The 72089-nt window shown below is 35.7% G+C and overlaps 1 protein-coding gene across 1 annotated transcript; it reads left to right on the forward strand.

Moving 5' to 3' along the window:
• Positions 1 to 6596: 6596 nt before the first annotated feature.
• Positions 6597 to 59513, forward strand: WDR11 (WD repeat domain 11). The gene is made up of 29 exons (XM_088131783.1): positions 6597 to 6863; positions 8465 to 8576; positions 9261 to 9414; positions 14874 to 15047; positions 16440 to 16626; positions 17996 to 18161; positions 18511 to 18625; positions 19157 to 19352; positions 21247 to 21350; positions 22741 to 22917; positions 25396 to 25480; positions 30142 to 30248; positions 31990 to 32065; positions 33465 to 33573; positions 33852 to 33976; positions 34557 to 34704; positions 35456 to 35562; positions 36499 to 36613; positions 38744 to 38915; positions 42851 to 42959; positions 43961 to 44023; positions 46721 to 46786; positions 48725 to 48902; positions 50060 to 50155; positions 50294 to 50459; positions 51129 to 51226; positions 52101 to 52246; positions 53155 to 53234; positions 53550 to 59513. The coding sequence occupies exons 1-29, from the start codon at positions 6778 to 6780 to the stop codon at positions 53702 to 53704; spliced, it is 3672 nt and encodes a 1223-aa protein (XP_087987909.1). The 5' UTR covers positions 6597 to 6777; the 3' UTR covers positions 53705 to 59513.
• Positions 59514 to 72089: the final 12576 nt, after the last annotated feature.

Here is a 72089-nt window from a genome sequence, read left to right on the forward strand (position 1 = left end):
TTCCCCCTAGAATTGTAATTTCTAGAGGGATGATCTTCTTGTTGTGATAAGGATAATGAGGATGAAGATAACAACAATAATCCTTATCCTCTTTCAATTATCACTTTTGTCTCCAACCTGTGACTTCTACCTAGAAGAAGAAAACATGAATTATTGTGCAATTTACAAAGGCATTGGACTGATATTATTTCTAATATCATTGACATATTCTGTTTGCAACCCGTTCATCTTCTGGCAAGGACATGAGCACATGATATCTCTCTCTCTGTCCATCCATCCATCCATCCATCCATCCATCCATCCATCCATCCATCCAATTTTTAGGCCTCCTAACCCACTGATGACTCTGGGCAGCTTACACATTAAAAAAAAATGCATATGAAAAAAGATCATGGCTGACTCGAGGAACAAAACACCCAGCCATAAACCAAACCTAAGTATAAATGTCCTAAATCCACCCCCAGCCCATCTTTATTTAATCCATGTCAAGAGTTTTTGCCAATTTTGGCAAGCGGTGATCTGTGATTTGTTTGCTGTGCTTCATTTTATTACAGGCAATTCATCCACTCTAATTAGCTAGTGTATGCTGTTATAGGCACACCTCCTTCTCTACAACCACTAATAGCTGCCATACATGGTCATTCATCTTATGCTTCCGGGGATGCCTGTTCTTCTCAGAAGGAACCTTCTCACATAATGCCTCAGGCCTTATGTGGGTTCCTTATGTACTTGAAAACATTGGCTTTTTGGGACACTGCTATAGGCAAGGTATCAGTGTATCCCTGGTATATATGAGCAGTAAGGTGATTGCCTTCAGCATTTTGTGATGTTAGAGAGGAACATCCCATATAAATGCAGCGAGGCAGTGCCATTTTGTCTACCCTAACATTATTTCTGAGATAATTCTCATGGAGAAAATCTATCTATGTGGTTGCTTAGATTCAACAACGACTTGATGGCACATAATCAATCAAACAATGAAATATTTCTGGGTGCTGTATCTCTTTGCTGACAGCATTCTCTTGCAGTGCTTAGCAGTATGGGATCTGTAGTCATTCTGATCCTAAAGGCTGGTATTACTAGGTGGCACGCTATTAACAATATTATAAATCACTTGTCATGTTCCAAAAAAATCCCTATCACAATTGAAGGTCAGTTTTATTCTGTGAATTGGATTCCAAACATGTGATTGATTCCTGAAACATAAAGAAAATAGTTAGACAGATTGGATGTTATACCATAAGGTTATAAATTCCTGCAGGGAAAAAATTTTGCTGACTAATTTCTCTGCACATAATTCACTTTAATATATTGTTATGGTTGGTCTAATGACAAGGTGGCTCAATTTACATAAGATGAACATTTTGATTCTTTTTTTTAAATGTAAGTTTAAAAACCAAACAAGAATTTTAGTGAATATCTAATTATTATTAGAAACTACTGAAAGTTTTCCAGAAATGGATATGTGCCATTTTTTAATTTGTTATATTTGTATCCTCCTTATTTCCAGGAGTTCTTAACAGCATACCTAGCACTTCTACCCTATACCACTTCCTTTTGTTTAAAGGGAACTTGGTCCATTTTTTCAAGGTTGTAAATACTGATGTATATGTGCAACTTTTCTGAATTTAGGCTAAGAATAAGAAATGGACATAGACATTTTGTAGACCCTGCAGTGATACTGTAGTCATCTTGAACTGAGTGGGAATACTGGGGGTTACAAGCACTCCAACTTGACCCAGAGACTCTTTTTTTCCCCCTTATTTCTGGGTTGACCTAAGGAAGCCCGCCCCCCCATTGTGCAATACAGTGAAAGTCTCTCTCTTGCCACAACATGCAAATTCCCATCCACGTGGCTATCAGCTTAACAGTGACGCATGGAGGAGGTTATATGCTGCACTAAGAGAAAATCTGATGCAACACACAACCCATCACGCCAGCTGTTAGTTGATTTATTAGTATCTTAGTACCATCTTTCATACAGTCTCAGAGTTTCCATGTTAAAAAAAAAAAAGGGTTGCAGCAGCAATAACAGTTCCTCCATATGAGGCTAGTTCTTTCTCTGTTAGAATAACTGATTATCCTGTGAATGTTAGCAATATTCTTCTTCCAAGTAGTTGGAACAACCTGGAAAATCTTTCTGCATCAGTGTCCTTTGCTTTATGGAAGTCTCCTGTTTAATAGTCTTTCATGAGGAAACCAAATTCTTACCTCTGAAGAAGGATTTTAAGTTAACACTGATTACTCTCTTTTTGAATTGTCTTTCATTGCTATGGCTGCATACCTGTCTTAAAAGAAGAAAGTCACCTGGCACAAAAATTTAGGTGCATACAGTATATAACATTTCTCAGAAGTTTATACAACTAAGTCAACACAAAGAACTGTGTATCTCTAGCCAACAGTATGTTTTCTAGGAAACAGAATTACCCTATATTTTTTCTAAAGCAGCATTTTGAAAATGTGTTTGTTTCTTTTGATCTAAAGGATTAAATCTGCCAATTATTACAGTGCAGAATAACCCCCTAAATGTACAAGTCTAAATCTTACAAAATTGCTGTCACTTTGTTTTACACTAGTCTATTTGAGCCCAACAAAACAGACCAGTCACCTCTGTAAAGTTTATCGAAACTAGGCTATACAACGAAGAACAGCCTTGACTCTCCACTAATAATTCAAAACTCTGATCAAGGATTGCCAAGATCACATAAAAGCAGGAGACCTCTGCCCTTCCATGGAACTGTGGTACTACCCATCTGTCTGATCTTTTCATAATCTTCAACCAAAGACCAAACCAGCCTTTTCCTATTTGAAGGACATGACCTAAAGTTCAAGACTACTGGCTTTTGAATCATATAAACCTTGTTAAAATTAAAAAAAAAAAAAAAGCTGGCAGAGACTATGCAAAAAATTATTTTTTCAGAGTTTATCTAGATATATGCTTCTTTTTTTCTATCAAACCCAAAGTCAGCAATGGCAGCTACACTCACACTACACTGAATCTTAGCCCAAAGGCTGAAAAGTGATAATAATGGCAACGGACAAACCATCGCTGATAATCTTTCAGCCCTCCAATGGCAATCACAGAAAAATGGCAAATATGTAAAATGCTCTCAGTTCAATCAGAGTAATGGTAAGATTCAACTGTGAACTTACCTAGAATGTGTCCAACAAATCTCTAAAACACACTGGAGTTCCACAGAAGATTCCAAGGTTAAGTGGAAAATTGATTTGGAAAGCTTAAATGACTGATTAAGATAGGAGACAAGCACAATCATTCAATCCTTTTATTTCTGCTACTCTGCATAGTAGAGTACTCTTAAAACTGGTAGAGTATTTCTTCTCCTGCTAAACAAGGTACTCAAAATCTGCAATTTGTGATAAGCATAGGATATGGTAAATTTAACAATATTGTCTACTATAAAAGTTCTGCGTACCATGAAAAGAAACATGATCCTAGGGGGAACAGGGAGAAAATCTATTGAAATCAGTAGGTAGAGATATGATATGTTGATATGATATATAATAAACTTTTTCCTACAGTGCTTTCAGATCTTCATATCAAGCTAAGCTAATTATGAACATCAGTGGAAACAACAAAATTACATCAGATGAATGGAATACAATTTCCATTACATGATATTAAATGGCATTATGATAGAGAGATGGTTTGGGATAAGTAAGATTTGGATAGTAAGATTAATTGTCTTTTAATATATGAATCAGAATCACATTTTTTTTGCTTGCATGCTTTTAATAAAATCAGACAGAAAAGAGTTGCACCAGGTGGACAATCTTTTGGTGGCCATAGGCCACACTTAATAATTGTTTTGGAAGCCCACAGCAGATGAGGCAATAACACAATGTGGGTAGAACTTCACCAGGCTTGTGAATTTTTCTACAGTTTTTTGGTGTAGGCTTTTTTTTGTTTCTTTAATTGTTGCTGGACCAGTGAAAAAATAAACTTTTTTTTTAACAGTGAACTAGTGGAATAGTGAATTGATATACCTTTTAAAATATTTTTTATCCCACCTTTCTTATTTCTTTATAAATAACTCAAGGCAGTGAACATACCTAGTACTCCTTCCTCCTCCCATTTTCCCCACAACAAAAACCTTGTGAGGTGAGTTGGGCTGGGAGGAAGAGACTGGCCCAAAGTCACCCAGCTGGCTTTCATGCCTAAGGCGGGACTAGAACTCACAGTCTCCTGGTTTCTAGCCTGGTGCCTTAACCACTAGACCAAACTGGCTCTCTTTCTTAAATTTTTTTTTACGTTTCTTAAAAACAAAAACAAATAAAAAAGATCCCATAGGAAAAATAGTAAAACTGCCTCCTGCCCCCGTTCTCTTACAGATCTATGGGTGGCCGGAGAAGTGGAAAGTGAGCTGATCATTACAGATATACTGTACTGTATTACGACTGTAAACAAGTATACAGCCATAATGGCTAATAAAAAACTGTATTTGTTTTTGTTGCACAAAATCCAGGCAAATACATGGGGGGTGGGTAGTGGTAAGCCTCTGCTTGAGGATATTCTTTCCCCCATACGGTTGCAGCGGAGGCAGAGTGGCTCTTGGCTTGGAGGGTGCTGGCTAAATATCTGAATTAGCAGCAGCAGGGAAACTGACCTAAAAGCAGAGAAATGCTGGGTGGGAGGCTGAGGTGGCCAGTAGGGGGGAAAGGGAAGGATGCAAGGAGAAACAGTATAGGAAGGAATGATCTTGTTAGGTATATGTGTGTGTGTACTTGTTTGGGCAAGGGCAGCAAGGAAGCAAGTAAACTCCAAGCCTTTTCCTGCCAATCATAAAGAAAGTGGGAGGGATCCCCCACCTTCTCTCCCAGCATGGATGTGCCTCCACCTTTTCCTGGCCTGGAATACTGCATTTTTGTCTTGTTGAAGCTTTCCTAATGGAATTTGCAAAGACAAGTTTTGGCAGAGGGCATCTCTTTGGACTCAGCTAGGCCTGGAAGGAAATTGACAAGAGTTTGCCATCTTTCCCTTCTGGCTCCAATGACAGTAAGACCAGTGAAATGATGATTTCCCCCCCCCCTCATAGGTTTCCCCATGGACTGGTGAAATGCTCATTACAAGCAATCCCCTCCTGCACTAAACAAGGCTTGGACTAGATAATCTTTAAAGCCCCTTCTAACACAATGGTTTTATGACTGCTGGGTGTTCCTTGCACACTTAAATAAAAACCACATCTCCTCAAAGATTCACTCATGAAAGGAATGTGATGGGACTTGCTTTCCTGGTATAGGTGGGAAGATAAAGAAGCAGAGAGATCCACCAATTTGGGGCCATAATAAGCACACTCCAGACAGACCATCTGCCCATCGTTGTGGCCAAACCAGAGTTGAAAACTAGGTGGTTTCTTCATGGAAGTCAAGCAGCTGAAGGATGCCATGCAGAAATGCCCATGACATTAAACTGTCATGGGCTTTTTAAAAACATTTTCAATTTTTAAAATCATTTATTTTTAATGTAAGAAAAATGCCCATTAATCTTGGTCTCATGACTGTTTTCATGACATTAAAGTACACCATCAAGATTTGGTGGCATAATCAAGAATATTGTTGGGATAATGAAAAGGAACTTTGGGAGCTATATGTAGTCTTGATGCTGCAAGTTGTGTACCCCTCTTGTAGAAGAACAGATTTTAACACACACTCTCTGTTTAAAAAACATGAATATGTGTTCAGCCAACCCCACCAACATATCTGTTTTCATGCTTTGCAAAATCTGTCTTTGCTTTGGCAACGCTGAGAAACCCCAGTATCTCAAGCTACATTAAAGGCCACGGGGAATTCACAAGCATTTCTGCCAATATTTGCTTCAGCAAGCAATCATTTCAGGGACTTACATTTTCAGCCATTTGCATGGTGTTATTGTGAAGATCTCTCTCTTTTCACTGTCAGAGGGAAATTCTTGGAGTCTGTGTGTTTTTTTCCCTCATGTGCTATATTTCACTTCTTATTTCATACTTCCTTCTGCAAAATATATTCCATCAGACATGGAACTTGCAATTGGTGCTTAGTATGCTCCTTCTTAAAAGGGAGTGACTTCCACTGTTCTCAAATTCTCATTAATATTTGTAATAGAGTAATATTTATTTCTTTGGGAGAAAAATTCAAGCTGGAACCCAGTAAACATATCTTTGTACATAAGCTTGTTGAATACAAATTAGTATTTATTAGTTTGTATTAGTAAAATAGCTGGCAAATCCACATCTTTTCTCCTAGGTAAAGAATTAACAACACAGCCGTATGTACTTACTTCCAAATATGTTCCATGAGATTTATTCTAATGCATGATATGATTTCAGTCTGAGTTTGCCTCCCTGGGTTCTCCCATTTTATTATACAGAGATAATAACAATCTTAATTGTAGAGGTGTTGCAAATTTATGTATTCCTTTCTTTTCCCCTTGAGTAACGGAAGGTACGGTTTATCCTAAAAAGCCTTCGGTGGCTGTAACCGGACAAGATCAATACATCAACAGACGGAAGAGAAACACAAACTCAGGTCTTGGGATAGCTGTCTCCGCTACTGAGCATGCGCGAACGAATTGACTCCAACGCTCAGACTGCCTGTCGCAGATTTCGTTTCGTTTCGTTTCGTTTCGTTTTCTAAGCGCCAGCGGAACCAAAGTTCTGGAGCGAGCAGGGCAAGTCGGACCAGTTACGGGCAAGGATTGGTGGCGCCCCGACTAGGAGATCGTTTCCTGGGTCTCACCTGTCGGCCGTTTGGTTCGCTCGTCTTTTTGTTTTCTTCTCGACTATGCAGCCTTACATGGTAAACATAAAACTTTCGGCTCGGACCCTCACCGGGGCACTTAACCCTCAGAATAGAGGGGCGGCAGACTGGTAAGTAGAAAAAATAGGGGGCGGTGGAGGAAAGTTATTTTATGGTAGCATGTGGAAGACTGTGAACGAGATAGAAGATGATGCTTTGGAGAGATTATGAGTTATCATCACCATCGTCGAAGTTTAGTGGGATGTACTTCCAAGGGCGTGCCTGTGTTCAGAGGTTATTGTAACTAATATAGTGGAGACATGAAGTGTTGGAAATGTAACCAAGATATTGAGTATTACGGTTACTGTATGAGGGCGATTTTTTTTAAGATAGAAGGAAGAGAGCCTGTTATGTTATGATTTCATAAGCCTGTTTGAGGCTTTCGTGTCAGACATATGCTTATGCAACACAGCATAAATGTTTGTACTAAGATATGAGGAGACAGAGTGGGGAACACCATAGACGTGGACATTAGTGCTATAGAAGCTTTCCAGTTGTAGGAAGAAGAAACTGAAAACAGGAAGTACAATGTATCTAAGCTGGAGTGAAAACTGAGGGAAGTGAAGTTTGGAAGGGTAGTTGAGAGATCCAAATATAATGGAAGGTAATATTGCCTCCCACCATAGTTTTGTTATTTGCAGTATCATATAGTTGCTTTCTGGTGAAAATTAAAAAAAAGGGGGGGGCTATGTGAACATTTCATTTCATTTTTGTCTCATACTTTTATATCACAGCCTAATAATGAAACCATGATATGGGCTTGAAGTTCTTGGTGAAAGCTAGTATTATGTAAAATGGATATGATGATGCACAGTTTTTAACTTACTCATTTACAATATTTTATATTATCCCAAACCCAGACTTTGGGTATTGCACAATAAGGGATAAGAACAAAACAAAACAAAATAAACAACAAAAACAACAACAAAACCCCACATAATAGGTTTGTTGTTAATTCTGATGAACAAATATAAATGCTTCAAGCATTTGCATGCTATACACATATGTATATGTTATGGTCCTTTTTTGGTATGCTTCACATATGAGCCTGCAGTTGCTCCAGAATTTAAGATACTTAAAAAAAAAAAAACCCGTAGCTTTGAATAAGAACAACTGTACCTTTAAATTTATAAGTCCTGCAATTAAAAGTGAAAGAGATAAGGAGGCTTTTGGATAGGATATTGCAACAACTGGTTTGGGGACTCTGAAATAATTGGGAACAATACGTTTTATATGACCTGTTATGAAATTTAGTAAAGATGGTAAATAGAGGTATAGCTGTAAACCTTTGGTTAGTTTTAAGTATAATGAAATTTAGTAAGATGCTGGAGAAGGAAGGGATTCAGATCAGTTACCATGAAGCAAATGGCATAAGATTATTATTACTGCAATAATGAGAAGAATGATGGAGTTTCCTGTTGATGAATAAGAACTATGGTTAATATCCTTTCCAGTGATATAGTCATTTTACTAAGAGGTTTTCTGGGCTGGAAAATATTTATTTTGAAGTTAGAGTTATTCAAGAACTAAATGACTAATGATTCAACGTTTTAATAACAAATAAGTACATTTCTTTTCTTTGTCTTCTGTATCATTTCAGCAGCATAAATTTCTATAAACATTCATCAGAATGATTGTTTTGTGTCTGATATTGCAATTACTATTTTTGTAGGGGCTGGCAAGGACTGATTGCATATGGATGCCATTCTCTCATTCTGGTGATTGACTCCAAAACAGCTCAGACCTTACAGGTTTTGGAAAAGCACAAGGCTACTGTAGTCAAGGTACATCGAAAAGAATCATTAGAATGCTGCAAAAGAAGTGTTCTTATACCAGTGAAATAAGCTAAGATTCCTCATGAAACAAAATGCCACAAATGTGTTAAGGTCCCACAAATGTATGATGTTTAAACCACACTTGCCTTTTACTATTTAACAAGTGGCCTATTATAAATTGTATCCTGCAACTTGACTTCTTTAGAGGAGTATTCTTGATTCTAGTCAGCCATTCTCTTCAAGCATGATATTTCATTTCTACTCTTTAGATTTCTGTTTTCCAACAGATAAACATTATGTAGCTGTACAACATATCTAACCCTCTGTGGACTATTTGGCAATGGGCAAAGGAGAAAATTGTATTGCACTTCTGCAAAGCTTGATATTTCTCTTGGTATACTAGTATATCTAAATTCTTTTAAAAATTCCATTTCAGCAGGCACAGGTCTTCTGAGTTGAGGAACTGATATAGACCAGATTTGTGGCTAGTTAATTTTTTAAGACAGCTACATTTTTTCTGTTACAGCTACTTTATTTTTCAATTTGCTTATTACATGTTCTGCATTACTGATCTATAAATGTCATATACCAGTCTATTTCAATTTCTAATGAATTTCATTATCTGACATCCAAAAACTGTTTAATACTTCTAAGTGTTTTAAGTGACTACTAGCTTCACTTACCTGTCTTAAGGTTAAATGGGCTAAGGAAAACTACCATCACAACATTGGATCACCTTATTCTTTGCGTTTGGCTACTGCTGATGCTGCTGGAAAGATAATTGTTTGGGATGTAGCTACAGGAACTGCTCGCTGTGAAATCCAAGAGCATACAAAACCAATTCAAGGTAAGAAAACTTCCATATTGCATCATGTTCAAGTAATAAATAATTGTACTAGTTAGAAGAATAAATAGTGCTAAATAATTGATTTTTAGACTCTTGTTTTCTTCAAAATAATGTTTATACATGCAAATTCTTTCTAGCATAGGAAATATACTTGGTATAATTGCCCTGTTTTGAATGTTTAATTTTTGTTGTTCTAGAAACTTAAAAAAAATTTAAATCCATTCATGCATCATACTTTTTTGTGGTTTTATTTCATACTGTGAAAAGTTTTTAAAACTTTATATAAAATATAGTTGGAAGATAATTATCTTCACAGCAAACAGTATCTTATTGAAGTTGCAATCTTGAGCACTGTCAGTAAGGCCCACTGAAATCAACAGGATTTACTTCTGAACTTGTAAGCATAATTTTAAAATTATAAAACATACTGGAAATGTGTATAGAAATAAATGCTAGTTTATAAGAAGTGCTTACATAATTACTAGATTGTGGTCAAGCTTATGAGTGTATCTTGAACTTGTCACCTCTATACTTAATCATTTATCTCCTTCCAATATTACTCTTGGCTGTGTTTCCATAGTTTCTGTTAAGGTCTCAAATAATTCAAATTCCGGGGACAGTATAATATATGTAAGCTATCATGTCTTTGTATTGTCGAAGGCTTTCACGGCCGGAATACAATGGCTGGTGTGGGTCTTCCGGGCTGTGTGGCCGTGTTCTGGAAGTTTTGTTTCCTAACGTTTCGCCAACATCTGTGACCGGCATCTTCAGAGAGCAGGAGCACAGACAGGAGCATCATCCTGGGCACAGAGAGAACTGCTCCTGTCTGTGCTCCTGCTCTCTGAAGATGCCAGTCACAGATGCTGGCGAAACGTTAGGAAACAAAACTTCCAGAACACGGCCACACAGCCCGGAAGACCCACACCAGTCATCATATCATGTCTTTATTGACTTTTGAATATACTTTAGTAAATGGATTAAATGACCCAGTGTTCTTCACTATTTATATTAAGGAAAGAGGCACAAAACCTGCAGAGGTGGTCATGATGACCTTTACTCCTGTTTATATGGCAAGTAATGCCACATTGTTTTGGGCAACCTAAACATGTTAGTGTTTCCATAAGGCTGCTTAGTTTTATAGGCAACGGTGAATTACTTGAGTACTAAGTTGGTGTTGTAAATCAATAAATAGTATGTGGGAGACTGACATCAATAGCCAACCACTTATGTGTGCGTTACATTCTATTCTCTTGCGTTGCTACCAGATATGAACTGCAACAATAACTAGTAGATGGCAGCAAATAGAGCTTTCCATGTCTCACTGATCCCTTTTAGTGGTTGTCTGGATTGTTGCAGTCCAGATCTGGTGATAATAATAATAACAACTATTGTTCGTTTTTTAGAAAAAAAATAGTGAAGTGTAAAACAAAAAAGAATATAACAATTTAAAAAGTTACATACATTATAGTGATTTAAGTAAACTAAACAAAGTGTAGTAGTAGCAGCTTCATTATAATTCCTGAAGAAATGGAAATTTAGGGACCTTATTTTATGTAAAAGTTCGTAAGTATCTCCCAAAATAAACAGTGTCCCCCATATCTGGCTGATTATTCCTTTTTGTTAGGTTTCAAACAGTTACATGCTCCTTCCAAGAGCAGAAAAAGCTCTGAAGATTTTGTCCACATTCACGCTGCTGATAGCATTAGAACATAAATCACCCCTGTAGCCCCCAGGTAGGGCCAACAGAAAACATGTGAACTGAGGCTGGAAAGAAGTTCTGTCCCTGCCCCCAAGTAAACAACTGCTATCATATAGATAGTGTAGAGGATATAGAGAATACCCTTGAAGGATAGGCAGAAGATCCGTTACCAAGGCAACAATCAGACAAACAGGGGTTAAGCCCATCCCAAGAAACTAATTTGAAAAAACGTCTTAGACAGGTCTGTCCCCAGTTCACACAAAATAAAGTGAGGGAGGGGCAAATTCACACTTGCAAGATTCTGTTACCACAGCTGTTCTAGTAAAAGTTGCTTTAGACCTATATGGCATTGGTTTCTGGTAAATCTTATAAGGCTGACAGAGGGTTAGATAATTCCTGTCTTGAGGGGACGGGAACTGCTTCTGATGAGAGTCAATGCAGAATCTGAGGAACCGCCTTGCCCCGGTCATTTCAGCCCGCCCCACTCAGTCCAGCAGAAGGGGCAGGTTGCAGACCCCACCAGTCAAGGAATTTTGATTGGTGGGGTCTAGGCAGAGAGCCTTTTCTGCTGCAGCTCCCGCCCTATGGAACATCCTGCCTCCTGAGATCCGGTGTGCCCCCTCCCTCATGGCCTTCAGGAAAGGGATTAAATCCTGGCTCTGCCAGAAGGCCTGGGGGCCAGAGGGGGGCCCGCACCTGTGGAGATGCCTGGTGGGGTGATGGGTTTGTCCCCCCCGCCAGCATCTTGCAGGTTTTTAGGGCTAAAAATTATAGGAGGTTTTAAGGCATTTTTAATATATGTTTTTTAATTATTTATAGATTCTATCCATGGTTGGAGGGACTTGTGTTTTGTTTTTTTTTATTATTGTGAGCCGCCCACAGTCACCTGTTGGGGGAGATGGGCGGCATACAAGTTTGATAATAAATAAATAAATAAATAAATAAATAAATAAATAGAGAGTCAGTATGGATTGGCGATTAAGACGCTGGATTAGGAATAATGAGACCGTTTGTGGGGGGAAATTGGGAGATGGAATGCTATGTATACATCTTGTCTCCTGAATAAAGAATGAAATATAAATTAAATGCATACATGCATACAGTTATGGTAGCCTCTTCATTTGATGATAGTTTCATATGCTGGTTTACCTCTCTTTTGGGCTGATCTGAAGAGATGATGTGTGAAGGAAAATTCAGTAACTAGAATTGTAACTTGTACATTTAAAACATTACCTTGTATTTTCATTATATTTGTGTTTCCCAAATGCAGATCCAGCTACTTCATTATTGAATTAGTGAAATTAATTATTGAAAACAATGATTAGGGTGGAACTCTAGCTCAGCAACAGAACACCTGGAAAATATCTGCATTTTTATATCTCACACTTCTCATAAAGATGCCCAAGCATCTTTGTCAAGTACCCAAGAGAAGTTAGGGAATGTGTTTCAGGCTATTTATTCCTTCCACCTTCAGGAACAGAATCAAGACATTTATTTTCAGCCAGATGTTTTGAACTGAATTACTGTTAATAATAATGACTTTTGAAGTTTTCTATCAGATTTTAATGGTTATATTTTGTATTTGATTGTTAGCTGCCTTAAGTGTTCTATGGGTAGAATGATGGGAATAAGTTTAGATAATAAATTCTTCCTCAAACCATTAACAACAACTACCCAGTTTATATGCCTTTAGATAAAAGATGATATATTAGTATTCTCTTTTAAAGCAAGGTTGAATAAAAATAAATAATTGCATTGTATTTTATTTTCTTTAAAAGTAAGTTTCCGTGTTAATGCCCTCTAATGTCAGTCAGCTCTCTTGTGACAGTTTTTTCCTGTTGCAAGCTGTGCATCTCCTGCTGTTTTCAGTGCTATCCGCATTCCTCATTAGCCTCACAGTTATAAATGTGTTTTATTCCTGAAGTAAAATTCACAGCATCTGGGTGAAATGAAATTTTTAAGATGAGCTTCATGAATAATTCATCATTCACTTGCTAAGTAGTTTAATGAAACTTTTCATGACCTAGAATGACCCAAGTATTTCTTCCTTCGATGACATTGCATAAGGTGTTGTAATTGCAGTTTGAAATTTATCTTGATTTGTCCCTATAATAAAATGGAAATTATATGGTTACAATTCATAACTTAAATACAAAATACTGAGGAATTGGGTGTCATGTTTTTAAACCTGGGTTCATTTTACTGTTGCTGTCACTTAGTTCCAAACTTCTGGTTGCTAATTCAGTTATGCCATCTATAAAGTATTTAATATATAAATTAGGTGCTTGCTTTCATCAACATTTGACAAAATCATGTCTTCTAGTAAATGTTCTTTTTCAGCATTATTAACCATAAGGAACTCTACACTGCCATAATTGATTTTAAGTTCATATCTTAACAATGTCTAGGAAGAGGCTATGAACTAAATCCGCAGAAGTAACTCAATATTGTTATTGTCTTTGATAGTTAAGGTACTGCATAGAAAAACCTGCAGGTTAGATACACCCATTCATAAGTCTTGTCTACTTTAATGCCTGTTTCAACAAGATTTAAACAATGGCTCATGCCCTTCTTTTTAACATTTTTATATCAATTCCATCATTCAAGCTCTGTGTAAAAATAAATTTCTGACTAATAAGCCTATCTTCACCATTCCTTTTGTTAGTTGTTCAGTCATCTTATCCCAGTCTTGGATAGGCCTGAGGTGGAATTAGCCATCTACTGTTCCACAGCTAAGTTGATACTAACGAATATAATTACTAAGAGTCATGCTTCCGCAAGTGAAATTTAGATAATATTAGTACTGAACAAGTCACATATCAAGGTGTTTTCTTCCAATCATCTACAGGTTCAGGAAGAGAGATTTAAAGAATTCAGGCAAAAGTTAAGACCTGAAATCCTAACTGATAAACAAGTTGAAGGCAAGGCATGGGAAAGAATGAAAAGTTTACCGAAACCAGAGGCAGAAACTATCCCAATGAGAAAGAAGAATGCAAAGAGTTTTAAAGAGTTGTGAGTTGTGAGCTCACTGACACACAAAGAAGCAAAATGGAGATGCATAGAAAATGGAATCTGATAACTAAGGAAGAGTACTAACTGGTAGTTCTAGCTGTAGGATACAGTCAGGCTAAAGTTTGAAATGGATCATGCTAGCCTTTTCAGCTGGTGATCTACTACTACTTTTAGATCCTTCTCACACAAAGTATCACCAAGCCTTTTCCTGTATCTGTGCATTTGATTTTTCCTGTTCATAAGGAAAACCTTGCTGTTATCACAGTTGAATACCCAAATTATTGGATTTGGTCCAATGTTCAGCTTCAGTTTATAATGTAATTTTGTCTTCTGAAATGTTAGCCAAACTCCCTACCTTGCTGTCATCTGCAAATTTGATAAGTGTCCCTTCTATTCCATCCCCTTTGTCATTGATAAAGATATTGGATAATAGTCACCCAAAGACAGAACTCCAGGGGACCACACTTCATGTCTCCAGGGTGATGCAGAACCTTACAGTGCTGCTTGGAATATTTAGGGATATCCTTGTGCAATATGTGTCATCAAAGTGTGTTGGCAAAATATTGTAAAGCTTGGCAAATTCTTGGGTTTGTACATAAACAATGCTGGCAACATTGCAAGGGTGGGTTGTTGGGTTTGTAATTAATAGAAATAGTGAATATTTAGTGATATAATTTGATTAAAAATCTGAGAAAAGTTTTTTTTTTTAAATTTAATGACTGATAATGTTCCCCTTCCTTTTTGACAGACATGCAGTGGTTATGGAATCAGGATGCATCTCGAGATTTGCTCCTTGCAGTTCATCCTCCCAATTATATTGTGTTATGGAATGCTGATACTGGCACCAAACTGTGGAAGAAAAGTTATGCAGAAAACATTCTTTCTTTTTCATTTGATCCTTTTGATCCTTCAAATTTAACACGTAAGTATGATATCAGAGAACTAGTGCTCTTCTAGTCCACAAGAATTACTATTGGTATTAATCAGGTATTTGCTATTGGAACATAACTGCCAGTTGCAGAGAAATACAATAAACATGAGGTAGAAAGCAGTATAGGATGATTTAACAGTATGACATTTTTAGAAATAACTTGGAAACTAATTGTGATTTGAAGGTTGCTAGTTTGAAACTTACCACAGCTAAAGCTACTCTGGTTGTCTCAGTTATTTGACAGATTTTTGTTAAACAAAAGGATAAGTTTTCAGATTCTAAAGCAGACTGAAAAAAAATGAAGGATAAGAACAAGAGTTTTGAATTTGCAGTGATGTATCAAAACAAATGCATATTGTGCTATGCTGTTTTGTAACCTGACATCAGAACATGACTAGTGTAAAAAAGCTTCCAAACTGCTCAGCTAATGTCCATTCATACTGTGTAGTTCAGTGTTTTGTACAGATGTGTTATTCTATAATATAAATGAAGCATGTATTCATTTATTTATTTGATTCATACCTGTCAGGCCCAGCCCAAGAACAACAGGGAAACAGTCCATCCAAGTTCAGTTCTTTTAATGCTTACGCCATATAGACAAAACCTTGCCAGATTAAACCTGTAATATTGCAGCTAGTGGATATACCCTGGGAGATTCTAGGGAGTGGCTATTTTAAACTTCTTACCCTTCCCACACTCCTGCTCCAGTTTGTGTTGTCTCTTATCTCTCTGCCCTCCCTGGAATGCACCCCCTCCTTCCTGAGAACCTTGCTGTCTCCTGTAATCTACCACATCACACACACACCCCTTTGTAGATACATTCCATCACAATACCTTGTCTTTCTGCTTTAGGGAGCACTCAGTCACTAATTTAAAAAAAACAAAAACAAAACAGAATATAAAAGTGTAAGTGAGAAAGTGTTTGCAGTAGAGATCACTATTTAGTATGTTTACTCAAAAGTATCTCCACCTGAATCCATTAGTACTCAGTTCCAAGTATGTAAGTACACTGTAAGTCTACTTACAGCTGTAAGTGTATTGAAACTTATGTAGTTAAGAACACCTGAAGGTTTTGAGAAGATAAAGCTGTGTTTAAAATGCTTCACTTTGAAGTAACAAGTACAATGTACTGAAGAACATTTTTGTTGGTACTCATAACTATACATAAAAACCCTATAAATGTAACTATTAAAGATGTTTGATCTCTAATGAATGGAAACAAAATGGTCATCTGTTTTCCAAAAACTCTCCTTTCAGCTGTTTGCCATCTATTTCAGCATGCATGAAATCACTTGTACTTTGAACTGTATTGGATTAGTAACTCTGAAATTATATGATTGAAATACTCTGTGTATTTACTACAATTATCTTTCCTTCATACAGTGCTTACAAGTGAGGGAATAGTGTTTATTTCAGACTTCTCCCCTTCTAAAGCTCCTATCAGTTCAGGAAAAAAGGTTTACATTTCCAGCCCTCATTCTAGTCCCGTTCATAACAAGTTGGTATCTGCCACAGGAGCTAAAAAGGCTCTGGATAAAGTAAAAATTCTTATCACTAATGAAAAACCAAGGTATGTATTGACCCTGTGTTTTCTTCTAATGTTCCCCAGAATTATTCTATTCAAACTGATTTATTTAATAATCTTACTGTTAACTTGGTCATTGCATTTTTTCCCCTAGCAAACATTGAAATACTGTATATGTTACAATTTTATTTCTTTCTCAAACAAAATACCTTTCTTCAAATACCTAACAAAATATATCAGTTTTTATTGTAATGTGTTATTAATGTAAATGTTCATGCCAAAATAGGATAAATACTTATAATATTGTTTCATTTTGCAATATCTTTGATGTCAACTTCTTACATTCTTATATCTATTTAAATTCTAGGAATTATAACCCACAAAATTGTCAAAAATGAAACTGGGGATGTCAGTACATTCTTTGTAGCTTAATAAGTGGTAAAGGCAATTTTTGTGATATTTTAAAATTTAAACTCTATAAACTTTCAATAATTGCAGTAGAAACCTAGTTTTAAGCCCTTTATCATTGATGTGAGAAGTGTGTACTTGTCTTACTCTGTGTCCTCCCCCAGTTGATTTACTAGATCCCTTTTTTGATTGGTATGGTGGACAAAAATGATATACTAGTGGGAAGCATTAGGAAATGATGTCCCCTTCCAACTTCCAATCCACCAATACAAAACAATCAAACAAAATAGGCATTACCTGGATAGAATAGGCATTACCTGGATAAAATGTACAAGCCTATATCAGCCCATATTTACTATAATATTAATTTACAAGTGAGATGTATACTTCAGCTGGACTTTCTAAAGTGAATATCACTGGCCAGAAGTCAACACATCAAATGATTTTTTTTAAAAAAGTTTTTTTTTAACTTCCGCCTTTCTTATTTTTATAAATAACTCAAGGCAGCAGACATACCTAAAACTCCTTCCTCTCCTATTTTCCCCACAACAACCCTGTGAGATGAGTTGGGCTGAGATAGAGTGACTGGCCCAAAGTCACCCAGCTGGCTTTCGTGCCTAAGGCGGGATTGGAACTCACAGTCTCCTGGTTTCTAGCCTGTGCCTTAACCACTAGACCAGACATGATAGATTCATTTTGGCCTAGTCAAACCTCATGAACAAAGTGGAATATAAAATTCCTTTCATCACTTCAGAAATGAATGTTACAGCTCTGCAATATATGTTGATACAGTGTTCTCTACTTGCACTATCAATTAGTAAAGGGACAAGAATATAAAACAGTCCTGGTAGCTGTCTGTAAAGCTGTTTTATATACATATATGCAATTATATATGCATATGTAATTTGGTTATGGATTTCATTTTAGTCATTTGATTAATTGCTTGAAAAAACGTAGCCCACTTTCAATTAAAAGTATTTAATAAGTGTATTTGTGGTCTGTTTAGTGCTGAATCAGTAACACTGAATGAATGCCTTCAGCTATCCTACCTTCCTTCCAAGCGAAACTACATGTTATTACTGTACCCAAGAGAAATCTTGGTTCTGGATCTTGAAGTCAATCAGACAGTAGGTGTAATAGCAATTGAAAGAACAGGAGTGCCTTTTCTACAGGTAATCAATACAACTTAAGCATGCTTTAGAAAAAAGTTTGAAACTTTACTCTCTTCTTTCTTTTCACTCTTTTTCTTTCTTTGAAAAAAACCTGCATTCATCAGCTGGTTTTGGTTTGATATACCAGGTGCAACCTAACTTCTTTTCAGAAAGCATCTTCCAAAATACAAAGCAAGTAATTTTACTTTGTATTTTGTATAGAAAGCACATAGCTTTGAATGGTGAACCTGGATTGTTCTATTTCAAGATCCAGTATAGGAACACTTGTGGTAATTCCTACTCATTAAAGTTCATGAAATTTATATTGAGAGTTTTACTCTCAAGAACTTTTTTTTATACCTTTATCTAGGTAATCCCTTGTTGTCAGCGTGATGGATTGTTCTGCCTGCATGAAAATGGTTGTATAACTCTGAGAGTTCGCAGATCTGCCAATAATTTAAGCATTGCACCAAATGAAGAGTCAGGTGAGTTGACCACTCTTATGCCTTGCATCTGAAACTAGGAATTTATGTTTTAACTGAAACTTGGTTTTACTATTATTCAGATTGCATGATTGTTTAGATTACAGCTAAAATTAAAAATGTACAATTTTAGCTTGATATTTCATTATTCAGTGCAGACAATGTGCTGATAATGCAATATGATAAAGCTTTGTGTGAGTACATATATAGAAATAGATGAACTTGGACAGTAATTGAATGGCACAGTCTATATATGCTATGATAATGTACATTGTATGTTCGTATACTTAAGGCTCTAACAACCATTCACTGTGTCTTTTATTATGTTCACTTACTCTCCATGGCATGGCCTATGGCAAATCAACTGCCTCTGCTAGAAAACTTCAACCTCTTTTATATCAATACTGCAAAATAGTTTGAGTTCATATCATATTAATAATATTGTAGTGAGAGACAAAAGACTACCATGAGAGCACTCAACTCCAAGGACTGACAGCTGCAAATGTCTGTTATCTTACATTTTAACATTTACAGATCCTGACCCCATTCAGGAGCTCATCTATGACTTACGAAGTCAGTGTGATGCTATCAGGGTTACCAAGACTGTTCGCCCATTTAGTATGGTGAGCTGTCCAGTGAATGAAAATTCTGTAGCTCTTATAGTCAGTGATGGAAGGGTAATGATATGGGAGCTGAAGTCCACCATTTCAGGCCCAGGTATACGTACCAGGTAACTTAGTCTCATTTTTATTATATATGCCCACAGGAAATGTTTAAAGATCAAATAAAAATTATTTTATTTATTTATTTAGATTTCAGATTTGGATGCCCATCTCACAAGGAATGACTCTGGGCAGTTTACACTAAAAACAATAAATATTAATTAAAATACAATAAAAATAGTATAAAATACAGTAAAACCAAATACATACATAAATAATATCTTCCAAGGTGCTGGTGATCAAAAAGATATTAACATACAGGAGCATCTTCAAGGTGCTAGCCATTCCCAGGGTTGGTTGCCCCTTTTCTCGCCCCATGCAAGTTGGCAGAGATAGGTCTTGACTGCTTTCCGGAAGGTCAAGAGAGTAGGGGCCTGTCTCACGTCTGGGGGAAGGGTATTCCATAGGGCGGGGGCCACAGAAGCGAAGGCTCTCCTTCTGGGCCCCACCAGTCAACTTTCTTTTGTTGTCAGGGTCTGCAGCATACCCTCTCTGCTTGAATGTGTGGGACGGGTCGATATAATGGGGGTGAGACGGTTATTTATGACACTATTTATAAAATAAATAACCAAAATCATAGCCTGTTTGGGTTACACCTTTCTACAGCCGGAAAGAATGAAGTTTAATACAAATGCCATCTTCAAAAAGTAATGTGAACCATAGTTTGCAGCTAACAACCACATAAAGATAATGCATGACAAAGCTTGCATATGATTTATATGGACAATAGCTGTATCAAGTTTAATAGTTCCTTTGCCACTTGGTGCTACTTGAATCCTAATACTTTACTTTTTAAGGAACAGTACAGTGCTATGGATAAAGATGGTCCTCTTTCTAAATGTTTGCACTCCCACTTACCTAAGTCAGAGCTTTTCATACTTGTTTGTCTTTCAACTTCAAGGAGGTTCTTAATATTTGAAGGAGAAATTGTTTGCTATGTTGGGGTTTCTGGCTACGTAAGATGACAGATACTTAGAGCCAAGTAATATAAGCAACATTAAACAAATTGTATAAATAAAGGCAGGGGCAGCATTTTGGACATAGCTTGCTGTATGCTGAGAATGTATGTGGTCACTAAGAGTTGACAATGACTTGATGGCACATAATCAATTGTTCAATGCTGAGTTTGTAACAGTAACCCCCAAAGTAGTTCTAATGCTGCCCAAATCTAATGAGCTCTTAATAAAGTAAAATGTAGAGTTTTCCAAAGATTTTGTCATTTCTATGATTGTCTGTGGGCATAACTTTCAGGCTAACACACAACATTATAAGCCCATTTTAGATAACTGATCATCAAAAGACAGTGAACTGGTTTATCATTAATAAGCTGGTAGCTTCTACCATCTCCTAGCAACATATTGTTTTAGCTAGCACTGCACTGAACTAAGCTAACACATTAGAAAGGAATTAATGTGTTCTATGTATCTGCATATTCTATGGAGTAAATATTTTAAATGACAATTTTATCACATTTTACTGATTTTTGTTTATCTCAATATATTTCATCAGCTGAAATGTAATTAACACTAGTTAAAACAGTCACTGTTACTCTTAACACATGTTGGTGTAGATAACACATGAAATATTATACATGCATTTTGGTAAATTGAGTAGGGAAAGAAAGAGTCTTTAACAGTACTTGAAAAATGAATTACTTTACTGCAACCATGAATGATAGTCATTCAGATGCTTTTATGGGGAAATTTAAAAGAATACATTCAGAGATGTGTTAGAGAGGAAGTTAAATCTACTCCCTGATGATTTCATTGTAACCAGTGAAAATCAAAGCTGCTTCAGCCTGTTTGGTACCAGCCCTCCTTTGCAATTCTGGGTTCTATTTGCTGGTTATACTAGAAGATAATTCAGTGCTGCACGTTGAAGTTGTCTTGTTGTTATTTTTAGCCATTCCAATGTATCACCCTTGTATTCACCTATCTCGTTCTGTGGAATTCCTGTTGGAACATTTCAGAACAAGCTTCCAGACCTGTCGTTAGATAATATGATAGGTAAGTATATACATGTGCTACATTTATCAACTTCTGGAGGAAAAAAAAAATAGAATTATGACTAAAACAGCTGATGCACACATATGTATGTGCACGTATCTTTAATTTTGCTCACATTCTCACAAAAAGATTTTTGATTGAAATTATTATTTGAAAAAAATTGAAACATGCACAACTTTTTCCCTAAAAGACAGCAGCTATAGTTGTACAGTATGTTTCATGATGTGATCGTGAAGTACGATTAAGTAGTTTACTATTTAATGCATGAACTAATAGTCAAATTATTTTGTAATTACTAATAACTCATTTTAAATAAGCTGATTTACTTTAGTCACTGAAATGATACATGCCTCTGTGAAGGGCAGGGTGTATTCTTTTTTTTATATATATATATAAAAATAAATAACCTCTTCTGTATATGTTTGAAAAATCTGATACCTTGTCCTGCCCAAATGGAATATTTTCAAGTATTATTAAGCAATCATAACTATAAAGACTTTTGTGGCACCTTTCATTGCACAATCATTTATGGGGTAAAGCCCATTATAAGGGCAAATGCAAGAAGTATTACCCTTGGGTGGTAGAAATGCAGATTAGCACCCATACATAAATATTTGGAATGATAATCCAAAAAAACTTGTTGGGTCCTTGGTGTTCTCTCAGCCTGGTTGTTTGCTTGCAGATGTTTCATTACCGACCGGGTTAGCTAGTCTCAGGGAAACAACCTTCTGCAAGCAAACAGCCAAGCTCGGAGAGCACCAAGGACTCCACAATTCACCTCTTTCTCTTCCTTTGGAACAAAAACCTGTGCCACAGTAAATGTTTTCTTATATTTACAGTGTCGCAAGACTGTTGAAAGGTATTGCTTCTCTTGGATTTTCTAAGCAGTAATGTTTCTGTATTTTAATTCAGCTCCCTGAATTATATTCAGGTCTCTCCCCCATTCTTTAATAACAAAAAGTTGGGTTATGGCAATAAAATGAGAAAGATGTGAGAGAATTAAAAGTTGTGTGTATTCAAGGTAAATTATCAGGAAATAAAACGTGAATTATACTGTGTGGGTGGTTTTGGTTTTGATTAAACATTGCATTATTAAACAGAAGAATGCACCATTCCCACAGAAATTAATTCAGGTTGTTCTTATATAATGCCAATATGAAAAAAGTAACCTTTCAATTCAAGTGAATTCATGCTTGTTGAATGAATTAATTAAGCAATTACCTATTAGAACATTACAGTAATTTAACTACTCTTCTGTGGTATTATTTACACACACACACACACACATACACACACACACTAATATAATTTTATTTATACACACCCACACATATATATCACTACATAATGCCAGAAGCAACTTTTGTGTTTTCTGTCCCACATTAAAAAGGTCAAGGTGCACTGTCTACCGAAGAGCAACTAAAAAGTTATTGTTTGCAAGAAGTGCATTTGAAGTTCCTTTTAACAGGACTACTTTCAGGACTTCCTTTGCCTCCATTTGCTATTCGCATGTGTCCACCTCTTACCACTAAAAATATTAAGCAATATCAGCCGTTGCTTGCTGTTGGTAAGTATTGTTTGAACAGCTTATTGCTCAGTTTGACTGTGAAATAATACCTTTGTGTAATAAATTCAATGCAGTTTCACAAATTATTTCTATAGGAAATAGCATGTCACTAAGCTGCTTTAGTCCTTTTTTTTCTTAAGTAAATGTTTTCAAAACTTCATGAAAATATGTATCTTACTTCCTCTTGATTTTTGATATTCCTGCCTCATATATTTTAGAAATTGCAGCTGATAACATATTTTCAGTTTATATTTCAGAATATAAAATGCTGGAAATGCAGTGTTCTAAAATGAGTCCAACCAATTATTTCTTTAATTTTAGCTTTAAAACACTGTCTCAGAAAGATGTGCCAATATTTTCATGTAATCTGCTTTTAAAATATTTTAGTGATTCATCTACTCAAGCAGTTATAAAATTAAGTAGATGATAGCCAGCCTGATCCCATCTTTTTTGTTTGTTTATATATTATTCATATTCTGTATATGTATGTATGTATGTATGTATGTATGAATGAATGAATGAATGGCTGCTTAGCTTTTTGTTGCCTTTAACAGTGCAATAGATTTCTTGAAGGTATAATTTTGGTTATATTTTCCTAAAAATTATTATTTGTCACCCAATAAGAATTCTCTAGGTTATATGTTAAATACCACAGAATTGTCCTCATAAATAACATTCTATATAGATGAACAAATACTAAAATAGTCTATTAAAATCCAAATGCCTAAGAAGCAGTCCACAGTCCACAGACACGAAAAAGCAGTTTCTAAAATAACACAATTTAAAAGTACTGTGAACATACACCAGATGTGGAAAAAATAGGAGGCAGGAGTATTAGGTAATAACAGCAACAACAACAATAATGGATCCAGGTGAAATTCTCTGGGGTGGCACTTGAGAATTCAGAGTCAGTGCTAAAAAGGCTTACTGGAAGCTGTAATGAGGAGCTTGTTATCTTCCCAGTGTTACCATCTGACTCCCATCATCCCTGTCCATTGACCATACAGTTAATTTTCTTTCTTATTCAGGTTAAAGAGAACAATTACACTTATTACTCTATATCATATTAAGGAAGCTACTGTTTATAAATAAGGATAATTTGTCTTGTGTAATAGTGTGTCAGAATGTTCAATACCTAGCTATTGCTTTGAATAAATTATCCATCTTCCTGGAAAGTTGGAGCTGGTCTTTATCTTTGAGTACTTTAAGTAGAAATTTGGAGCATTAAGGATGTTTCCTTCAACAACAGCTGCCTGTCTATATAGAGGGCTTACGTCACCTCCCAGTTGGACTACTGCGATGCGCTCTACATGGGGCAGCCCTTGAAGAGTATCTGGAAACTTTAGCTGGTACAAAATGTAGCAGCACAAGCAGTTATGTGTGTTTCTGATAGATTATACCTGTGCTTTGTGAGCTGCATTGGTTACTAGTTTGTTTCCAGATCCAATTCAAGGTGCTGGTGTTGACTTTTAAAGCCCTTCATGGCATGGGACCAAGCTATTTGAGGGACCGCCTTTCCCTAATTTCATTCCCGTCCCACCAGATCCAGCAGAGAGGGCATGTTATGGGTACCATCGTCTAGGAAGCTACATTTGGCAGACCCTAGTTAACGGGCGTTTTCTGCTGTGGCACCCACGTTGTGGAATCTTCTCCCGTCTGAGGTGAGGTTAGCCTCATCGCTTCTGAGTTTCTGAAGGCCCCTCAAGACCTGGTTATGTCAGCAAGCCTGGGAACCTCAGGGAACTGGTGAACTAGTGAGGTGGCTCTGTCATTTTTAACATCCCTCTGGCTATTATTTTTTGTATTAGCTGTGCTTTTATAGTTTTTAATAATGATAATGATTTTAGATTTGTTTTTTAGATTTGTTTTATTTGTTTATTTATATTTCAAATTTGGATGCCGCCCATCTCACACAAAGTGACTTTTTATCCTGCCTTTATTATTTTTATAAATAACTCAAGGCAGCAAACATATATAATACTTCTTCCTCCTCCTATTTTTCCCCAACAACAACCCTGTGAGGTGGGATGGTCTGAGAGAGAGTGACTGGCCCAAAGTCACCCAGCCGGCTTTCATGTCTAGGGTGGGACTAGAACTCAGAATCTCCTGCTTTCAAGCCTGGTGCCTTAACCACTAGACCAAAGTGGCTCTCATTTAATTAATTAATCAATCAATTAATTAATTGTTTTAGCTCTGTTGTACACTGCCCAGAGTCACTGGCTTTGTGAGGTGGGCGGCTATATAAATTAGACAAAATAAATAAATAATGTTGTAAAGCGTTGCTGTTTTGCTATGGATAGTAGCCTACATTTTAATTCTTGCTGTGGAGGGCAGCCCTGTTTCAACAGTCAGCATAGAAATATAGAATGGAAGAAAAAGAAAAATTAAATCAACAGACTAATTGAATTTACAAAGTTGAATGTAAAACATTAACATAATTCTGTCATTTATATATGTAATGAAAATGACTCTTTGCAGGAACAAGCAATGGGTCAGTCTTGGTGTATAATCTTACCAGTGGATTCCTATATAAAGAATTAAGCATTCATTCCTGTGAAGTCAAGTGAGTTGCTTTTAATTGTTGTTGATCCTGGAAGGGGGGGGGGGAGAAAATAAAAATCTTTAATACAAACATTTGGCTTTTTCTGAGATGATATTCCTTCAGTAAAATAATTTTACTACTTAAATCGAACCATGGTTGATTTATTGTGAATATGGTTTTGCATAATAAATATTTGGATTTGTAACTAATGTGCATGTTGACTGAGGCTGAACATAAACTTTTTCTTTTTTTAGTACATTGCAGCATAGACATTCCTGCCTAATTCAAATTAGACAGATTCAAACCATATACGAGAGGCAGTTTCTTAGTTTTTCCTCATTAAAAAATGTGTCACCCCCAATAGCCAGCAGAGCTTGGGATCATGAATAGAGGATCATTCAGAGTTGGATGAAAAAAGGCTGCTTAACATTCCCCACTGTTCGCTCAAAATCATTCTGATTTTCTCACAGGAGAAAGTACAGTGCCTATTTTTCTCATGTAAAAGGATAGGTCAGGACTGCACAATACATCAAACCCAGATGATAACATCCTAGTCTTGTTTGGGGTTTCTGCTATTCCTTATTTATTCATTTAAAAAAAAAAATCAGGTAGAATAATGAAATCATAAATAGCTTGGCTGTTGTTCCAAGAAGGCTGTTTCATTCAAAATTATTTTGTTCTTTGAGAATTCTTTTTGAGACATTTGTGCTGTTATGTCTTAGATGGTAGCTGGTTCTTTAATTAAGAAAATGCAGTCTCACCATCTATCAGATTATAAATATTTAAAAATATCTGAACTAAGAAACACTTTATCTATCTATCTGTCTATCTATCTATCTATCTATCTATCTGTCTGTCTATCTATCTATCTATCTATCTATCTATCTATCTATCTATCTATCTATCTATCTATCTAACTTGTCCCCACCCATCTCCCCAAACAGCTATGTGATCTTGAACATAAAATTGCCTATTTTCCATCTTGGGTCAGTTAGCATGAGAGGAGAGAGAGAAGGAAAACAAGGGTATTAGCTTTATGAAGGAATCAGCCATTTTTTGTCCTCTTTTTCCTGTTTGGTTCCTTTCCAGTTGACCATAATAATAAATGCTATTAATTTAAATAAGATTTTAATTTCTTCTTCCTTCTTTCCATCCCTCCTAATCACTTTTGTGCATAAATTGTACCATGTATGGCAGAATCTTACTGATTCTTGTAACTGCTCCTAGAGTTGTTTTTTTTTCTGGCTGAAGAACAATGTGAGACGAGCAGCCTAAAAGCCTTCATAGCCATGCAAAGCTATTTGAATCACTGTCTTTTCCAGTTGGTTGCTTATCTTATTTGGGACTCACCATAATCTTTGAATTTTATGTTATTCTCTGAATATGGTTATGACAAATATTCTTTTAGACATCTGTGTCTGTGCAGAGAAATTGCTGTTTGTTCCAATATCTTTTTTAAAGCTTCAAGCAAGTCTAAAAGTATTTTATATAATATAATACATGACATTTATCTGTAGCACATGGCAGAGTTTGGCTTATTTAAGTACTAAAGATGACAAAAATGCAAGAAGTAGATGAAAACCTGATGTGTACTTTGTTGCCAAGAACATATAGACGATTTGTATAGAACAAAATATATGTAGCTCAGGGTTGAACTGTTGAGTCCTTGATGATCTCTGAGCTAAGAAGGGGGAAAAGAAAAAAAAGACCAGAACACAGTCTCTCTAGCAGCCAACATCCAGATAAGCAGGGACTATCAGGCTGAAAACAATACCCTAATCAAGGAACTCTAAGGACAAACCACCCCCACCAAAACTGGCACGCCAAGCTACTGTATATAAACAGGGAACAAACCCCACACTTACTCGTATTGATGATGTTACCTAGCTAGGTAATGAAATGTCTGCAAACAAACAACCAAGCTCAGAGAACTACATATAGAGGATTTGCATTGCTCATAGAAGTCCCTGGGGAAAGTAGCCATTCTATGTTGCTTTTAATTTTGACATAATTTTTACCCTCTGCCATCTTGTAAATATTACTGGCGTTATATGTTGGGTATATTCAGTCTTCAAGAGCCTGATATATTTTCATAATCATATTATAACATTTAACATTTAAAAAGCAGTCATAGTATTACACAAATGTTAATTATAAAACTATTTAAAATGGCAAATCTTATTAAAAGTTCAGTTGGTGCATTTTACAGTGTTATATTCATAACTTTAAAATTTATATTTTCATAGCTTCTTCATTCCATTGGTGCTCTAACTTGAGATTTTCCTTTTGTTAAATATGTGATATCAAAGTATTTTAAAACTGTTCAGGTTTTAATTAAACAAAGTTGAAGCCCCCCATATGACCCTTACCTATTGAAGCTCTTTGATAGCATATGGAAAGAAAAGTATTTTTGTAAAAATTAATGAGCTAATGGAAGTGCATGTGAAATTTCCTAATTACAAAGAATATATAATGTATTCATGCTTTCCTCTTCCCTGTTTTGTGCAGGAGATTAATGAAAATACTATTTGGGGAAGATTTTTTTTTTTTCAGTAGTTTCTGAAACTAAAGATACTTTGGAGTGTCTTCATTAACTTTAACATGTCACCACTGTAGGACTAATGTAGAAATGAGTCATTCATTTACTTTCTATATGATGTCCTACAGGATCAGTAAGAAAAAAATAGGAACTGATTTAAAACCACCACCTTAGTGTGTTTTATTTACTTACTTACTCACTCACTCACTTACTTACTTACTTACTTTTAAAGGACTCAGGGTAGTGTATCTTGTTCATGATTCCATATATTAGTTTTTATCCTGGCTACAGTCTTGCAAAGTAGGACTGGATTAGGGTTGCCCAGTGAGCTTTATAGCTGAAGGGAATTGTGCACTGTTTAAAAATCCAGTATTTCAGATATAGCTGTTCACCAAATTGATTCCTTTTTCCAAAACATAATTTGCAACTAAAAGAAGATCAAAAAGATCTGTATCACCTTACTACAGGATTATTTTTCTAGGTTTCTAGTGTGAGGAAGAAATTTGTATATATACAGCAGTATTTCTCCACTGCAATCCTTCTCACACAATACAACGAGCCACTCTACAAATACTTTTAAGGGTAAAAGTGAAGTTTTGATTCCATCATTAGGAAAAGCTCTTTGTGGTGTTCCACAGAATTTGAATTATGGGATTCAAGTAAGGACATTTTTGTTTTAAAGCTACCTAGAAAAAATATGTTCTGCAATGTCTTTAATTGGCTCTAGATTAGGAATGAAAAATTACGATATGGAAGTGGAAGATTTGTTGTATTATATTACATTCTGTGGTAACATTCATTTTAATACTCATCATTTGCAGAAGCTCCCTGACCTGATACATGCATACATGTACTAAAATGACCTAACAGTTTTGGGCTGATGGGTAAATATAACAAAGGAACTTGATTTCTTCACTGTTTCCTTACTGAAGCTAGAAGGGAACTTATGAAATAGATTGCCTTGAATTATTCAGAGATTTTAGATCTCTGAGACTCTACATTTTTCTATTCTATAAATCCACTACAAAGGCTATTAATAAAGCCCATGAGTGTTACATTTTAAGCAGAGTTGTAATCCATAAAACAAGTGTAGCGTAACCCTTAATTGCATTAAATGTCAGTTTTTATGACAGTGTACTTGAAATTTGGAAATTGAAAATTGACTGCTTCTGAACACTTCCATTATAACTAGAATACTTGTCCTGATACAAAGCTTCAAATTTAGTTATTGCATTCTCCATTTACATGAAAATATAGATTTGCTTTCAGTGGTGCATGCTGCATGTTTAATTTTTAATCAAATTAGATTTATGGGCCTCTGAAAAGAAGGTATTTACAAAAGAGCTAGAGAGTACAAGATGCTTGCCTTGTACTCTAGCCTTCAGGACATCTTGAATACTTTGCAGATTTTTAAAAATTTATTAGAAATACTACCAGGTCATTTTTTCAAAACTGTACATGAACTACAGTATTTGTTTTTGAAATAAAATTATAGATATGCAAATAATAGTTTGCTTCCATCTGTAATATATTGAATTTATGTCGAGATTTCATATTTTTAATGGAAGAAAATATCTACAACAGTGTTGAATATAGAGTAGCATTAATAATCCTTGCCTTGCCTTATATCTTCTTACAGTACTATATTCTTTGAATTATTGCTAAGATAGCTGCTATGTTACTGTTAGTAATAAAGCAGGTTATATAAAATTATGCAGGTATCAATCCCATGGTTTAGCAACATTTTTATAAATACACTTTTAATATCATTCTCTATGTTCAATTTATATAGAACAACTTTAAAGGAATAGGGTATTTTTTTCCGTTCCCTTTCTTCCTTGGAATTTTGGTCTACTTTTTGGTGATTTTTTTTTAGAATCAAACTGGTATGAATATTTTGTATTGCAGTTATCCATATAACTTTTGTATATGTTAAGATTTTGTATGAGTCTACTTTTATTTTCCGTGTTATGGTAAGATGGTCATGTCTTTTTCTTTTGCAAGGAAAGCATTGAATGCTCTGAGTTGTGTTCACTCCCCACCCCCCCATAATGCATACTGATATTCCCTGTCCCATTAACCTACAGTATTTCCTATAAACTCAAATGCCTATATAATATACTTAAATATTATTCCTTGATAGGGGTATTGAATGGACAGGCTTGACTGGCTTTCTTTCATTTGCTACATCTACGCCTAATAATCTGGGATTAGTGAGAAACGAATTACAAATGGTCGACCTTCCCACAGGTAACTTCATTGCAAAATATAACACTTGATGATAAGGTAAGGGCATGTGCTACCTGTGCAGGGTGGGTTTGTACTGAATTTTGTCTGTTGGACTTGAAGCCATTAGAATGGCAGGTATGAAATGAGTAGGATGGCTAATGCATTTTTTAAAAGAGAGTTTAAAAATGTTAGGTGACTGTAGCTCAGCAAGTCAAATATATATTTTAAATCCATAATTTGTCTTCAAGACATAAATAGGGAGATTTTGCTGTTATCTGCAAAACTGTTGAGCACTGTTAACATGGACTGAATTTTGGCTTTCTCTAAGAATGCAGATTCAAAACTCATTTTAAAAGCTTGCTAATTCAGCACTTCTTAGACTTAATGAATGTATCATTCTGATCTTATTACATTTTTAACATCTACATTCTTCATTGTACATATTAGCATTGTTGCTATAACTTCTGTTAGCTTTATATTTCCCACTGATTAACAGATGAGCATGTACTTGCATTCATGCACACATGGAAGTACATAATTCCTTGGACCTTAGCAGTAGGAAGATCAGTGCTCTAACTCTGAAATGTTTGGTTTGCTCAGTATATCTGCACCTTTGGTTCTTGTGGCTGAATTAGGATTCAGACCTTGACCTTATGCTTACTGTGCCACACTGATTTTCATATTATAGTATTAGCTTAGCCCCACATTGGCATAATGTCTTTCATTTTCATTTTTTATAAGCAAAAAGCAAATACTAAGAAATGTCATATTATATTCAGCATAGTTTTCAAATGGATTGAGTTTTAAATTCATTTGGCTGAGTTTTAAATTTGTTTGGCTGAAATTTAATTCCTCTCCATAGTCTGCAACTGCTGCTTTCTGTGATGATCTCACTTAGTAAAGAAAACTGCTACAAAAAGGAAATAAAGTTTTAGAAACAGCTGATGAAATAGAAACTAACCTTGTATTTTCTGAAGTAACTCCTACACTATATTTTAAACACAATTGTATATTATGTAATACTGGTGGAGGAGAAAGATGGACCACAAAAAGAATAATCCTGGTTTGGAATATCCATTTTCTCATAAATAAGCATGGGGCAGGGGTTGTATCACAATGGCTGTTGATATTGAGCTCCCTGCAGAACGATCTGATTTGTAAGATAAAGGAATGGCATCCCTGGAAGCTGATTGTAAATTGGGATCTATAAGAATAGGTTCATGTGAGGAGCAATGGTTGCTCTTCAGTATAATGAATATAATGGATGCAGCAACTTTCACACTCTTAGCTCTCTGGGACACCTTTAGGTAATATGTAATTTCTTGCAGAAGTTATTGTGTCATGAATTTATAACAAAAGTAGTTTATATGACTAAGACACATAAGAGACTTTCAGCACTGAGTGCTGATTGGACTGAACAGATAGGATTCATCGAAGAACACAAAGATATTGTTTGCATTTACTATATTTTACATTGAGCTTTTTAAAATTAGAAGAAAAGAAATGTGAAAAATGGGATATCTTGGAGCCAAAGGTTTAGCAATATCTCATGTTCAATATCTCTGGGGTTTATTTATAATAAATAAAGTTGAATAAAGTTGTATTCAAAGATAATACAGAAAATGTAATGTTATGAGACTTGGAGATTAAGAGGTTAAGAAGGGAAAATGTAATGTAATTAAAGTAAGAGCATTTGAAAGATCAGCCACAATAGCTTTACTTGTGTTGGATAGCTTACATATTTTGTACATCATTTTCTTAGGTAGAAGCATTGCCTTTCGTGGGGAGCGAGGCAGCGATGAACCAGCCATTGAAATGATAAAGGTGTCTCACTTGAAGTAAGCAGATCTCTACCAGTGTGTTCCCTGTACTGGGTTATGTTAAGACTCCTTTAGAAAGTTACACTAATTATGTACATGTTTCTTTATATAGAATCTATTGTGTAACCATCTTTGAAAATTCAAGCAAATGAATTTGAATGTTCAGATGAAAAGCTAGTGCATATGATAGGGCTGCCTATCATTCAAATATGCTGAGTGCTTTGCTGGTGAAGAAGGATATAAAATTATTCTTATTCTTCTGTTCCCCTTTCTTCAGAACCATTTCCTAGTTTACTTTGGCATGCTTTCTGCAATAATAGGACACTAAAAAATTCTATTTCAAAGTAATATTATACTGCAATTGATCCAGAAACCTATGTCTTGTCTTCTTCATTTCCCGTGTTAGCATATATTAGACATAACGTTTCCATAAATTAATTATAAATGCTATGTTATTGCAAATTTCATTAAAGTAGTAAATTTAGGCTTCTTAAGGAAGTAAAGAAAGAGTTTCACAGGGCTTAGTTATTAGGAACAATGCTGTGTTGGTAAATTATTTATATAAGGAGTTCTATACAGCCTTTAAACAGATATTCTAGGGCAATTGACAAAACAAAATGAATTACAAGTAAACATATTTATCAAACTCCATATATTTAAAGGCATTGGAAAATGGAAACTTTTTTGCAAGGCATCAAAAATCAAACTTTCTTTTCTGTAGTGAGACATATTTATGAATATGGCTTTACCATTGGAAAGTACTCTTAGCATCATACTAACTGTGCAGAATCAGTTACTCTGAATTCATATATGTTTAAGATTTTAAAAAAATCCTTTTTTGTAAGGTAAGGTTAAGACCTTTCCAAATTCACTCATTCTGTAGTGAGACATATTTATGAATATGGCTTTACGATTGGAAAGTACTCTTAGCATCATGCTAACTGTACAGAATCAGTTACTCTGAGTTCATATATGTTTAAGATTTTTTTAAAAAATCCTTTTTTGTAAGGTAAGATTAAGACCTTTTCAAATTCACTGTTTCAAATTTGTCTTCTCCAAAGAATAGTTAAATGTATTTCACAGTTTCTCATATGATTTTTTTCCTCATGTTTTGTTTTGAACTTTCAGTCACCACCATCTTCCCCGTAAAAATAAAATTAAATGTATTTCAGAAATCCTTTGCCCCCCCCCACTGCAATTTAACAGTGGATGGAAGGAATCTTCACACATGTTATTGCACCAAATTTTACCCTAGTAAAAATTAATGGAAGATGAGAGGATTAAGGGATATGCATTTAGAATTTGAGGTGATAGTTATGGCTTTGCAGCTTTCATTCAGGTCAATAGTATTTGGAAACTGCTGAGAAATTTTCCTATGTTTTTCTTATCTTGGGTTCCCCCCCCCCCCCAATTTTAGGCAGTATTTGGCAGTTGTATTCAAAGATAAACCTTTGGAATTATGGGATATCAGGACATGTACTCTTCTGAGAGAAATGTCAAAAAACTTCCCTACAATTACTGCTTTGGTAAGAAATACATTTTTGCCGGCTTCGCTTCATATATAAACATTAACTTATTCTTGTATGACTTGAAATTCAACTATTTGCTTGAATAATTCTTAAAATCCATTGGGTAAATACCTATCTTTTATTGTTTTTCTTTTTTATGCCGATTAATAGAAAAAATATGGAAGTGACTTGTATATTATTCTATTTTTTTTTAAAAAAAATTCTCCAAATACATATGAGTGACTTTTGTGTTGGCAGATCTTTACATATGAAAAGTCTGGCTTTTCCTCTCTTAGGAATGGTCTCCTTCTCATAATCTAAAGAGTTTAAGAAAGAAGCAGCTTGCAGCCCGTGAGGCGATGGCGCGGCAAACAGTGGTATCAGACACAGAGCAGAGCAGTCTGGAGTCTTCAATGATCAGGTACGAATTCCAGTCTAAATGAAAACCCACATCAAGATTTCTCTGAGAGGTCCTCTGCCCAAGATTATTCTCCAATAGCGTTGCTGCCACTAGTTCTGGACTATGAAAATGAAAAATTCAGATGGGTTGTGATTTAAATCAGCTAACCTTTCAATAAAGTTGCAGCATTTTGACAGCAACCAAAAGAATTAATTAAATGTCAAAATCTGATGTACAACACTGCAGTAAAATATATCCTTTGCCTACATCATATAAGATGACAACTTAATATTAAAATATGATTTTATCAATCCATTTTTTCTATACCACAGTATAGATTGTATTTTATTTTTGCTTCTTTGTTTATTTATTTATTTATTTATTTATTTCAAATAAATATTTCAAATAAATATGACTACCTATCTTACTCATGACAGTCCTACTTAGTTCACAGCAATAGTATGATGTTATAGTAAGGCTTTATGGTAAGTTAATTAATACAGGATTTATTTCCTGTTACATATATTTTAAGCATTTGTGCACATGCACATGTAGTACAAATGTAGACTGAATTAAACACTTGCTGCTTTCTTTTCCAAAGCTTGTTGCAGGAAGCAGAGAGTAAATCTGAATTAAGCCAGAACATTTCTGCTCGGGAGCACTTTGTTTTTACAGATACTGATGGACAAGTTTATCACTTGACAGTGGAGGGGAATTCTGTCAAAGACAGTGCAAGAATTCCACCTGATGTAAGTTTGTCACTGAATTTCTATTTTTCATAGTTTATAGAACTAAAAAGTTTGCAATAGATATAGTGAAACTTCTGTGTCTGTTCATACTTCCTACTTCATCTATCTTCCTTCTATCTACTGATAAAATAAAAAATGAAGGAAAGTTCTGCAGTATCTGGTTCTTGACATAGAAATATAAATGATTGATTCAGGCTTCCATGAATTTGTCTTAATTTGCCCATTTCACCCATGTTACAAAGTGCAGTTCCAAAGCCAGTTGCAAGATTTTGAAAGTGAATCTGAATTGAGCCAGAATATTTCTAACTAAGTAATCCAAAAAAGTTGCGTCATTGGGCAATCTGATATTGTGCGGTACATCTGCCATGTTATTACATCATTACATCTATTGCATCTCTCTTTGTCAATTCCAAGTTTGTAGGATCTCACTACAATTCTGTGGTATGTGTTTGTGTTGTATCAAATGTATCTGGGATCCATAGATAATACTTAACTTGAATTACTGCCTCATGTTACTCTTAAAAGTACAACTGCTTTCCCATACATTCCTTCTGGTCAGCTATGGATATTAATAGATATATTAAAATTCCATTGTTGGTGGGGTAAGATTAATGTTATTAAAATGATTACCCAGTTGATTTATATGTTTAAATGATGGAGTTGGGGGTAGTAAGAGGCAATTATCTAGGTTTATGTATATTTCAATTACTGTTTAGCTGATTTTTAATCTTTGCTTTTTAAATTTTTGTAGGGAAGTATGGGCAGTATTACATGCATTGCATGGAAAGGTGATATCTTGGTTCTGGGAGATGTTGATGGCAATTTGAACTTCTGGGATTTAAAAGCTCGTGTATCCAGGTAATCTGCTTAAAATTCCATAAGACCGAAATCATAAACGATTTGTATCTTGTGACTGAAGTCCAATATTTGACTTCTTAATGGCAATTTACATAGTATGTTGCTTTACATAAATCAACACTCAAGTGATTTGAGTAACTGAAAATGGGTTATAGTAATGGCTGGTAAGTGTTTAGTTTGATTCTATATGTTATGTATATTTCAGATTACTAGACAGTAATAATGGAACAGTTTGTTAAATAAACAAATTATTCAATGTGCATATAAGTAGAAGTATCCTGATATTTCTTAAAATCTCTTAGAATGTATGGAAAGTGTTTCACAAAATCAGTTATCATCTAAATGGAACATGAGCATTGTTTTCACTTTTTGATGGTAATCACACTAAGAGAGATAGTTTGGTGTAGTGATTAACAGCAGTGGGTGACTTTGGCCAGTCAACTCTCTTTCAGCCCTAGGAAAGCGGTAGCAAACCTCTTACAAAAATGTTGCCAAGTGGATGACAGGGACTTGTCCAGGCAACCACCAGGAATCAAGAGTGACTCAAAGGCATAAAAATCCCCAAAACCAAAACCTTCTTCCTAAACTATATACAATTTGGGCCAAACTCATAACAAAACATAATGTTGAAATTGTTGCTTCTAAGAGTCAATCATAGACTTTTGTTTCTGAACATATGTACACAATAAATGTCTGACAAAGTTACCAACCATAATAATTTGATATAACATTTAATTATATTTTTCTTCTGCTGCCTCCTGATTTGTCTTCTAATTACAACTTGTGACGTATTTAATTGGAAGAAGAATATGATCAGAACCATAGAGAGTATTAACTTACAATTCTTCATTTCTTGTTTGTTTTTTAATCAATACTATCTAGATGGATATATAATAAGCAGTTTTTCCCATCTGTGTCTTCTTCATGTTCTTCCAGGGGCATCCCTACACACCGAGGCTGGGTGAGGAAGATACGCTTTGCTCCTGGGAAAGGAAATCAAAAGCTGATAGCAATGTACAATGACGGGGCTGAAGTTTGGGATACAAAGGAGGTAAGGTATCAGCTTGGCTGATTTTTTTTCCTCTGAATTTGTTCTATATAGTAACATTTTTTTTTAATATCTTTTTTGAGATAAACTAATTAAGATTTGTACTTTTTCCAGATATTTTAGCCTGATGTCAGTTACTGATTTTTTTTTCTTTTTGGTACTTAAGACATAGTAAGATTATTTTTAATCACAATTTTCAGAGTCGGGGGAGGCATAGGTATCACTTAGAGAATTATAATCAGGTATGAAGTGTTATAGAAAGGATCCCCATCCTTTTTGTGCTAGTGGACTGAATCACAATTTTTTCAGGCTAGTCTCAGCCTGTTTGTATTTATTTTCAGGTATTATTAGAATGGGAAGATAACCCAGAAAGATGGCCCCTAAATTAACCAGAAATTGGGAATCATTTGGGAAGAAGGGTTAAAAGAGGGAATCATAATGGCTCGCATCTCAGATTTTTTAAAAATTTCCATCATTAAATCCTGAAAAATGTTGGCTCTTTCTGATGACATCACATTACTAGATGGCCCCCTGCAGCCTTCTGGAATTTGAAGAAGCAAGAGTTGTGACTCACAACACCCCAAAAGTTTCACGTCTTGATTCAGCATAGTTACTGAATAGAAGGTTGCTTAGGTAGAAGGTTCCGGTGTTGAAAACACCTAAATCTTGCTCTGCTGTCATTCCCTTCATGGAATACAGGCTGCAGGTGGCTAGTTGAAGGACATAGTAGGCAGAGTCAATTTAAGTCAGTGAAAGATGAAGTCCAATTTATATAAATTCATTTAAATCCAAGTTTTTCACTGTTGCATTTTTATGTATTTCCTAAACAACAGCACAGATTTGAGTATAAAACCTTGCTAATTTATAGCAAAATAGTATGTTTGCTTCATCCTTCAGATTGGGCCTTTTACTTCCTTGTTGCAGCATGCTTTTCTCTTTTACATAGAAGATGTAAACTAATTCCACATCCAAACATTTTAGGACTAGAAACTGTTATAGTTAAGCATGGGACTATAGAACCAGACAATTTTCTTCTTTTCGATGTTGCTCTTTCTGCTCTGATTCATCCCCATATTTAAAACTAAGTAAGAGATATATTAGATATCCACAATTAATGGGTTAAAGAAAGCCTAAGAGTTAATAAGATTAGAATTTAAGACAATATGAAAATGGAGGATCTGTATTTACTTATGGTAATACATAAGTGTAAATACTTAGGAAATAATTATTAAATAATTATTTATTTGATTTGTTTATTTATATAGAAAGGCCTCCTTTAATTCAGTAAACCTGTTTAGAAGTATTGATTGCATGCGGAGGCCAAATTAGGGATGATACACTTATATTCGGATTATTGTATCATTCTTTCCAGTGGTTAAAGAGTTGGATTCGGGAGACCCAAATTCAAGTCCATCCTTGGCCATGGAAGCTCACTAGATGGGTTTTGGCCAATCACTTGCTCTCAATCCATACTCACAGGGTTGTTGTGGGGATAAAATAAATGAATCAATATAAGCTGCTTTGAACTCCTGGAGAATAAACAAATGACATCAACCAACCAACACAATGAATAGACGATACTTTTGCAATTAAAATTACTTAATATTTTTCAAATATTTTTTGATACTTAAGATGATCACATTTTATCCAAAAGTGCATTCTTTTTAAAAGGAGAATTAAAAGGGAAGAAAAAAGGTAAAGGTAAAGGTAAAAGGTAAAAGGGAAGAATGCCCACCAAATAATATTGATTGCAATATGTTTTCTTTAAAAAGGTAATAAATGAAATAACCGCGTCAGTATTTGAAATGAAGATTGACGCTAGGAAAGAAGGAAACACAGTTTTTTTGTGAATTTTCATTTCAAGAAATTTCCCCAGGATTACTGGAACATTGAACTCAAGATATTAGTAGGTGGCTTTAAAAGATAAGCTGAGCTGCAAAGGTGAAATATATTTCTGTGCAGTATAGGAGCAAAAATTAATACTAGTATTAATTCATATACAGAATAATTGTAATCTGTGAAACTCTTTTACATTTATGTTTAAAATAATGGTGATGCCTGAAAAATACCACCAGGAAGATTTTTCCCAATTCTGATAATCATTTTAAAGCTAAGATTTGCTGTATCCCTTAGGTACAGATGGTAAGCAGTTTAAGAAGTGGCAGAAATGTCAGTTTCCGAGTACTTGATGTTGACTGGTGCACCTCAGATAAAGTGATCTTAGCTTCAGATGATGGTTGCATCAGAGTGCTAGAAATGACAATGAAGCCTGCATGCTTTAGAATGGATGAACAAGAATTATCAGGTAAGGTAAAGGTTGAGTTTTTCCCCATTTTTTGGGGTGGGTGGGTGGGCATTGTACAGTATTTGCTATAATAGAACAGGAATGTTTCAGCCAGCATTGGGGTGAGGCAGAGACATTTTATTTACAAGCGTGGTACAAGTTTAAAATTGTAGGCATAAGAACTGAGGTGATTTTAGCTTACACTTTAAGAACTATGTGGCATTGTCAAGAAAACTCAGAATTTTAGACACAGAGTAAATTAATTGTCAAAAAGCAAGGAAGTTGAACCTGGTTTTTTAGCCCTACGTTCAGTGCAAAAGATAATAAAAAAGAGGGACATCTTACAGCCAGTTCCAGGACTCACAAATAAATAAACCATAGTTTCAAAGGGTTTGTTTGTTTCCAGCTCTTGCTCACAAAATACTGATTGTAATAATTTCCTTTATATTATATATGGATACGTTGACTTGGATCCAAAGATCCCAGTTTGCAAATGGAAGATCGTGCTGTATATGCTCTTGATCTTTTTCCTTTCCCTGAACTCGTGGGGAACTCACAGTCTACCTGATATTGCTGTACTACTATTCTCAGTAACCCCAGCCAGCATAACTGATGCTGCAGGTTGTAGTTCAGTCCTTGCTGAGTCACAGTTCTCTCTGTGCTAGTTGCGCTCCCTGCAACACATTGCATGCTGTTCTGGAGGATCCATTAGCTTTGCATTAAGAAGAGAAGGCCAGAAGATTCTAAAAACTGATGGAAATGGCAGAAAATGATAAACTGACTTGCTTATTAAAAGAAAATTCAAATAACTATTACCTTAAAGAATGGAAACCATTGATGGACTGTTTGCAAAATGCAGGTGGGGTAAAGCTTACATGGGGATTTGAAGATTAGATTATAAATGTAATGGGATGTGTTTTGACAAAGAATTACTCCTACTTAATGTATTAAAAACTAGCACTTATGATAGTCTTACTATTCCTAAGACCAGAGATAGATTGGAAGTTATCTATTTTTCATATCTTTTTTCTTTTTCTTTTATTTTATCTCATTTTTTCTTTTCCTTTTCTTTATAATTTGTATTTTCAATTTTCTTTTTCATTTCTAACTTTTAACTTTGTAACTTTAAAATTTCAATAAAATATTATTTAAAAAAAAAAAAAGAAGAAGAGAAGGCCAGAGGATTCTGGTTGCATGCACAGGCTTTAGTTCAATGTAATCCCACATGGATTGTGCTTCAGCTGGGCAATCAAGATTTTACTAAGGCATGTGGCATTATGTTCAAACAGAGTATACTGGCTACAGTAAAAAACAACCACAACTGAATGCACAGTTACAGTCAAACTGTTAACCTGAATCTTTGGGGAAGACTCACGCATGATATTTTTTATTTATGAAAAGCAAGGAATTATCATCCCTAACACATGAACGTTTGCTTTTCAATTTAATTTGAACATGAATATAGCTGCTCAGTACCAAAAAGACTCTAAACACCTTACAAGTATGAAAATAAAATTTAGAGGAAAAATACACACACACACACACACACATACACATAATAACTTTTTTGTTTCACACCCATTACATTTAACATTTATTTGCCAGAAATTAGAGTGTACAAAAATGACTATATTCTTTATATGACTTCTAATTGTAATATTTTTATCAATGAAGTTAAATTCATTTTTTCTTCTCACATTATATGAAAATAACAACAAAAGTGTATATAATGTCTAGCTTTAAAATAAACTCTAGTTTTCTATTCAGTATATTCAGAAAGGTAGTATAATCTATATTTTCTGCAAAGTTTCTATTTGTAGCTCTTGTATCACTGATGCAGTCTGTAAATGTAAAATATTGCTTTCTTCTTTTTACTAAGCCATTTGATTACCAATGTGTTGAGTACATAAATCATGTCTGTTGTTCATGGCCTTACTCATATCCAGACATTCTAATATTAAATGTTCAATTTATTGCCAAACATCTTTCTATGAAACATGTTACATTATCTAAGTAGAAACAATTTTCCCCTTCTATCTTATAAAATCTCTAGCACTGCTTTACCATATGACTGTATGATTGACTTTTATCCGCATTGCTGATCAGAATCAGAACAAGAAATCACAATGGCTTGTAGATACATCACCCACCTCCTATCTGTCTAGAATTTTGTGTTACGTTATGGCACTGACTGCATAGCTGAAGTAGTAGAGTGCGCAAAAAAGGAAACATTTTATTTCAAGCTCTGAAAACAGACCCACTGAGAATTTTCCATTGGAATATTTCTGATAGTTTGCTTTCCAACCAAATTTAAAATGGTTCTAGTGTTCTGTATTTTGACCGGACAAAATTTGAAAGTAATAGAAAACAATAGGATCTCCAAAAGCAACCAGGAAGTAAACACCCTTTCCCCCTTGACTTTCACCCCAATTTCACAAGTGTAAGTGGGTTGTCATTTCAAGCTGACTGAGGCATGAACTTAGCCTGCAGAAAAATTGCCCAAGGGAGTCATTGCTAAATCCTTTTTTCAAATTTCTTAAAACCTGTGTAGGACACAATTGTTTCCACCTGTGTGTTACTCTTTGCTACTGCATGAATAACAACTAGCTCACACCTTTGTTTAACTACTGTGAAATATAGATGCATGCTGTTTACAAATGCTGCCTTCCTGATAGCAGATACTTTTAGTTTTTATTTCTTCTTTTTTTTTAAGCAGTAATTTGCATACCTGGCAGACATGAAGCTAAAAACAGTATTTTTCTATCTGTGCCAATGCAACAACTAAACACAACCCACAATAGCTTTTCGACTCTAATTATGTGTTTAGTAACTCTTTCTTTTCCCTGCTTATCCCACATCATCCCTTCTAATCTCAGTCAGTAGCAATGGAACAGAAAAGGTCTATGCTATTAAATTGGCTATGCTGATTTAAACAAACAAACAGAAATAGATAAGCCATGACAGTCCAGTTCTGGTGCTTTTTTTTTTTTTTTTTTTTGAGGGGGACCTCAAAACCTACTTGAAATTTCAAATTTTCTTCCAAATTTTGTTTTGAACTTGAAATATTTTATACATTCATAAGTGGAAAGATTTGAAGTAGTTTAATCCCAGCTCAGTATTTGTGCAACCTTATGAAACAGCATTGCAACACAAAAGGAGAAATATTTTTAAGTCAAATATTTTCAATAATAATCAATCCAATAATCTGCATTGTTGAGAGTCAAGACTAAAGCACAGAGTCATAATAAGCCATCTGGATCACTCATGAGTTGGAAAGTTGGGATGGAATTCCTTTGCAGCCTTTTCATGCTCCTATTCATTATGGGCATCCGACAAGTCAAGTGATGTATCTTTATATATTATTTTAGGATCTTAACCACCCAAAAGAAGCTGTTACATAGATTTCTTCTAAAGGCCATTAACCAGATTCTGACATGAGTAAAACCCTTGATGATCTTAAAAATAAATTTCATTATAAGTTACTTGTCATATTTTTGTTGTTGTGGCTCTAAGAAGCTAGTACAAGTAACATGGTAAAACTATTTATTTCTATATAAATCTCTACAAAGGATAATCAGCTTCTAAAATCTAAATGTAATGCCAAACCATTATCCTGAAGAAGCACTGCTAATATACAAAATCTCAACCCTCGAAACAATAAAGTATAAGGTATTTTCACTGTTTATCTAAGATGTTAAATGCATATTACTTGCCCTTAGTTGCCACTGTTCTCTTTCTTATTCTGAATAGCTAAAAAATTCACGCTATTCAGATAGAAGTTACTCATTTGCTTTAATCTCTTGGTCTTGCTATGGCAACAATTTTTGCACTTCATTTTTTAGAACATTTCAGTAAGAATAGTTATTAGTTAAAGGTAGAGCAAATGTTAGTCTTATCATCAGATTGACTTTTATATTGACTTTAGTTATTTTTTCTTCCCCTATTTTTATTTCTAGAACCCGTATGGTGTCCATATCTTCTTCCTCCAAGAGCATCTTTAACTTTAAAAGCTTTCTTACTTCACCAGCCTTGGGATAATAAGTATTCTTTGGACATATTATACATGTAAGACTAATTTTTAGTATTGAGTCCTTTGGTTTTATTAAAATAGCAACATGCAAATAAGGGTTAAAGTGTAAATGAGTGGAGCATAAGGTTCAACTCAGTAAAATTTGAATGGCATACCTTCTGGCTATGCATCTTCATCATTATATAAGGTGCTCATCAATATGGGACAACCACCATACAGTAGGGATTGCCCAGGGAAGTCAGAAGTGATTGTTTCTACCCTTAGATAGCTCCTTCCTTTCTGTGGAACCCCAGTAAATACAAACAACTAGCATCACCAATGTTCCCATTGTCCTCCTTTTCTGGTCATAGGACCACAACTGCAGTGTGAAATCATAGTGTATTTCCCAGCCCCACTTACCATCAGAGACCCAAATTTTCTGGTGGACCTCCTCATCCAGAGTCTTCATCATTGTCCTCAGTTATCTATTCTGCGAATAATGGCTTCTGCCAAATGATATTAATGTCTTCTGCAGCCAGGCAATGTAGTTTAAGCAGCAGTTTGACTCACCACTGCTGTGCCAAGTTGGCCAAGTCACAATGGTGAGACTGAAGACTGTCAAAACTTTTTCTGCTTTCCCCTTTCCAAGGTTTTACTCACCAAATCAATACAGTGCATTGCAGTGCAATGCAGTGCACCAAGTCTGACTGTAGAGCATCTGATCTGGCTCCATCCAAGCCAGGTGTCCACAATTTGCTCCAGGAAATCAAGTCCGGGTCCATTCAAAATGCCTCATGCTTGTCTGTCAACTGTGTTTCCTACCACCATCCAAAAATCACATTCTAAAAACAAACTCTCCAACAAAGCAATGATAACCAGACACAATCTTAACTTCCCTACAGTGGTTCTAGGACAGCCTTTGAGTCTTACCCAAGCTGAACTCAGGAAACAGCACATAAATTTAATTTCAAACTGCCAGTATTGTAACTAGGAGTTGAAAACGACTTGATGTCACATAATCAATATTTGACTATTAAATCTAATGTTTGTTTTACAGAAATTATCCAGAGAATGAAAATGTTAAAAATATGTTGCAAGAGCAATTGTACTCATTGTCCAAGTAAGCATATTTCAGTTTATTGTATTATGTTTTCACAATGGATTAATAAAAACGTTTTTGCTTGCTTTTGTTATACTACTGAGTCTGAATTAAGTTTCTTCAGCAGATCTGATTTAATAATTTGACATATTTAATAAGGTGGCTTTCAGTTCCCAACATCTTTTCTTGGATAGGTATTTCTATTTGTAGTCATACTGATGTGACTTCCTATTTTGTTCTGCAGATATGTAATATATTTATAACAACATTAACAATTGTTGGAATAGCTGTGGAACCATTATTTAATCACATCTGATGAGAATGTGATAACAATTGTTAAGGCAAGACTTTGATGAAATTAAAGTATGTACTGTGGTTTTGTTCCTTCAGCAAATATAGTTGCTATTTAATATTTATGAATTTCAGAATATTGAGCACAAAATCCTTGCCTTTCTATTGCCAACAATAGGCTAGAAAAAATATCCCAATAGAAAAGTCAAGACTCCTTACAATTTAATAAAGCTATTTGTAAAGATTTGGCTATATATTATATACACATGTTTATACACATGTACCCATACACACTTATCTATACTTCCATACTAACCAGGCCAATTTATCCTGTGGTTACAGAGGTGATATGGGTTCTTCCGTGGGGATAGGTATCAATTTCACAAAAGTGATAAGCCATTAGTTGAATGGTGTGTATATGTATATCTACGTGTGTGGTGTGTGTGTGTATGTATATGTGTATGTATGTGTGTATGTACAGTCAGGTCCAGAAATATTGGGACATCGACACAATTCTAACATCTTTGGCTCTATACACCACCACAATGGATTTGGAATGAAACAAACACAATGTGCGTTAACTGCAGACTGTCAGCTTTAATTTGAGGGTATGTACATCCAACTCAGGTGAACGGTGTAGGAATTACAACAGTTTGCATATGTGCCTCCCACTTGTTAAGGGACCAAAAGTAATGGGACAGAATAATAATCATACATCAAACTTTCCCTTTTTAATACTTGGTTGCAAACCCGTTGCAGTCAATCACAGCCTGAAGTCTGGAACGCATAGACATCACCAGACGCTGGGTTTCATCCCTGGTGATGCTCTGCCAGGCCTCTACTGCAACTGTCTTCAGTTCCTGCTTGTTCTTGGGGCATTTTCCCTTCAGTTTTGTCTTCCGCAAGTGAAATGCATGCTCAATGGGATTCAGGTCAGGTGATTGACTTGGCCATTGCATAACATTCCACTTCTGTCCCTTCAAAAACTTTTTGGTTGCTTTTGCAGTATGCTTTGGGTCATTGTCCATCTGTACTGTGAAGCGCCGTCCAATGAGTTCTGCAGCATTTGGCTGAATGTGAGCAGATAATATTGCCCGAAACACTGCAGAATTCATCCTGCTGCTTTTGTCAGCAGTCACATCATCAATAAATACAAGAGAACCAGTTCCACTGGCAGCCATACATGCCCACGCCATGACACTACCACCACCATGCTTCACTGATGAGGTGGTATGCTTAGGATCATGAGCAGTTCCTTTCCTTCTCCATACTCTTCTCTTCCCATCACTCTGGTACAAGTTGATCTTGGTCTCATCTGTCCATAGGATGTTGTTCCAGAACTGTGAAGGCTTTTTTAGATGTCGTTTGGCAACCTCTAATCTGGCCTTTCTGTTTTTGAGGCTCACCAATGGTTTACATCTTGTGGTGAACCCTCTGTATTCACTCTGGTGAAGTCTTCTTTTGATTGTTGACTTTGACACACATACACCTACCTCCTGGAGAGTGTTCTTGATCTGGCCAACTGTTCTGAAGGGTGTTTTCTTCACCAGGGAAAGGATTCTTCGGTCATCCACCACAGTTGTTTTCCGTTGTCTCCCAGGTCTTTTGGTGTTGCTGAGCTCACCAGTGCGTTCCTTCTTTTTGAGAATGTTCCAAACAGTTGTTTTGGCCACGCCTAATGTTCTTGCTATCTCTCTGATGGGTTTGTTTTGTTTCTTCAGCCTAATGATGGCTTGCTTCACTGATAGTGACAGCTCTTTGGATCTCATCTTGAGAGTTGACAGCAACAGATTCCAAATGCAAATAGCACACTTGAAATGAACTCTGGGCCTTTTATCTGCACATTGTAATTGGGGTACTGAGGGAATATCACACACCTGGCCATGGAACAGCTGAGAAGCCAATTGTCCCATTACTTTTGGTCCCTTAACAAGTGGGGGGCACATATGCAAACTGTTGTAATTCCTACACCGTTCACCTGAGTTGGATGTACATACCCTCAAATTAAAGCTGACAGTCTGCAGTTAAGGCACATTGTGTTTGTTTCATTCCAAATCCATTGTGGTGGTGTATAGAGCCAAAGATGTTAGAATTGTGTCGATGTCCCAATATTTCTGGACCTGACTGTATATAAAGTTTATAGCTGTGCACAGGATCTTGAAAGATATATGTTTTTTTGGTCAGGCATTTTTAAGATGTAAGAAGCTTAAGGCTTGTTACAGTGATACAGTAGTTTTATATCTACTATCATGTAAAGATACAGTTCAGTTGTATTTTTTATTTATTGTTTTCATTCTGTTAAAATGAATGAGAATAGTTTTCTTCCCAACAAAGAGGTGCTTCTTGTTTTTGTTCTTTTCAAAACCATCTTTGGTAGAAGAGGGAGGGGCTCATAACATATGCCTGAAATGGTTTAACTTTTTTCAGTGATGTCAAGAAACTTTTGCTTGATCCGGAGTTTACTCTCTTGCAACGATGCTTATTGGTTTCAAGGTAATATAACATTTACTAAATACCTCCAAAAGTTTATGTTTTAAAAATAGTTCTTACGTAATGTTAAGCATGAGTATCTATTTCCTGTTTCGAAATTGGTACAGTATTTATGTATAAAAGTGTAGACCAATTAGGATTAGATTCAATTAGTGTTGTGTTAATTTTTGCATAGAAATGAAAAAATGTGAGGAAATTTTGTTAGTATCTTGTGTTAGTTATAATTATTTACCCTAGTCATTGTAAAATTATGTTCAATAACTGTTATGAAGGAAATGCTTCCCATTCAGCCTGTTGGTTCCAAGGTAATGTAACATTGATTAAAAATCCAGTATTTTTTACTGTTGCAGATTGATATGCATATGTGTAAGATTTATGGGGTTAATACTGCTGTTTTGACATCTGTGAGGCACCTTGCCTGGATTTGTGCAAAATGCTGGAATAGTTGGACAGGTTTTGGGAACAGCATGTTGTGGAAACTCAGTCATTGTCTTAGCATTTAGTGTAAACTCAGCCATTTCACTAAACCAAAAGATGGTTTATTTGGGGGGAAGCATAGTATGTTAATTGTATGTAGAAACTGTGTTTTCTTAACCTGGATTTAACATCTTGCAGGTCACAGAGGTTAGAGTAATGGGTTTAAGTATGATACGATTTCATAATAACTCCATTCATGTAACATTAGGAATAATACTTTTAGCACAGTGTTTCCCAACCTGGGAAACTTCCAGATGTGTGGATTTCAACTCCCAGAATTCCCCAGACAGCATGGTGAGTGTTTTAGATAATATGCTGAGAATCTTGGAGGTCAGAAGTCTTCTGTCCAAATGAAGCAGGGACAAAAAATGCAGAAGTTTCAATTAACTTTATTTCTGCTTGAAATGCCTTGGAAGTGACCATAGTTCTAAATTCAGACACCATGGCAAGCTGTGACTAGTCAGATCCTTTCTGACTTTTCTCCGTGGCCTCCTAGAAGGAGGAAAGTGAACAACAGAACTTAGTCTCCAGCTGTTGGAGACTTATAGCTTCCATAATCTCTCTCTCAGCATGTTAAATAGTCAAAAGTGATGCAAGTTGTAGTCTTAAGTTATTCCCAGCTGTGGAATATACTCTCAAGAGTTATGTTTAGTCCCTAAACTTCCTGCTTACAGGAAAATAGTTCAGAGCATTCTCTTCAGCCAAGCCTTTTATGTTGTGCCAATGATAATTTTAGTATTTTTCCTGTTTTTCACATTTTATTTTAGTGTATTAATTACCTTAAGTTCCTAAGAGTAGAAAGTCTGTAAATAAATTTAAAGAATAGAGTACATCTGAGAGTGCAAGGCTGGTTTAACATGATGTGTGAATGTACTCACTGACTTAATCTGACTTTTCTTTTTGTCTTGGTCATACTCAGTGAATGTATCAGAGGGCCCATAGAAGACCAGCATGGGAGAGAACTCTGGGCTAACTTTCTCTATGCATGATGTAATTTTGTACATGCGAAGGAAATTGTCCCACCTACTTTCTGAAGTAGCACGAGACTGAATCACTTGCACTTAGCCTTTACCTAAGCATTGTTAAATTATTTTCTTTTATTTATTTATTTATTGCATTTATGTCCCACCTCTTTCAGGAAGCTCAAGATGGATGCCCATGGGTCTCTCTTCATTTTTATCCCTACACCCCAAAAAAGACATTTTGTGAATAGTTTGACTGAGAGAAAAGACTAAGCAAAAGTCACTGAGTGAGCTCTGTAGTTGAATGAAAAGTTGAATATGGAATTCCTGGTTCAGATATAACACCTTAACTACTACATTACACTAGCTCTTAGATTTTATTTTCATTTCTTGCCTATTTTCAGCAATATCTCTTGATAATGGTGCTGCTACATCTAATGCATTTAGGCTTCAAAACTTTATAGGCTATAAAACCATTAATTTAGACTTCTATTTTTCCCAGGTTGTATGGGGATGAATCTGAACTTCATTTTTGGACGGTTGCTGCCCATTATTTACATACTTATTCCTGTAACAAATCATTAACCATAAAGGCAGAAGACACACTTGTTTCTCAAGAAAAATGGATCAGTCCACTAGATATATGTTACGATACTCTCTGTGAAAATTCCTATTTCCAGGTATTGCATGATTTTTAAAAGAGTAAGTCAGTTCAAATCAACAAAAAAATTTTTTTTTTTAATTTTCACAAGGCTCTTTTCATTTTATTTGAAGCTTTCAGAGGTACAAACACATGTTACTGGTTATTATATTCTTTTTTTAATTGGGTAGAACTCACATACCTGCGTACATGTTAATGCTTCTTGTTGTAATTTGTACAGTGCAGGATCCATTGAATTTACAGCAGTTCTGTCTGGAAGAAGTGGAGGAGATTTTAAGTATGCTTATAATCATACTATCTTACAGCCTGAGACTCAATTACATTTTTCCTCCAAACATCATTATCCTAATTAGTTTAGCTATGATGAATTTGAGAGGCTTATAGAAAACTTTTGCACCAAGATTTCTTTCTGCTAATGTGCAAGAAATAAACAGTTGCTTTACTTCAGTGAGAAGCAAGAGTCTTCATTTTTCTTCAGAGCAAAATGAGTCAACATATTTGGATTATTACAGTATTGTATCGTTAAGAAAAGTTTACTCTTAGCAGACAGTTGCTGCATTCTTATCATATGCATATTCTATTTGTACGCCACAGCCATAATCCTGGACAAAGCCTTGAGGCCTTACTAATGCTCATTTAATGTCTCATTCCTTCTTACTTGTCCTCCCAATTCCTTTTGCGCCTCCCTTGCTATTTGCTTAATTCTGGTATTCAGATTCTTCCATTTGCTTCCCACTTTCTTTTAACTTTCTTTTCTTGCCTTTTAACATTTATCAAAAGCTTTTCTTTTCATATGTTTTTATGGCCATATTTTTCTATCTGCTGTTTGCCTAAATACATGTGTATGGAACTGAAGCATCAACAGAAATTGAACCAACTTCTGTTCTGTGCTTTGTTGCCAATTTACTTTCTATTTTATCTCTGTGTCTGCTGCTGCTTGCCTGTTTTTTGTTTTTTGTTTTGGTATTATTGATTGACATAAATAAAACATTTCAATGAATGTTAGGGTACAGAGGCTGTTTTAGACCTCTTCCCATATGAATATCACCCCATTAAAGGATAATATCAAGCCAGTAGGTTGCAGTATCTCTAGAAGTGGCACTGGATTTATGTAACAGCAAAATTACTAAGGAAAATTTAGTAATTCTTGCATTCTTTTTCCCATGGTTCCTGCAGAAATTCCAGCTTGAAAGAATCAATATTCAAGAAGTTAAAAGATCAAATTATGATCACACAAGGAAATGCACAGATCAGCTCTTGCTTTTGGGCCAGGTTTGTGCTACCAATTTTGGCTCTTCGTATCGATTTAATTTTCTTTGCGAGTATTTTATTAGGAATGTAGGAGAAAATTAAGCAATATTAGTGCTGGATATTGTTAAACTCTGATAGTTACCTTTTTCCTCTTTCCAGACTGATAGAGCTGTGCAGTTGCTTTTGGAAACCAGTGCTGAGAACCCTTATTATTACTGTGATTCACTCAAGGCATGTCTTGTCACCACAGTTACTTCCTCTGGCCCTTCCCAAAGTACCATTAAATTGGTAGCAACAAACATGATTGCAAATGGAAAGCTGGCAGGTAAAATTTCCATTCTCTATATTGAGCACACAAGAATGCCTCAAAAGTTTGAGCATAAAGCTATTAAAATAAATGTACCTTGCTATTATTAAGTACGAGTGGAATGCTAGACCCTCACATTATCACACCATATCCTAAAGTACAATTGGCAAAAAAATGACAGATGCATTGCATTGCATTACAGATATGACTTTACATGTATTGCAACAGTTTTAGAACTCTACAAGATTATCACTCCCTCCTTTAGGTAAAGTTTGGATAATAATGCGCAGTGGAGGACTGCTTTTTCCCTCTTCAGATAAAGATTGATGTGCATGCTCTTATTTACACAGCTCTTTGTTTTAATAGACCATTAAAAAGAACAGAGGTGAAGTAGAGGCAAATACTGCTAGCAATCAAATACTGTGACTAAATGAATTCTGCTTTGAAATTTTTAAATATTTCTTTGGGCTTTTTGTCCTGGGTTATAGACCACAATAATACTAAATGGTTGGGAATACACTAAGCCTGGGTCAGAAGGATATGGACTAGGAAGCTCTTTATACTTTATCCTCTACAAAAAGCAGTAGTTGGGGGGTCTCTATCATTTTTAACTGGAAAAGACTTGATAACTCTTTTTTTATTTAAATTGTGACTCATTAAGATCAGGTACCTTTTTTTTCCTTCCAGAGGGTGTCCAGTTGCTGTGTTTAATAGATAAAGCTGCTGATGCCTGTCGTTACCTACAAACCTATGGTGAATGGAATCGAGCAGCGTGGCTTGCAAAAGTAAGTTGCTTATCAATATGATTCCTGTCCTGTATGCTTTGCTCCTTGTTAAGAAATAATTACGTACATAATAACTAGGTAAGAAGCTGAGAAAATACTAGTGGCGTACTTACAGGAACCGTTTGCAAATTACCATAAACCATGAATGAGCAAGTGTGCTGATGCATATTGGTTAATGTTATTTTTCAAAAATTGCAGGCTCTTTCTTGTTATTCTCTAAATACAGTGGTACCTCTAGTTACGAACTTAATCCGTTCCATGACTCTGGTTGCAACTCGAGTTGGTCTCAAGTCGAGGTAAAGTTTCCCATAAGGTTCAGTATAAATCCGGTTAATCCGTTCCGCCCTCCGAATTTGGTCGCAAGGCAAATTTCCCCATAAGGTTCAATGTAAATACGGCTAATCCGCCCTCCGAATTTGGTCGCACCCCGAGGTAAATTTCCCCATAAGGTTCAATGTAAATACGGCTAAACAGTTCTGAAACATATGCATTTTATTTTTAAACCTCAAAAACCTTCCAAACGCCACAAAACCCTTCCAAACGCCACAAAACACACCACAAGCCTCACCGAACGTCTCCTTGCTACCGCGATCTCGCCCACAGGAAGCCGCGACCGCGTGGCAGCAGGGAAAATGGTCGCGGATCCGGTTCGTAAGTAGAGGCGAGTTCATAAGTAGAGGTAAATTTTTGGGGCCGGAGCTGGTCATATCTCGAAAAATTCGTAAGTAGGGGCGTTCGTAAGTAGAGGTACCACTGTAATTAGAACATAATTTAAAACAAGTGATATAAATTAAAAATTGATATATTTATGTACCTTATTGGTAAATGTGATTTGGCTTCTAGAACATATACAAATATTTTGAATCTTTCATAGGTTCGCCTGAATGCAGAGGAATGTACCGATGTTTTGAAGCGTTGGGTGGATCATCTTTGTTCTCCACAAATCAATCAAAAATCCAAGGCGATCCTTGTTCTTCTTTCCTTGGGTTGTTTCATGAGAGTGGCAGAGATGTTACATAGGTCAGTTCATATATTTTCTTCTGTCTACTTAAAAACATGAGCCACTTCTCTGTATACTTTGCACTTTTAAAAAATCAACATCAAAAAAAAAAATCAAGCAGATATAACCTCTTGAAAATGAAAATTTAAAAGGCCTATCTGAATAAAGATGCCTGTTTGTCAGTTCAAATATATATGTTTTCAGAAAGAAAGATATTAATTCTATAAAGAATCTGATTAGGATGCCCAGCTATCTGGGAATTAGTCTGGGTGAAGTCAATTTATGAGCCAGGTGTTGGACCGCTTAAGCAACAATATCAAAAGGAGTGCCTTGTTTATGCTGTTACATGGCAAAAATGGTACTTTTTGACATCATAAAGCAAATGGAATGAGGCATTAACTCTTTGTGGTATATTTGAAGTTATATTCTGAGTGAAAATGTAGTTCCACAGAAATATATAAAAAAATATGTAAATGCAGCTAAAATTCCTTAGTTAGACCTCTGTTTCTGTAGAGGCTTGTAGTATACTTTCCAAGCAACAGATTTTTTTTTTTGTAAATAACTTACATAAATATGCACAAGTTGAATAAAACTGAAAATGAAACCAAAAGGCATAAAATGGAAGAGATCAAACTCTTGTGTCTCTCGCCATACATTTTTCCAAGTAAGTATGTAATATATTTATTTGAACAGTAATATGTTTATTTGCTTTTATGAATAGAAACACATGCACTTTATCAATTCTTATTCACATTTTAGTGACTGAACTTGTGGTTTTCTCTAAAGTTTTGCATCAAAGGCATCAATGAATGTTGCAGATATCTGAAGAAGTCTTTCTGCACAGTGACAAAATATATTTTTAAGGTGTCAAACACGCATAACACAATTTTTATGTTATATCACAATCATTCATTCTTCTTTTCAACAGCATGAGGCATTTTGATCGAGCTGCACTGTTTCTTGAAGCCTGCCTCAAGTATGGCACTATTGAAGTTAATGAAGATGCAAATATCCTTTTTGAAATTATGCATATATTCAAATGTAGAAACCTATTAAATAGTGCAGTTCCTTATTAGGTGTTGTGCATATAAACCTTTTTTTCAGTCTGAGAAGAAAACAAAAAGATAACATTTTCCAAGGAATTAAGGAGGACTATAGAATCCAAGTGATCACAGGCAGTGTGTTAAATTGGAAACATATATTTCAGTGTCAGGTATTTTCAGATCTTACTACAAGATTAAACACAGTGCCAGCTTGAAGCATTGTCATCCAGAAATCTGATACCTGATTGTTCATTTCTATATTCCTTAACCTGCCTTTCACAAAAATTAATCCATGCAATATTTGCAGATTATGCCAGAAGCCTGAAGTCTCTGGGGTTTAAGCAGGCTGCTGTTTTGTTTGCCACCAAAGCAGGAGTACCAGGCAAAAATCTATTGAGTGAACTTGAACAACTGAAGGAAGGGATCAAAGAATGAGAACTCTTTAGAAGACAGCTAGAAGTTGAGATTTCCCATGGGATGAGTCATCAGTGCAATATTTCTTCAGAAACAGTGAAGGTTTTTTTTAAAAAAATACACATCTTTTATCACAATAGAAATATAACTAAAGAATGTCTTGTATTTTGTTTTAACATTGGTAGAGATACTTTTGGGGTAAACAGTGTTATATTTGTCTTTGACTAAAAACTGTGTCTGTAAAAGCTTTTAGCAACATAAGAAAATGGATATTTATCTTAAAGTATGGTTTAAAATTTGTGAACTAGAGTCAGTCCAACATTTTGCTGCTCCACAAGATTTAACATTGCATCCATGTGTCCCTGAAGTTATGCAAATGATACTGAAAAAACTTTCACACTGCACAAGTCACACAGATATATTCCAGCATGGTTTGAAATTGTTACATCTGGTTTAATCTTCATTGGTTTACAGAAGTGAGTAAATATATTCCTGATCCAAACTATTTATGCATTCAGCATTATAGCTATACTGACGTTTTATTGTGAAATGTGCACGTACAAGAAGATTCTCTTGCCAAAAAGTTAAATGAGTTGCATAAAACTCAGATAGTTTCTCAAATAATCCTGGATACTAATCACAGGTTAGAAATATACATAAAGTTGTTCAAAGGAAACTTGTACATGTCAGTGTAAAGCCATTTTGCAGTCCTCAAACCTGCAAATGCTGTTTTATTCCCAACTGTGATAAAGTTTAAACAAAACACTTGTAGATTTTCTCCATACACCCCAACCTGTGTTTAGTAATAAAAGAACTGTTGTAAACTGGGGAATTAGGGAAAAGCAATTTATGAAATTCCAAAGAGTCAGTTGAACGTGCTTTTCAATAATAATGTAGAAAAAGACCTATCTAGTTCATCCTGTTTCTCCCAGTGGCCAGCCCAAATCCTGAGGGTCATACATTCTCCAGTCGTGTTATTTAGAAGCATGCTGCTTCTGCCTCTGGATTTAGATGATAGCATCACAAAAAGTGACTGCTGATCATCTAATCTTCCATGAATTTGTTTTATCTCGTTTAAAGCTATCTAAATGGTGGCCATAATGAACATGCAACCAGATGAAGATGGTTTTGGCTTAGCTCCATCTAGTTTTACTCTAACAGCTGCTTAACAGATCTTTCTGTTTTAACTTTTTAACACCAGACTTATGTATTAGTTCTTTTCTGTGTGTATCATTGCATTATGTGTGTTTAATCGCATACTTCAGAGATAAATTCTAATTACAAACTGCCCCTTTTTGGTTGCTGAGGTTATCAAAGCCTTCTAATTTCACTGTGTTGGATTATTATCCCATAAAATGTATTGGTAGAATAAATCTAAATATCAGAATATACTCAGTCTTTGGAGCAGAGAGAGATTAACGTAGCTGTATTCATCCTGATGGTAAGCAGGATAAGCCATTCTATAAGAGCATCACTTGAATCTATGATGATAGCAGAGGAGGAGTGAACCAACATAATAAGGCTTTAATAAATTCTGTTTCCAAGCAAGCTGAAATAAACATTTACTTCTATGATTGCATATTAATAGGGAATACATGATAACAATATTCAGCTGAATGTGCTTGTTTTCAGGCTTTTTTTGCATTCCATATTTTTAAAATTTCACCATGATTTGCATAAGAGCTGGAGTTCTGCATCCTCACATCTGACAATAGGCAGCTTTGTTAACTAGAAAAACCAATCAGTGCATAATGTGCTATTGAAGTATTGTGAAACAAATTTTTTACTGGGATCACAACAATTACAATTATACTGCTTAATAGTAGTGCATTTGGAGCAGTGAAGGAACAATGAAAATGGGGGGGGGGAGTCCAGTAACTCATACAAGTTTTCAGAGAGAAACACTTTTATACCTGGATCTGCAAATACTTTTCTGTAAACCAGGTAATCAGTTCTGGGTGTAATGTAAATGCATAGGACTGAGAATTCATTGTAACACTTTTGAAAATCTCATATCTCTCTATATCATACAAAGCAATTCACAGATTAGTATTTAATTCTGATTTCAAAAGCACTAGGGTTTAAGGCTGAAAATATTTTAATCTTGATTTGTACATTATTTGAATCATAGGAGACTTTTTACTGTTTTGGGGCTCTTCGATAACAAGATAGTTTGAATGGGTTAGTAAGTGATAGTATGTAAAGAGCATGATTGAATTAAAATAGCTGTAGTAATCACATGAGACTAAATAGATTCATCTAAAGCATGGCTGAAAATAACTATTCAGAGGTTATTGGTGGTATCTGGGACCATTTATATAGTATTTCCAGTGCAGTGATCCAGGGAAATCCAGCATAAAAGCATTCTTTTCAGTTTGCAAGACTTAATTTATTATTTTCTAGCAACACTGGCTAGGGAATATTAGAAGTCAGAATGGGCATTATTCTAGTGGAAACAGTTGATCCATGGTTACTGTAATCGGAACGTCTATGTGATGTAATGCTGCCATTACAGCATTTTTAATCATGCTAAAAATATGGATAATTGCATGGAAGTACTCATATTTCCTTGTAGTTAGAACCTAACTAGACAACTGAGGGATATTAACCCACATTTTCCTGACAACAGCTTGTAAAAATGTATATGTTGTTATTATGTAATGACAGTAGTGTTGCCCTGCCTGCCCCCTATAAGCTACAAACAATGAATTGGTATGGGAGCCTCGTTACCAGTTCTGAATATTACATCACAGCTGTTTCTATGAGACTTGCTAGGAGGGCAAAAATTATTTGCAGACAAACTCTGCCTATAATGTAAATTAGGCATTTAGTAATAAGCATATAATTAAATATTTGAATGAATGCTTTGCTTCAGTGAATGTTCAAATAAGGCAACCTCTTGGACCTTCATGAAACAACATAGCCGCTTCTTTTCTAAAACTGATCATTTTGCATTACTTTCCTTTGTGGACCCTCTCAGCCTTCTGCAAGCTTGCAATGTCTTCCAGGCTGGACAGCTTCATTAAATATTATGGGTAGTGCTCTAGTACACACCAAAGCAGCCTAGCTGGAGCCTCCCTAGTGTGCACCAAAGCTCTTCCAGGATGGACAGAGCCAGAATATTCTGAATTCCACCACATACAGTTGCCCGACCTTGAAGCATTTTGCCCAGCTCCGGGGGACTGTTTATTTCGATGAAGAAAATTACGCTTGTCAGTGCAAGTCTAAATGGCTTTGCGTAGGCCTAATTGAGGAAATACATAATAGAACTAGCTTTTTGTTGAAAAGAAGTATACGTAAAATAAAAGTAAGTAACATTCTTAGCCATATTCTGAGTACTATTTGTTTTACTGTGAAGTGAAGCTACCATTACAGCATTTTTCATCAGACGTTATAATTGTCATTCTAAAAATCTATGAGATGACATTAGGCATTTTTAATTTGTACTGTGATTTTTAAGACAAGTGCAGGATACTCAGAAGTCACTCCAACTGGATATAATGAATTTATTTCCAATTATAAGTGTGTAGGAATGCAGCCTTATAGCATTGTTTATATATTTTGTATAACTTGGAAATTATTTCCATCAAAATCTTGTACAAAGATGTACAAATCTTATTAAATGTTTTTGTTATGTTGCAAAATAGTAATTAAAATCAATTTTTAAAATGATTATGCTATCTTCCTCTGATACTGACTTACCATAAAAAGAGCATATCTAACTTGATTTAATTTATTCAACCACTGCCCAATGCAAAAGAACTCTGGGTGGCTCACAATGTACCAAAATAAAATAAAATATGACAAACCAAAATCCCCCAAAAACCAAATAACTAAGAGGCAGATAATGAAAAGGAAAAGAAAAGAAAAGTCCAGTGGTCATGACTCAACCTCCAGACAATTCCACCTGGATGACTTAGAATCTTCATCAATGAACAAGATGGTGACTCTGACCAACAACAAAAGTCACAAGGGTCTCCAGCCACCCTAGCCCAGGGCCTGGGGAAAGAGCCAGTTCTTTAAGGCCCTCCGGGGTCAATTCATTCCAGAGGACAGATGTCATGCCTCCTGGGTCCCAAAAGATGATACTGTTTATTTGGAGGGAACTAAAGCCCACTAACCCTGTCAGTTCGTATTGCCTGGGTAGACACCACAGGAGACAATCCCTCAAATAACAGCACCCTATGCCATGTAGGGCTTTTATAGGTCATAACCAGTACCTTGAATCACACCTGGAAGTTGTTCTTATAGTGGCCAGAACTCCACTCACGTTCTTCAGCAACTGATATTCAAAGGCATATTGCCTCTCAAACTAAAGGTCATATAAAACCACTGTGGCCAACAGCAGCCTTATCCTTATATGAACTTATATAATTCCCTTCCGAAGTTATTTAAGATGATGGATATTATAATATCAAGTTAACTAGCTCTATAGCTAACCTATATGCTATATGAATAAGCATTTCTTTTTATATTGTTAGGATGTCACATGCATTTTCTCTAAAATATCTTTATATATTGCCAGCACCTCACTGTTAATCCAAAATAAAAAAGCCCAACTAGTGTAAGTCTTGCTCAAAGGGAATTGTTCCATCCCCTTAATTGTCTTTTTCTGCAGTTTTTCCAGGTTTACAGTATTCTTTTTAACATACTGTTAATGTTATCATCTTAAATGTGGTTACCAATGTCAAATTAAGTATAATGTAATAGTGGAATCTGAACTAATTATAGAATGATACTTATGGAATAATTCACAAAGCTGAGGAACGTACACCATGGTGATCATAGCTGATCATGAATTTCTGGCTACTGCAGAGTTGTAATATAACAAATATGAAAAATGGTCACAATATTGAAAAGAGTTTACTTTGAGGAAGTCAAACGGGTTTGAGGAGTAGGATTCAAGGCCTAGAACAGGAGTGGAGAATCAGCAGTTCTCCAGCTGTTGCTGAGCTTCAATTCCCTTAAATATTTTCACTCAAGGACTTCAGTGATGGGCAGAGGGTTATCTTCATTAATACTTGCTTAGTCCTTTAAAAACATACTAAGCATAACATTTTCTAAATAAACTGTAAAGCCAGTATGTTTGCATTGTTTTTTTACAATTTATCTTTTTTGAATTACTGTATTTTACAATTCAAATCTTGTATCTATGCTTTAATACAAAGCAGGAATTTCAATAAATGATAAACAAATTGTAATTTAAAAAAATATATATTCAAAACTTTGGGACTCTGTCCTGCTTGTTTTCTTTTTTCCCCACATATAGACCGAGACACTTTTTTTAGATTTTTTATCCTGCCTTTATTATTTTAATAAATAACTCAAGGTAGTGTGAGAAAAATGAATCTTTGGGTGAAAAAGACAAGTTTTTAGAGGCCTCAGATGAATGGGATCGCCTTAATAAGATTGAAACATAAAGCCATGTGGAAGCATCCTTGAAGCTGATGTGAACCAGGCCGGTTGTAAACTCCTTATCACAAACATTCCCATAGCAACCTGGGCATCTGCCCTGAGGGAGGATGCCTTCTTCCTGGCATTTGGCACCTTGAACTAATTTGTGTCTTCTTCTCTGTGACACTATTGTTTTACTAGCAGTTAGCAGATAACAGAGGGGCAGAGAGTAACTTGAGAACTATTGCTTATTTAGGTATGGCTGCATCATCATATGAATATGTATGTGTATATGTATATGTTCTTTTTCCCTTCCCCTTCTTGTAGAACTGTATAAATATCAGAGCATCCATTTTGCCTGCAGGGGAGTGCCTCCCACTAACTTCTGGTGGGGTCCCCCTCCAGTACGTACTGCTCAATAAACACTGCAGTGAAGCCTTGATTGTTCTGCATTTGTGTCCTGCGTTTTGATCCCACAGTAGCTTCCTTCTGTTTTCCCCACAACAATTCTGTGAGGTGAGTTGGGCTGAGAGAGAGAGCGACTGGCCCAAAGTCACCCAGCTGGCTTTCATGTCTAAGGCGGGACTAGAACTCACAGTCTCCTGCTTTCTAGCCTGGTGCTTTAACCACTAGACCATACTGTCTTTCTTTAGATATCAACAGCTGTCAACAACATCAACAGTTTCCCCACTATAATGGGGGGGGGGGGGGCTGTTAACATTGTTATGATGTTCCAAACTAGTTTTAGTCATGTTGTTGCTTTAGACTTGTTGAGAGTCGGGCGGCATACAAGATTGTTGTTGTTGTAAGCCACTTAGAATTGATTGCAAAGAGTAGGCAGCATCAAAATGATTATAACTAACCAAATAAAACAAGATAAGATCAACTGAAAGTTTCTTTCTTTCTTGCTGTTAGTCATTGTGAACATTGTCAGTGGTGAAGAGAAAGAATCATTTTATGTCCAGGTAAAAAGAACCTGAAAGAAATGGAAAAGACTATGCTAAGTCTTTATGAATAAGAAAAGAAATCGAAAATGTCAAAAGAAATTCAAAAGACTATGGTAGTACAATGGTACTGCTTCTCATCACCCTACCACCACACTATATCTTGCTCATATCAAAATCCTTTCCGTTTCCTAACTCAGGTGCTATTCCAATAGAATGAGAGGTGGAAAAATCCCTTTAATTGAGCTGGTCTCTTCTGTTCGTTCAGCAATGCACAGATGGCATGCGCAAACAATCTTTTGTGTGCTAAATGCTTTATGCTTTTCTTTCTGTACTGAGATGTGCTACTGACAGGTGCAGATATCTTTCTACTTCCTCCAACTAGGTGGAAGAGAAAAGTACCTATTACTACAGAGATTTCTCTAAAATTGAATTGGTTACAGGTTAATTGTTTTCTCCTCTTTCAATGTAATCTCACTTTTGACAATTTATCGGTTCCAATGAGATATTTTGACAAGCTAGAATAAAATCACCCTTTTCTTTCCTGTAAAATATAAGGAAGCAACCTTCGCAAGCACTTCAGTCTGAAATCTGATAAGACGCCATTATCAGAAAATGACTGCTGCTTATCATTCATTCTTTTCTTTTCCTCCAGCACTCCATATTGCAAAGCTATCAGAGCAATCTGTGCTATTGTTATAGGCTCCAATCACCTTGAATCAAATGGCATGGCCAGAATTTAAATAGCAAAATGCTGGAAAAAGCAAACCAATCCATATTACAGGGTCTCTGTCAGAACTCGTGAAACCAAGGAAATGCCAATCCAGTTGGCCATTTACTGATAGCAGAATAGCTTTGAGAATATTCACGTTCAGTGCTCTTAGTAGAAATGAAAAAGTAATTATATCCCACTGATATCCCATAACATCACTCTTTCAGAGAATTTTGTTATGATTAAATCTGGGTTAAATAAATCAGTACAAAGAGATAGAAAGACAGCCTTACGTTGATTCTTTTTCATTGCAAGGCAGAAATAACTCAAGGGAGCCTTCTCAAATTCATGGTGATCTCAGCTTCCTTTTTCGTTTGTGGCATCTCATGGAGGGATATTTCAAGAGTTTTAGCAGTTGGAAAAAATCCTATGACCACATCTTTTTATCAAAATGCTAATTACCATGTTAGAATATACAGGTAATATAATACGTCAGTATTTGGAGCTGCGTGTATGGAAATAGATATTTTGGTTGGGCCACCAAAAAAAAGAAAAATAATTTATAGGCCTTCTTTTCTTCATATGGAATGTTAATCAGATAAGGGCAGGGTGAAAATCCCATCCATGGCTACAACAAAGATCTCATATTGACTCCTTTTGAATTCTAGGACTGGGGGGGGGGGGAACCTGTTATTTTCAACCTTCTATTTTTTAATAACAATAGTTTATTAAAAACTAATTCAAGGATGGTTAACCTAGGTGGATTATAGAATTGTCTATATTTTTTTCACAAGAAAGTTCTTTGAAATTCTCAAGTGAAGAATATAGAAAATCTCAATCTTGCTAATATTTCATAGCTTGGATTTTGCTATACTGTAGTGAACACACACTTTCCCCCATTTCAGTGTATATGGTGGTAGCATTTTTCTGATCAAAGCTGTAAAGAGAAAACTGAAAGCTGTAAAAAGAAAACAGAATTGTTACAGTAAATATAATATTGTATTTTCAGTTAGAAATCTAAAATTGTGAGGTAATTTAGCTACAGTTTTAAAAAATATTGAAGGGATGCATGGGAGGAAATAAATGCAAAGCCAACTGTTACACATGGAGCTACCTTTAATCAATATTATAGGTTTGCAGACTAGTCAAGGGATCCCTTCTTTCTTATGTATTCTCCAGCCTGTTCTATTCTCTCTGAAGACTTGGAACAGACCTGGAGTCACAAAGTGAAGGTGGTTGACGATGAATCATAACAGCTTGTTTCTTATGTGGAGCGATAGAACAAAAAAGGGTCTTATAATACTGAGAAAAAGTCTCTTAGTACTTCCTGAAATAGGCTTTTTTTTAAAAAAAAAAACATTGCAGGGAGCACTCTCCCAGCAAGAATTAGAGGTTATTTCCTAAGTCATGCCATCCTATTCAAAGACTATCCTTGAATTGATCTAAATTGGGATGAGTTATTTTTGGAGCAGGGATCAGCCCAATCTATGCAAATTCCTAATCTTATGCCCATCCTAGTATGTAAATGAATATATTGGCAGTCTCAGACTTATCTTCTGAGGATGCTGAACTCGGGGCAAACACCTGTACCTCTGAATCTTATTGTCACTTAGAACTTGCATTTAATAACATTTGTTGACATCATTACTTCTGCAGCTAAAAGACTTGATCCTACCCTTAAGCAATGTTTGCAATTATTGGACAAAAAAAATGCCCAATCTTGAATTACAAAAGAGCAGAGATATACTAATTGGCAAACACAATTTTTGCCTAGAACTGAGAGTAAATTGTTCTTAACAGACTAAAAGTTAGGAATACAAACATAGGAAAAGAAGGATCTGAAACTTAGGGACAGTGAACCTTTAAAAAAAAAACACACAGTATTTTTTTTCCTTTCTGAGAGCAAGGGCAAGAAAATATGTGACAGGTATTAGATGTGGATAAATGTTATTAAGATACCTCTAAAGTTTTGGAAACCCATTGTTTACTATTGTAAGAGCAAAACATCCAAACAATATTTTGAGGTGAATTCCTGGAATCCTACTTTCCACCCCTAATATCACAGGTGGCAGCCAAATGCTGGTGGCAGGTGGCACATCTTTTAAACTTTTTAAAGTTTGAAATATTATTGCACCAATTATAAATTACAGTCTATAACTTTATCTTGTATATTTCTGTAATAATCGAAAGTCTACAAAAGGCTGGGTTTTGTTATGGACGATCTGCTCTTCACAGACACAAGAATATTATAAAAATGGCTAATACTTACTTTATATAGGGTAGCCCAATCCCCAGGTTGTTTGTTTCATTTTGATTTGCATAGTCAGCCAACGCAAAGTCAGCTTATCAACTTCTTTGTCAAAAAGCTGCTATTAAAATAATGTCTTTGTACATTTTCTTTACCAATATAATCTTCCCTATGCTTGCCTAAATTTGAAATGATTAGAACTTTTCTTTCACCAGCCTGTTCCTTTTCTCTCACATAGGCAACTTGTAAGATTAATCATTTTGTAATTGTTTGCGAGCCCTTTTATGAGACCCAAGATTTCTTTTCTTTTAAATATTATTTTAACTAGCACCAGGTAGAGAAACTCCCCTTCAATTTTTCATACCAGTTTTCATTCAAGTTGCTGAAGGATTTACTTTCGAGATTTCTTTCAAAGTCTGATGCCCTTGGATTCATAGAGCTGTCTGTGGTCAGGAGGAATATGCAAATGCATCAGAGTTTCCTTGCACAAGCCAGTCTGAAAGTGTGCAGCCTTTATGGCTGCTTCAGTAAATTCTCCAGGAAAGTATCATGAAGAAATTTCTCCCATGAGGTTTTCAGGAGCAGAGGGATTCCTGCACTTGAGAATGTTGACCTCTATTGCAGAAATTTGGAGAAATCATCCACCCAGTTTCTATATCTTGTAGAGAGTAAGAAAAATAACCTTGATGGAAATACAGGTACGCAGGAACCATTACCTAGGCAAAAGGACTGAAATGTTTTTCTTAAGTGCAGAACAGAGGGAAAACTTTTGAAAGAGGCTCAGCCCCCCCCCCCCAATTTACTGAAGAATAAGAAGGATAAGGAGGTGCAGCACAATTTAACATTCCTTGAATTCTGTTCCACTGACTATCTATAAAATTAGGATTGGAACTACGTAGATTTTTTTTATGGGAGACATCTAGCCTTAGAGAAATTCTGTTAGAATGCATTTGCTTGATATCAGTATCTGTCCTGGATCCTGTTCTCCGATGGGAATTTTTCAGGAGGTTAAAATGAAACCTTTCGTCTCTACATCTCTTGTTTTTTTAAGTTTATAATTCAGGAAACCATTTTGGTGATCTAGACTTCATAAAAGGGAATTAAGGTGTCAGCTTCCTGAATACTATCAGGATTGATGCCTCACTATTGTTGCTCAGCATCATTTACACGTGCTTAAGCAACCACATTTATGAAATACACCATGTATCTGAATGGAAGGGAAACTCTGCATATACTACATTCCAGGTTCTCAGTGAATAAAAGCCTTTGGTATAGATCAGAGCACATGAAGGCTTTGGCTTGAGGCACAGAGCTGCTGTATAATGGAAGATGCATGGAAGATGTGGGAGGCAAGCCAGGCTAGTAATATATACTGAATATATTTTTGGAAGGATTTATAATTTACTTCCTGGGTTTTATGCCTTGCAGGTTCATATATCTTTGCCTTGTGTAGGCAGCACTGGCCAGTTTTCAGTTCAAGGAAGCTAATACAAATGAGCCAAACTAGAGCAAGCTTTGTTTGTCTCTGTAACACCAGTAACACATCATGTTTGGAAAAAACATAATGCCAGACTGAAAGGGAAGATGAAAGGGAGGATTCATGAAAAGAAGAAGAAAGAACATTGTGTGGGTAAAGTGTTCACTTTGTGTCTGGAAGGCACTGTCTCTCTTCCCCTACACACACACTCACATGCAGTAAGGATAAATGAGTGTGGCTAATGAGATGCATTTTAAGTTCTTGATGACTGGTTTACATTCGTCCTTAAGAAGGATGCATGTAGTTTCAGAAAATAGGAGCAACAGCATTTAAGAAAACCAATTATAATTAATTTGAGTGTAACAAGATAATGAAAGAACGTATGCAGAGAAAAGCTGGTAGCAGAGCATAATTCAGAAAAGATAATCATGTGCAGTCTTTATCAGAATGCTTTCCCTTCATAAATGCAATGATTCCTCTGATGAAGAGCTGTGGTTCTATACTGATGTTTTTTTTAATCTAAAAAGAAATAATCTTAAGGCCAGTTTATAATATAACCAAATATGATCACTGTCCACAATGCTTTATGCAATTTTGTAAGCAAAACCTTCAGCTACAACTATGACTGCAGTATTTACAAATACTTGGCTGAACTGATAAGAGATGATAGGATTTGCGTAACATATCTGGAGGGCAGCAGGTTGGGGATGGAGAGTACGGATGCTTCAGCACTACACCTGAGGCAGCTCCTGTCCTGTGCTGATGCCAGCTGGACTCTGAATCAGTTTTCGCAAATTCTATCCAGATTGGTATGCTTCAGTCAGTCCAGACCACAGCCTTCTGCTGGGCAATTCCCGTGCTGTTGTGCCCTCCCAACTTTCCATGCCAGGAAAGTAATTATCAGTTGCTTTCTTTTCTTTGGGTGTGTCTTACCAGACACACACACACACACACACACACACACACACACACAAACATAAATATATGTTTATATATATATATATATTATTTTATATATATAAAAATGCTGTTTACCAAGTTTAACATATGCACAGGCACAACAAGCACATTTAAAATTAACAATTCCTTTCTTGCATTTCCCCAGATTTGGCTCGTTAAGCTCTCCTGCAGCTAATGAACTGCTTTGTTGTCACGTGCACAGTGGGCTGGGGATGAGCAGAAGACAATGTCAGTCTGTTTCTGCCCTCCAGAAATGGCTGGTCGCCTGTATTCATTGCAAGGCAATCTGGCAGTACAGATGTGCCTTATATGATTGTTTCCAAGCTTATCATTGGAAATGGGGTGTCTTGGTGAATATGAGTAAAGTCAAGCCTCCTTTCACTGAATTTGCTTCTTGGTGAAATAATGGAGATGTCAGGTTATTATAGAAATAATTTGGCCCCTCATCTAGCATACGGGCCTCATAATCCTGACAGATTTCCTATCCAAGTAGTAAATGGTCTTAATCTTGCTTATGTACCAAGTCCAAACAAAGTTAGCAAGACGCTACCACTTGCTGTGTATGAGAAAGCAATAATAAATGATGTATTTATGCTTTCTTTGAATTGAACCTTTCATTCAGTTTTTAGACTAAATACATCATCTCAGTTTTTTCATATAAGACTTGTATTTTCTCTTCCTGAATCATTGTACTGTAACTCATTTCTTCATTTCTTTTTTTCCCCCCATGGTCATTTTTCCCAAGATCGTCTCTTGACACTACCAGGAAATGACCTGTTCCACATTCAGAGCCTCTTATCACCTTTGTATCCATCACTAATTCTCTAAATTTTTCATCCTTAACAATCAAATAAACCATATTTTCTTGGGGGAGATGAGTGGCATCTAAATTTCATAAACAAACAAACAAACAAACAAATAAAATGTTAGATTTAAACATTCATTCCTTTTCTATGTGTATGTATGATCAGTTTTCTGATTGAGCCATATATTTGAAATAAGCAGATCTTTTTCCAAGCAGATACTCAAAATTCTCATTCATTCTTGGGTCTCCAAATGGCCCAATCAGTTTTTTTCTGTATTCTCTTGTCTCATTTCTATCTATCGATTCATACTGTATCACCTACTGAAATATTCATACACACCCCCATCACATTCATTGCAAATGATGTACAATTTTTCCCCAAAGTAATCCTTGGTTCTTCCACCATTCACTGGACCATGACATGGCAACTGAATGAACTTTTTAATGTATGAAAAGGACAAGGTTTCTTCTTCTTCTTTAATGTTAATTTGCTGCCACAACTGCATTGCCAAGCTATTTCAGGGAGCCTTTTTTGTGTGTGTGTGGGGGGGGTGTTTCTTGGAATGAAAATTCTTTGTCCATCTTGTATGTTAGGAAGAAACAAATAGCAAAAGTCCCAACCTCACTGTGGAAATCCTTTGGGGCATGCGGAGGTAAAGGACAAGCAATAGTCAAACTTCATTCTACCATAAGTCCTTCTGGGGTGAAAATCCACTGTTGCTGCTGCTGCTGTGTGCCCCCCACAAGTTAGAGAACAGTCTTAGTATTTATTCTCCCAAGTTGGCTGGCTTTTCCCTGCCCCCTTGACCCTTTCTACTTCTTCCAGTGGGCCATCTCTACATTGGTAAAAAAGCAGACCTCCCTGATCTGACTTTTTCCTTTCAAAAAGAGCTGGCTAAAAAAAAAAAAAGTCCTATGAAAATTCTCCACCAAATTGGTGGGTTGTCAGCCCTGCTAGGTAAACCAGACCAGAAGTCAACCCCCCAGGAAGTCTAAAACTACTTTTATTGAGATTGGCTATAATAACAAAATCTTGCAAAGCTGATTGTGCTGTGCCTCTCCTCCTCCTCCTCCTCCTCCTTATTGTTCAGTGAATTAGGGAGGCATCTGCCTGGGCTGCTTCCAAATGCTATCTCTTTGTTCTGGACTTCAGGTCCTTTAGCCTGAATAGGTAACGATTTCTGCATACCTCCATCAAGTTCATCTTCCTTACTCTCTATACTTCATCTGTAGATTACTTGCTTCCAAAAGTGATAAATAAGCATAGCTATGTTGAAGTTCCTCCTGGCCCTTTGGTTGAAAGGAGCTGAAGACCTTTCCCAAAGCTCACTATTCCTTCTCAAATTCATTGAAGTTTTCATGACAATTAAACTGCTGTAAGTCTAATGTAGATCCAGGATGGCTGTGTATGTGCCAAATGAGTTCTTGGCTATCAAAATGGCCAAGATACTACAGGAATAAGCATGTTCACTTATTTGCTAGTTTATAAGGATGGCAGAAAACAGACAATCACAACATGCCCATCCTGATCAATAGATGGGCACAGAGAAATCTTAGTCAATCAGCTGCCTTAAAGACATGCTGGTTTAATGATTTGCACCAGTAAAATAGCAGTTTTTTTTTTTTCCAGATTTGGTCAGCAGCCCTAATCATTATGCCAACACGTCTTCCTTACACCATAGCAAGGCTGGCTTATGCTAAGGGTTGCTACTTAGGAAAATAAGATTATCTTTCCTGAAAATTTTCTATGTTGCCTAGACAAGACAGTCCTGATTTGCCACACAGGCATTGTGGACTGTTCCAATGATATAGATGTCTTGGGATTATTCTGTGTTCAGATGTAGACAAGCCAGAAGGTTTGGTTGTAATGCTAATTTAGCAAGCTGGAAAGCAGCCTGGGTTATCTCAGACTGATTCAAAAGATCCCCTGATTCAACTCAGGACCTGACATTCAGAAATTGGAATCTCCCTCTGTCTATTTTTAAATTATAGTCAAAGAGAGAAAGATTCCAATTTTTGAATGTCAGATCCTTGACTCTAACTTATCTATTTGACACAATTTGATTTTGCAGGAGTAGATTCTTATTAGAGGATAAAACTGGCCAAATTTAAGACAAATTAATATATATACTAGGTGCCCTCAAATTTTTACTTTTTAATCTTTAAAAGAAATTAGAATTAAAAAGGGAATACAGGTAGTTCTCATTTAATGATCACTCGTTTAGCAACCATCTGAAGTTACAACGGCACTGAATAAGGAGACTTACACTAGTCCTTGTAGTGTGGCCGTCGCAGCATCCCCATAGTCATGTGATTGAGATTCAGGTGCTTGACAACCAGGTGTCACAATTATGATGGTCACACCGTCCCGTAGTCACGAGATTGTCACTTGTAACCTTCACTGCCAACTTCTGACAAGCAAAATTAACTGGGGAAGCTGGCAGGAGGTTACAAATGGTGATCATGTGATGTTGTACCTAATGACCATGTGGGATTCACTTAACAACCACAGCTGGAACTGCTGCAACTGCCATCATAAATCAGTGTGGTCACATGATATCACACTTTACAACCATGTTGCTTAGCGATGGAGTTGTTGGTCCCAATTACTGTCATTAAGCAAGGACTACCTGTATAGAATTGAAACATCTGGCACATAAACTGCAATGGAAGAGCATTTTGGCATTCACATGTCATGTTTCTATAAAATTAATGAAAACATTAATGAATTTAATTATTCTATTAAAACTGGGACACCATTAGTTCTAGTCCCATCTTAGGCACAAAACCAGCAGGTGACTCATCACTCTCTCTTAGCCCTAGGAAGAAGGCAATGACAATCCACATCCAAAAATGTCACCAAGACTCAAGACTGACTTGAAGGCACAAATGTACATTGCATTTAGACATCTATCTATGATTTAGGAAGAAACTGATGAGTTCAGATGATTGTTGAAGACACTATGATATGATGAGGTCATTGTGATATAGTGGCTTTGGACAAAAGTTATTTCACATATTAATTTTGTTCTGGGATAATAATTTTTCATAGGTGATTATGTTGTTTTGAACTCTATAGCAAAGTTTAGAAAGTAATGAGGTATAGATAGATGGATTGTTTGTTCTGCAATGGATATTCTACACATATGCCACACACATGTACTACATGAACCTGGAGATTAGAAGAGCTCTGCATCACTTTCCTTTTTATATTATATTTTTATTATTTTTACTACTGGAGTCCCATTTAGAGGCTTATTTAGAAATTTGGATTACACTTGCAATGTGTTTTAATGCATGTTAAATAATAAATTTAATAAATTTAATGCTTAATTTCCTTTATTAAATAAACTTAAATATTAATAATTGTATAATATGACATAAATACATATGCTAGACTTGCTTAGTTCACAAGAGATCTATACTTTATATAATATATGAAGAATGTACTTTGCTTTTTCCTTTTTTCCCCAATAAACAAAATGGTCAGTAATGGTATTTTGTTTTTCTTTCTTTCTTGGCAGCATTAAATGAAATTTGCAGACATAGTAGCTTCTTCTGTGAGAATCAAGACCACCAAATTTCTGATTAATAAGTTTATGATTTTGGAGAGACCATTAAATCAAAAGAGTCTAGACAAAAATTGGGAAAAAGAGCTGCGAAACTTTAATGGATGTTTGTTCTGCAAACTGTGATTTCCGTTGTGTTTTATTGCACATATAGATGAGTAATAAAGGGATAAAAATTATGTAGGTAGTTTTAATCTAAATTTTAATTACAATATTACAATTATAGTTACATTAATATTAATAAAACATTTTAGGAAAGGTTCCACATCTCCATAATAAGCTGATATTAGCATAGCACAAGCCTTTTATTAACTTCTTAATATTATACCTAGAGAATAAATAGTGCTCTTTTTTTTTTATCTACGTGTTTTTGTGTGTATTTATTATATAATGTGTGAATCGTTTACTGAAATCCCCTAATCTCCAGAATAATAAAAGTAGATTTTTAAATTCTTGCATATAAAATCCAGCAGAGGGCAGCAGAGGGAAAGCAATAATAACGCATGTATCTGGCTAAATGTAGTTTGGTAACTTGGAAGTTTGAATTTTCATCTAAAAGCTCCTGTCTCTCTAATCTATGGATGTGTACAGACATCCCAATTATTAGAGTTTAATGAAAAAAAGACTTTAATGTTTATTAAAAATAATGCATTTTTAAAAGTCTGCATCTGGGCTACAACTATTGGGATGACCCCATAGATGGCAGCAAAAAGAAACAGAAAATCTTTTGCCTTGCTACACCCAGAGGTCATCCAGACATGGTAGGCCTATCAACATCATTGTCATCATCAATCATCATCATTAGCTTTTTATCCTACTTTTTAAAAATATATTTTTGGTCAACTCAAGCAGCAAATATACCTAATACTTTTTCCTCTCCTATTTTCCCCACAAGAACAATCCTGTGAGGTGAGTTGGGCTGAGAGAGGGAGACTGGCTCAGAGTCACCCAACCAGCTTTCATGCCTGAGGCAGGCCTAGAGCTCACACCCTCCTGGTTTCTAGGCCAGCACCTTGACTACTACACCAAACTGGCTCCTTTAATTTTTAATTTAACTTAATTTTTATTGCCATGAAAGGAAAAAAAAAAAAGGCACTCACGTTTTCCTATTTTCAGAAAGTCAAGCAAGAAACTAAAAAAAGGGGGAAAAAAGAAACTAAGTTTTTAGTTTCTCTTAAATGAAGGAAATAATTCAGAATCGACATTGCTCAGCTAAATTATTTCATGTTGAACTGAAGATTGGTAAACTGTCGTATAGCTTCTGCCCCCTTTGTCAAATTACAGGGATGGGCAGAAAAAAGGGGAGAAGAGAAGAGAAGAGAAGAGAAGAGAAGAGAAGAGAAGAGAAGAGAAGAGAAGGGAAGGGAAGGGAAGGGAAGGGAAGGGAAGGGAAGGGAAGGGAAGGGAAGGGAAGGGAAGGGAAGAGAAGAGAAGAGAAGAGAGGCAGGCCTCCACACCCATCCCAGTATTTCCAGGGAGACCTGGGCAAGACCCTTTTCTCTCTAAGCAAGAAGGGGAATCGCTAGTCTTTCAGAGGCTGGGAAGCAAGAACTCCCAGTCCTGCACCATTTGTTATGGTGATGGGGCTGCTGGTCGTTTGTAGCAGTAACATCTGGAAGGCCTCAAATTTGGTATCAAGCTCCAAGGTAACTTGGCCAGCTATCTCACGATAAGAGTTTCTGGTTTTGTTTTGTTTTTCCAGGCTAAGTGGATGTTGTTTGTTTATAGACTTTCCATTTCCATTTTCTTCCCAAATTACACTTCAGATGGTTATTACAACAGATCGAAGGTAACATTTTTTTTCAAAGCAAGTTGATCTCTGCTGATACTGGGGAACATTAGATTTTTCATGAGACTTTAATAATAAAATCTTGTCAAATTCTGAATACCTCAGCTCCACAAAACAGAAAATACTGTCCACGGGAAAGTGAGGATTTGATTCTACCTTCAAAAGCAAATTTCTTTGAAGCAATATGAGCCACACTTGAAAAACTGATCAAAAATGGAACATCTGTATTGCACAGATTAGATTTACACAACTTTTCCAACAGAGGAAGGGAAGTAATGAAAATGCATAACAGCGAGGATTTGGTGTGTCCAAGTTTTCAGAGACACATAAGAACAAATTTACTTGCACATCCGTGTCTGTCTCTGTTTTCTTTCCTTCAGTTTAAGTAAATTGTTGCTTCAAGAGTCTGATTAGAGATGTTAATGTTTTCAATAAGCTATGACAAGGTAAAAATCCAAGTCATCTCAGGTGAAGGAGACCAATTACTGCTGGGAGATATATTGGTTTA

This window comes from Python bivittatus, unplaced genomic scaffold, assembly GCF_059951505.1.
Source record: "Python bivittatus isolate LINGU-HERP-01145 unplaced genomic scaffold, Pbiv_v1 ctg000980_np1212, whole genome shotgun sequence".
Classification (NCBI taxonomy): Eukaryota; Metazoa; Chordata; class Lepidosauria; order Squamata; family Pythonidae; genus Python; species Python bivittatus.

Excerpts from the sequence above, each read along its gene's own strand:
- WDR11 (XM_088131783.1), top strand. The coding sequence starts at position 6,778 with ATGCAGCCTTACATGGTAAACATAAAACTTTCGGCTCGGACCCTCACC. Across the intron at positions 36,614-38,743 it reads AAGTTTGGGATACAAAGGAG|GTACAGATGGTAAGCAGTTT; the intron begins GTAAGGTATCAG and ends TGTATCCCTTAG. Across the intron at positions 48,903-50,059 it reads GTGAAAATTCCTATTTCCAG|AAATTCCAGCTTGAAAGAAT; the intron begins GTATTGCATGAT and ends TGGTTCCTGCAG.